Source organism: Nymphaea colorata, chromosome 4 (genome assembly GCF_008831285.2).
Source record: "Nymphaea colorata isolate Beijing-Zhang1983 chromosome 4, ASM883128v2, whole genome shotgun sequence".
NCBI lineage: Eukaryota > Viridiplantae > Streptophyta > Magnoliopsida > Nymphaeales > Nymphaeaceae > Nymphaea > Nymphaea colorata.
This window is the reverse complement of record NC_045141.1, coordinates 17,884,723-17,955,895: the sequence shown is the minus strand read 5'-3', so window position 1 is coordinate 17,955,895 and position 71,173 is coordinate 17,884,723. Positions and strand designations below refer to the sequence as shown.

Below are 71,173 nucleotides of genomic sequence, written 5' to 3'. Positions count from 1 at the left end.
TATTAAGGCAAATATTTATGAAATCACTTCATGAAAGTGGGTAAGATGTCACCTATTCACATAAATGAATGAAAAAAGAACGACTTAGAAGGATGAGACATTTGTTCATGGTGGATAAGTTCCCGATTCCTATATTCCCCACCTTCCTGTGAGAGTGGCAGCATAAGGATTCCCACTTGATAACTAAGATGAGGTCGCCGCCGCCGACCGCGGCGTTGAATTTTTCACGGCAAAGTTAAACGTTTGAAAAGGGGTTGTTTGGCAACAAAAAACATATTATTCCTGTCTCAAATCTGTCTAAACACACCAATAAAAAGCCTTTCCCAGTATTTAACTCTCGTCTGCTTCGGTTGATCAGCACAGACTGAAAATATAAAGTGTGAAAGGATCCATGTCCTTCACGCGGAATGATGCTAGCTCGAGCTGGCCCTCAGCTCTTTGCAGGATCGGTCCCACCAAAACATGGGGTGCATGGAGGGTGGTACGTGTCAGATCAGATCCACGGATTTGAAATCTCAAGTAATCAAACGCCCCTTTTGAGTGGGAGGCTAACGAAGGGGTACTGGCATGTACATGACAGACTAAATATTTAAAGATATTAATACGTACACGACAGACTAAATATTTAAAGATATTAATTGAAACCGTGTGGATAACTACCCACAAGATGTAGTTCCACCTCTGCCTTGAGTGTGTTCCAGAGATTCAAGGTTGATTTGAAGTCCACACTGTGTTTGACCCACCGTTTTTAAATAAAAACAGTGCTATTATGTTATGGGGTCAACTGCAGATCCCATGAGTGGCCGGATGAGATCCACTGTCAAGGACCAAAAGCCCCCTTCGAGCCAGGCTGATATATATATATATATATATATATATATATATATATATATATATATATATATATATATATATATATATATATATATATATATATATATATATATATATATATATATATATAGAGAGAGAGAGAGAGAGAGAGAGAGAGAAAGAGAGAGAGAGAGAGATATATATATATATATATATATATATATATATATATATATAAAGAGAGAGAGAAAGAGAGAGAGGAGAGAAAATAACATTAACATAAGTTCAACTGAACTTGAAAAAGAGATTACATCTTTTTTATAAAGGTACCACCTTTTCCTGATAGGTTCCCTCCGTTCTAGACTGACAAAATGAAGAAATTCATGTGGCACGCAACAGAGAAAAAATGTGAAATTGTCAAAGGAGAAACCTTAACAAAGAAATCAAGAGCAAATAACATGGAAAATTGAAACTGAGTAGGAACAAAAGCAAGAAAAGACGGAGGAGAAGACGAAAGGGAGAACTACTTAAAGGCAAAAGTCATCCTGCGGCTAATGTAAAAATCAAGGTAGGCATCTGCCTACACAATGCATCCAATTGAGATAGAAAAAGAAAGAAAGTAGATTGTGCTTACAATCTAGATCGATCGCAGCAGCATATATAGGAGAATGTACAAAAGATTACAAAAAAAAAGGGAAAATCATGCTATGGTGTTGAGGTCATGCTTTTACGAGACAAAAACCAAAAAAGTTATTAGACCGAAAACCTTTTCTAAATCTAATTGGTACATCAGATTTTGATTCATAAGTTTAGTCTCATATTGAATATTATGAGAGATCTTCAAGAGATTATAAAGGAGGTCATTAATGAAATGATTGTCTTGATTCCTAGTTTTTTGAGGTTGGAGCCGAAACAGTTAGGGAGCGGGTTGGGATTCATTCGAACCAGGGGCTCGAGTTCGAGAGTGGGTTGTGTTGTTATAATGGTATCAGAGCAGTTTCAATACTCGGATCTGGGGTCCCACATGCACGAACCTGTGTGCCTTAAAAGGAGTGGATTGTAACACCCCATAAGTTTAGTTCCGTATTAAAGATTGCGAGGGATCTTTAAAAGCTGATAAATGAGGTCATTAATGAGATGATTGTCTTGGTTTTTATGTTTTTTGAGGTTGGAGCCGAAACTGTTAGGAAGCGGGTTGAGATCCGTCAAAAGAGAGACTCGAAAAGTAGGCCTGAAACATTGACCTCAAAATAAAAAAAGCCGGCCAAAAAGCAAAATTTGGACGGCCAAATCTAGGGATGATGTGTGTTGCTTGTTGCATCAAAGTGCGGAAGCGGTGGCCTTCACGAGTGTTGCATCTGTAGTAAGCCTCGCTTCGTCACATGACTTTGCAAGCTTTGATAAGACGTATACCAAAATGTGCCGAATTCAGGGTGTAGCCCAAGTAGCAACGCTAGCTCGTCCTTCCAACCTCGCTTTTGCTGATTCTCGATCTGCACATGCTCCAATGTTTCAAGCCTAAAACTCTAATTTTATTTTGCACGTCAAATTAACTAAGGTGGCTTCCTATCGGCTCGAACTCATAAGAATTGACTAAATCGAGTCTAGCCTATTTGATACGCAGTCGTAAAGGCACTCTAGGTTGGTGTGGGCAAAATTGCTTACACAAGTTTGAGTGGCCACTAGGGGCCAAGTTTTTCCTATGATTTTGGTTTTAATCGTCAAAATTTTGAATAATATAGCTTGACCCCAAAGGAAAGCTTCGACCTTCAAACCACTTTCATTACTTATTTATATGGTAATATTTTATACCCATTTACTCATATTTTCTGCTTCTTAAAGGAGTGTTTGGATGGTATCTTTGTTTAACTTAGTTTTCTGAAAACTTGGTTTTATACAACCAAATTTTAAATGGCTTAAGGGTTTTTATTTGGGCATCGCATCCAAAGAATAGGAGGGGTTAGTTTTTTCATTTCCTTTCACAAACCAGGTTTCTCTTAATATAGTTTTGATGGCGCCCAGACAATTAGTCGGAAAACCTAGTTTTCGAATTGTCATCCAAACACCCATTAAAAGATCATAAAATTATGAAGTATTAGCATCCCTTCTGTCTTTTTCAATCCTGATTCAAATTAGAGTCGCAAGCAACTCAATTTTGAGACAGCTAAATACACGAGACGAGATGTGCCCAATATCTTGATTCAATATAATGAAATATCAAAGTCCTCGATCCGGATCAAAGAAAGCTACCTTTCGCTAGCTCGGTCAAAGGAGAACCTTCCCGCAACCTTCCCATCACTGACTGCACATTGACCATCGGTTAGCTCGAGAAAGGAGTGATAAGTATGCTTAGTGAGGAGCCTCACTTGGAAACGACGCCGAAATGTACTGAGCTTTCAATTTTCTCCTCGCTTTTTAAAAGGTTGCTGAAATTTGGGATTTGCTCTGACTAAATCGCCTCCTTCGTGGTGGCTTGGAATATTTTTCCATGCCTCGGCCCACCGAGATCCCCACATCATCGATCCGATCTCAGTCTTCTTTCTTTGTTCTTATTATATTAAGGTCAAGCCATACAAATAAGTTTCGATAAGATGATTTTCTAAATAATCATCACAAACAGAACTTGTTGGGAACACGAGAAACTGGAGTTGGCTCACTGAGCTCGGCTATAGCTTCGATCGCGGGCTCAACCATGCACGTGGAGCGCTGGTTTTCTTGCCGGCCGGCCGCCGGCGGCCGGTGCCGGTCGTCATGCTTGGATACTCAGTCAGTCAAGACATGTGGCGGCCGCTCTCGACGGGACAGTGGTGGAGTGGCGTCGACGGGCGCACGCCAGCGACGACCGCCTCCTCCGATCGTCCACCCACCGCCACCGCACCGAGGCGAGCGGACGGCGAGGGTAGTTTGGTCATTCTCTACGCGCCAAAAGTTCATTACCTTTCACTTAACTCGGCCTCGAACCGAGGGTATTTACGTACTTTTACTTCTCCTTTGGAAACGGATAAATCCATCAATTCTTTCCTTTTAATTGAATAATAAATGAACAACGTTGGATTTGGGAGTTGAAACGAAAGGAAAAAAAGAATTTGGGAAAAAATGAAAAAGAAATAATATTGTTAACCTGAGAAAAAAAAGGGTTGTAAGAAAGATGATGGGGAGGGAGCAAGGAGGCTCCACCAGTCACCAGCCACCACCACCATTAAAAACTCACGCACAGGAAGGAAGCATCATGCACGATGATCGTCTCCTCGATCACCTCCTTTCCGTGTCTTTATTTATTTATATTTCTTATTAAAAAATTTTGGGTTTTGGTATCTGTCTACTGATTTCTTCTTCCACCTCCCAAAAAACCACTCTGGTTTCCACTCGCTCTAGAAAAGCAGCTTCACGGGGTCCTCGAGAAAGCTCAGACTGACAGCGCTTTCCATTCCCCAACACCAACCCTAAAACTGTTCCCGTTTCTGCGTTTTGGCCGACGGTCTTCGGCGAGATGTCCTTCAGAAGCATGGTCAGGGATGGGCTGGGGAGCCTGTCGCGGCGGAGCTTCGAGGCGAAGGGGGTGGTGCAGCCGTCGAGGTCGTCGGTGGCGGCGAGGGAGGAGGAAGAGGCGGAGCGGCAGCAGCAGGGGTGCTGGGCGGGGCTACCGCCGGAGCTGCTCAGGGACGTGATAAAGCGGCTGGAGGCCAGCGAGAGCAGCTGGCCTGCCCGCAAGCACGTCGTCGCCTGCGCCGCCGTCTGCCGCTCCTGGCGTCAGATGTGCAAGGAGGTCGTGTCTGCGCCAGAGTTTTGCGCCAAGCTCACCTTTCCCGTCTCCCTCAAACAGGTTCTCTTCTCCCCTTTTCATTTTCTTTAAAATCTGTCTCATCTTTTCTGTTAATATCTCCTGGTTTGGGCGTAAGCACGAGATGAAGGTGGAAACTTTTTAGTTTCTTGTTTATTTTTTGTTTTTCTTGCTTTCGATTTGCTCAAAAGTTTTAAATCTCATTTTTGTTTTGGGGATATGGCAGCCTGGGCCGAGGAGCGGGCCTATTCAGTGTTACATAAAGAGGAATAAAGCGGCGTCCACTTACCACCTCTTTTTGGGTCTTACTCCTGGTGAGCCTTCTTCTATTACCTCTTATTTTTAATATCTCCTTCAATTTTTTAGTGACTTTTGTTTAGTTTGGATTTTGGGTGTTAATTTCTTCCTTTTATTTGCGATACAGTTGTAGAAATTCTAGATCTTTGTAATTTGTTTGGTTGCGGTTTTGATAGGTGGTTAGTTGTAGGTGTTTTTGTTGGTTAGTAATGAGTTCTTTCGGGAGTAATATACCCGTTGTTCGTGGAGTTCTATCCTTCGTCAAGAGATTGAGTTTGGATCAGATGATTCCTTTTTTCCATTCTATCTGGCAGTTGAAAGGATCTTGCTTCGGAATCTAGAAATGTCAGGCTGACATATAGTAAACTGCAGATCCACATTGAGAAATCTTACCATGAATCATGATCGCACGACCTGACGATATTGGTGAGTCCAGCTCGTTCAGGGTATAGGAATGCTGCTTCACTTATGATGAAGATGAATTTGGTGGTGTTCCTTAGTCATGCCTATAGAAGAGCATGAACTTCTCGGCAGGTCTCAGTTCTCAATTTTGATCTTTAATTCTTGTTTTTCTATTCTAAATTAATAATAAAATTTTTTGTGACTGATGATACTGAATATTAATTGTTTAGTTAGCAAAAAGTGCTAGGCCCCTAAAAGGCTTAGTGGCAAACGCCTGGACAACTACTAAATTTAGGATACTTTAAGAAGGATAAGGTCTACTAGGCAGTCCGTCAATACTGGAGCTGTATCTAGGCGCCTTGACAGCTAACGTTGCACTGATATGTGATCTCCTGTTAGAATTTTTTGGAATTTATGTGAAAGTTGCATACGATATGTGCCAGGACTAGTAAATTTTATTGATTTCTGACATTACAAATCCTTGATATTAGTTTGATTGTCTTTCCTGATGTATCGGTCAGTGGTTTTCCACCGTACATGGGAAATCTAGGTGGTCATATGGCATTTGAGCAGGTGTCATAAGACAAGAATATTTGCTCTTTTGCATGCCATCAAAAGTTGAATTTTCAAGGTAGGAATCGATATAGCCATTATTATGTGGCAAAGGAGGAGGCACTTTCAGAGTGATACATCAAAAAACTGCTGGGCTTGGTAGTCAGGTCCTTTTTAGATTTTTGGCATTCCTCACTTCTTAGTTCTTTCTGAAGGTTGTCTCTGTTGTGTCTTACAGAAGCTGCGGACAAATTATTTCCACAAATGTTCAGAAAATTTTTTACAATTGCAGTGTCTCTCAAGTTGAATGATGCGTTGAATTATATAGAAATCAAATGGGCTGCTTGCCCTGTTCGGTGTTGAATATGGTGATCGGTGTTGAATATGTTGAATGGTCTTGAGCTGGCTGTGTTGGCTCATGTCTTATGTATTTGGAAATTGGAAATTAGTGTTTATACTTCACTTCCAGCATAGAAATGCCTGTCCTCAAAAGTGAAGCAAATGAAACTATCCTTCAAGAGATCCATTCGAGAAAGTGTTCCTATTCTCTTGAAATCTTGACTATGATAGTTTCTAAATCAACTGACAAATTCAGGAGGTTACTCTCGACTGAGATTCATTAACAGTTCATGCAAGAGAATTCAGATGTTTGTCATGGTGAATGTTGCAAGCCATTTGATCGTCATAGCTTTAAATGCAATATAGTTTGAAATAAATACATTGGGCGCTTGACTGTGAAGGTAATCAAGGACAGGTTATCTTGTCGGATTTAATGGTCTTACTTTTGAACTATAGTTCGCGGTTATGGAAAACGATGAACAAATTGAGCAGGTTGCTTTTATCATCAGGTGTGTGCCTGCTTGGTGCAACCCAAATTCAAGATTGCACGAAATCCTATGTCTAATCTGTTCAAGACTTCAAGTAGGAAAGAGTTTAGGGAAAAGTAGGTAAAGAGAGGAAAAGATTGAGTTAGGAAAAGGAATAAACAAGTCCAAAAGAAGTCATTTAGGCATTACCCTTATTGATAAGGACATAGTTAATTCCTGTTTAGTAACAGACCTAATAACTGGATTTGGTATCCAATTATAAATTATATGCCATAATGATACCTGAAAAGAACATTCCTGGATCCAAATTGAATTTGTGGGATTCGGATGTTATTGGTGCATGTTCTGCATGGCTTCTTGTACAAGAAAGACGATTGATCATGCCTGTCAGGACTTTTTTCAGCAGTGGCAGGGATATAATAAATGGAAGCTTGGACCCTAGATGAGATTTACTTTGGGTTCAGTTCTTAATCTATTCTGGAAATTGCCTGCTGAAAGAAAGATCAACCCAATTGCACAATTGGGCTGCTTATTATAGCAATGCGTCAGTTGTGCAAACATTTACTATTGTGTGTGTGGATCTATTCAATAGTTTACTGCTGCCTGCCTAGTTAAAATGCTTCTTTTGTTTACATGATAATGTTTTACTTGTCTCAAGTTGGTTATTGTGTGGCTTTGCGTTGCTGCCAAGGAGATGAAAATTATGTTCTTAGTGACTAAAAAAAGTTGTGCACTTTGGCTTGTGGTGAACTGTTTGTACGTTATTGAAAGAAGCTGAGATTGAGTACCGGCCTTCTCTATTACACCAATGAGCTTCTTGTTATTACTTCTTGAGTTTCTTATTCAGATATCATATCCCACTCTAAGACTTGAAAGATGTATGCTTTAAATGCATGGTGCATGTAATCAATTAACTTGATCGGTTTTGTTAGTATCCTTTTTAGTGGGATCTCGATTTACTTAGTCTAATAGTGTTGGCTGATTGCAGAAAATGGGAAATTTCTACTTGCTGCCAAAAAAATCAGGCGTCCAACTCATGCCGAGTACATTATATCAATGGATGCAGAGGACATATCCCGCAACAGTAGCAGTTATATAGGAAAACTAAGGTTTCTACCAAAATTCTCTGTTCTTAAATAACCAGCTGTTTGGTAGCTGCGGCTCTTGTTTGCTGCTACTATTATTGCTTAATCACGGTTAAGCGGCAACATTTGGTGCTTTCTCTACCTTATCTCTCATAGTCAACTTACGATGCATTTCAGGTCAAACTTTTTAGGCACCAAATTTGCCGTCTACGACAGCCAACCTTCATATAGTGGGGCTGTGATGTCCAGTAGCAGATCAAGTCGGAGATTTTACTCAAAGAAGGTCTCCCCGAAGGTGCCTGTTGGTAGCTATGGTATTGCGCATATAGCTTATGAGCTTAACATGCTTGGCACACGAGGTCCAAGGCGCATGCGCTGTACCATGCACTCCATTCCAGTTTCTTCCCTCGAGGAAGGAGGCTGCGTACCCTACTACATGGAGCTTCCTGGATCCGTAGAGGAATCCTTCGCCAGTATGTCCTTGTCTCAGTCCCTAGAGCACGTGGGTGGAAGAGAACTGGGTCCAACAGATTCATTTGCTGGCAGTTCTCGCTTTTCAGAACTCTCAGCCAGTATGTTTGGGAAGGAAGCTCCCTTGGTCCTCAAGAACAAGGCACCCAGGTGGCACGAGCAGCTACAATGCTGGTGCTTGAATTTCCGTGGCCGTGTCACCGTGGCTTCAGTAAAGAATTTTCAGCTGATTGCTGCTATAGAATCACCGGAGCAGGCTGCTGCTGGCCCTTCTCAGGCTGCTGCTGGCCCTTCTCAGGCTGTTGGAGGGAGCGAGCCCGACAAGATTCTGCTACAGTTTGGTAAGATCGGGAAGGATATTTTTACCATGGATTACCGCTACCCGCTCTCTGCATTTCAGGCATTTGGGATTTGTCTAAGCAGCTTTGACACCAAGTTGGCTTGTGAATGAAAACCCTATGCAATCAAGATTTCTGTAGTGTCATAGACTGCTGATGTTAGCAAGCAGATTACTGTTGTAGTCGAGCTTCACCGGCAATTGCTCGGAAAAGCTTGTAAATTGCGATAATGTAGGAATTTTTACCGAGCAAATGTATGTGGTTTGGATTTCCCATATGTGAAACCATATTCAACCGGTGTTATTCTTATTTGAAATGCATGGGGTCTCTTTCTTGTGATTTTTCTTCTAGCTTTTATTCGCTTGTGGTTGTGCTAAATTGACCGGGCGGTGGATAATAAAATGGACTCATTATGGGGGCGGGTGGGTGGTGGCGCCCTCATCGACTTGGACTAGTAGCAACCTCCGCACCTTTTGGCTGCAGATGCGGATCGTTCACGGATTTTGCACCTTCATTTTGTCAAAAAACTTTGCTACAGTCTTCCAGACAAAGGAATGAGGTCCATCAAGAATTAGTGCAGCATTGTAGTCCGAAGGAGATCACCCTTCCAGAAATACCCTAAATCTCGTGTTGGGCCGCCCATCAAGAAAAAATCAGGCCCATAGAACAAGGGAAGAATCTGATGTAGGCCAAACCTCTCATCTATTGTCCGCGGCTATTACGATTTATCATCAACAAGGCCCAGTTGTTTTTTCAGCAAGAGCAACCAACAACCAACTTTGGTCCAATTTTTCACCCTGGCAACTACCCTTCCCTCTCTTTGTCTCTCCAATGGTTCCGTAAATAGAGAAACCGCCGCCTCTGCAATTCCGTCTGTTCCACAGGCCCCTGCTACTTTTGCTCTAAGTATCTACTCACCGCTGATTGGCCCCGTTCTCTTCTTCCCGCCATCTCCATGACCACAGTTATTATTATACCGTGTCCACCAACTTCCCTCTTGGTGCTTGCCCATGAAGACTATATATGTCATTCAGATTTCTCTTGGTGCCTTTTCGTTTCTGTAGATATGGTGGTCTGTCATGTCAACACAAACATGACCACTTAACTTTTCATTTCAGGGCAATGATTCTTTGTGCATATGTTGATCTTTCCTCTGAAGATCCAAAAGTTTTCAAGATCTCATATTTGACGGTCAGCTAGCAAACCCCCATGAACCATCTTGGTAGATTGGCAGGTCGCTGCACTTTAGCAGCCTTTTAAATCTAACGAATTGAATATCTTTGTACAGTGCATAGCACATCCATTTAAACGTTGGTGCCCACTCACTGCAATGATGCGGACGCTCTCTCTCTGTGGAGCAGCAAGTGGCCGGCGCATCTGCCGCAGTTACCGCCGTCCTTCCCAAATCGTTTGTTGGTGGTGTTTTTCCTTCGAAAAGGACACCTCTCTCGAGGTCCTTTGACAGATTCTCCACTTTACAGAAATCACAAGTTCTAGAAGCACATAGGTCCTATGCCCACATAGAATGTAGTTAAAATAAGATGTGCTTTAAAAGCATATTGAGGTGGTCGCTTAAACAAGAATAGGAAAAAAAAAGAAGGATTGGGCCTCAGGTGCCGTCTAAAATGCAGTAATGCACCCATCCTCTTAACACACAGTAATTTCTAAATTGCTTCTTCCTCAGTCTTCATTTGCTTTCTACAGTTTTCCACTGGCCTCTCTCGGGTCTTTGCTCTTCTTTTCATTTCTCACTTGGCTACAACCGTTTCTCTTCCACTTTTTGGCCCTTAAGTTTCTCTTGTTTTCTTTACTTTGGTCACCTCCCCCCTACACTACGGTCTACAAATTTTTCTTTACCTTGGTCACCTCCCCCCTACACTACGGTCTACAAATTCTTTTTGAATATCAACAGCAGCACAAAATTTTAAGAGGACTCGTGGACAAGTATACACCATATCAGTTCTTTGGGATAATAAATAAAAGAAAACGTTGAACCTCAGCTTGATTGAATTGAGCACACCCAAAAGGTCAAAACCCCAAAATTATGTTCTCAGGTTTTACATCTCTAAGTTCATACTGTTGCATGGTGCTAGGTGCAGATAACATATACCCAAAATCAGAACTCTTCTCAGGTTCAAAGCTTATACCTCTTTAAGCGCAGCGGAGGAAAAAGAAGATGGTGTACACGGCTGTCGATGGGGATGAGCTTCGCACACAGGCGGAGAGAAGTCTCGACACCACAAGCGAAATTGAAGCGGAAGCAACACACAACCTTTTTCCATTCTTCTTGTTTCATTAAGAAAACTGTTTCATATATATATATATATATATATTATCAATTTTCTCCTGCTCCTTTCGTCCTTGTTTTCTCTCTGCTCTCTAGTTTTCATCTTCACTGTGTATGAGAACAGAAGCCCTGCATTTGCATAAGGTAGTGTTTGGCAGCACCAAGATAAAAATCCTGAGATGAAAATCCGAGGATTTGAATCCTGGAATCAATAGAATGGGGATTTGCATCCTCATTCCAAAAATGTAGGCATGTTTGTTGAACTTGGATTATAATCTACTGGATTTCCATCCAGTGTTTGCCTGCAGCATGGAAAAAAATTTGGAACACTGGTATTATGCAACCTTCTCAAATTTTTGATCTCCTTTGTAACAATGTACGACAACGTTGGAAAGTCGACAATATCACAAAGCACACATTACAGAGAGATATATTCCTTTTTCAAACAGTATAATAGTGATTCAAATCTTAAAATTCAAGCAATTTGGTGTTGCAGCAATATACAACAAGCAAGATGATACTTCATGATCTCTAGTCCATCTGATAAAGATAAGGGAATTAAAAAAGAGGAACTTGTTAATGAACAATCTGATAAAGTACTGTGTAAGGAAACTCCAAGGTGTCTACAATCAAAGATGCATCTTCTTGTTAGCCGAGCAACTCACTTTACTTAAAAGAAGAAATCTGCTTAACAGAGGCACAAACGAAGGGACAAACAGAAAATTCATAACTTTATCGAATTTTGTCCATGTTTTTTACGCTCTCGTGATGTTTAGTCTAAAGGCCGTATCTTCCTCGCCAAAACGGTGCCTTTCATGACAAACCTCCCAAATTTCAGACTCTGGGATTGTCTTTAAATTCCCAGGAAACACCAGCCGGTTCACTGGACTCGCCAACTGGTTTGCTAGACTCGACTGTTGGTTTGCGGGACTCGCCGGCTGGTTTTTTGGCCGAAACATTGAAACAACAGCCGGTTTTCTGAAGTCACAGGCTCGTTTGCAGGACTCGCCAACACGTATAAAAAACAAAGCTTTGACAACAAATCATGCGATAAACGCAATGTAAGGATTGGTTTTAAAATAGATACAAATAAAACTGTGTTTATAAGAACGCAGTAAGGCATTGACAAAAATTAATGCCACAATAACATAATAATATGAACTGGTTTTACGGTACATTAACATAAAAACGTGTTTACAAGAAGTCAAGACATGACACAACAAATTGCCATAATAAACAAAAAATTAACTTCTTATGGATCATTCTTCGACACAGAATATTGTCTATAGTATTTTAAAAAATAAGACCCATTTAACGACGGAAACAGCTGAAAAATACTGCTTAAGAACAGAAGGGGTGACGATTTTGGTGCCTTCATTTGACCATTTACAAGGACACCGACAGCACGTACGTTTGATCGCCTGACCGGCGTTCATTTTTCACAAGCCATTAAAGCCATTACGAATGGCGGTCGTCTTCAACCGGCTGAGCGAATGTGGCTGCGACGAGAAAGGAGGGTCTTCAACGGGCAGTGCAGTACATGGCGACGAGCGAGGAGGGTCTTCAACGGGCTGTGCAGAAAATGGAGACGAGCGAAGAGGAGTAATCAGCCAGTGGTGGACTGAGGCAGCGGCAGAAGAAGATGAAACGAGGAAGAAGTGGAAGCCCTAACGGGCAGAATTTTTTTTCGGTCGCATCCCTCTATGGATCATAATCACTGTCAAACAAAAGATGCCGTCGTAGTGCAAATGTCGATGGTAGCCATGTCCATCACAGTACTTAATGAATGAGTCAATTGCCCAAATGTTAGAAATTGCATTAAGAAAAGCTCCTATGACAGTGAACATGTTTTTGTGGTTTGTTTTGGCTGGTCAGTCGCATCTAGATTCTAAATGGTGTGGCCTCTTCCTATGGCCTTCACCCTTACACAGTTTTGCAATATCAATTTTCCTGTTCATGGGTTCGATGGTTAGGCACTGTATCAAGTTTTCAGTTTTCTTTTGCTTGAGTTTTGACAGTATAAGTTTTGCTAGAGTTTTGATCATTGTTTCACAATCTTTCCTGCAGCAAAATCACATTCTCTAGGGAAAGCCAATTGCGTAGTACAGGAAAGAAAAGAATTTGTTGAAAATCATAGGAAAAAAAGCAGAATCATGCTCGAAAGCAGAGAAAGATGATAGTCATATTCCCTGTTATCAATTGCTACTCTTGCAAACATGCTACAAGGAAAACTGCAACCTAGCAATGAACATGAAATTACATGAGAACCATCATCTAACCAACTTTTCTGCTGTACCCACCTTCTAAAAGCATTACTGTTTTTTCATATGCAAAAATTATGAGATGGTGGTAGTTTATATATATGGTCACAAAAAGAATAACATACGCCCCGAGTAACAAACTGGTGTTGAATGGACCAGCATCATATACTTAGTTTGGGATATTATTTCAGAGTACAAGTTGAAACTAGCTGTAGGTTGGAAATTGGGGATTTACTCCTTTCCTTTCTCATATGATTTACCAACTCAAGGGAAATGGTCAGTCCAAAACATTGTGCCAAATAATGTTCTTGAAAGTGGGAGGCAATTATAACCATTTTAATGAATTACAATCTTACGATTATGGGAGTACGTAGCGGCGCTTCTGCTAGGAGTTCCCACATTTCTACGAGTTTTGCTTGAAGCATCATCTGCATTTATGGGATTAATTCTTTATTAATGTTGCACTTCTAGAAGTTCCGATTAAAACGTCATTTCATTTTCCTCTGCCTTCAGATGCTTGAGCACCTTTTCCGTGTTTGGCAAAACAGATTACTCTCCACGATCATCCATGCCATCTAACTAATATCTGGGGAAAACAGTCACAGTTCATGTGATCCGCAGCAGTTCCTGCTGTTTGATGTAAGACATTGCAACAATTTCAATATGGTCATCTGAGATTTCGATTGATAATTGCATTGTTTCAATTGGCGAAATCAATAAATTCTTTCACTCCGCACAGATTTCCTGTGCTTGTCAAGTTTGAAAAAACTGAAATCGGATGAATCTTATTCTACTCACCCTGGAGTGGAAATTAGTTAACTTGTTAGCATGATCACTTTTTATTGTCGATCCTACTCTCGCCTCCATGACTAAGAAGACCTTGGCTCTCTCGCTAGCATGAGCACATTAGGGTGCAATTATCAAATAATTGCATATCTCATCATGTTTTAAACGAAGCATTAACCGATGTTTTCCATGCTTTCAAATATCCCGATTCAATATTTTAGTAACACCAAAAATATATATCTGACATTTCAAAAATATTGCAATGTATACACATTCCAATTATAATATGCATTTTATGTGCATAGTTTTTTTTTTACAATATTAAGAGACATTTCTAATATATAAATGAATTTTTACAAGGACATAATGTTAAAACATATTATCTCAAAGATCTTCCATTATTTTTTATGACTTACTGAACTTTTGATGCTGTTGATATGTTCCGAAGAGAAGAATACGTTTTGTAAGGAGAAACCCCAGAAAAAGATTCGAGTTCGGGAACAAGATCACGAATTTAGCAATTTCCGCGTGAAAAGGTTCATTTTCACTTTCATGAGAAGGCAACACATTGCACGAGAAAATCTAGTTAAAGCCAGATATCAGAGTCATCAAGCTGCAGATCTAAGGGACGTCAGTCATCTATGATCAACAAAGTTAGTACAGTCTAGACAAATATCAAACAAAAAGAGAAAGCTAGTGACTGCGAAATATGTGTTTGACTAGAACAGGCATATGATGCAAGAAAACTACCATGTTAATGACAGCCCTGTGGAGTGACATCAAAAGAAATCGGCCTGAAACGGACACTTCACCGAGCAATGCGCAATTTTCCTTTCAGAGTCATGCGACTGTTGTTCTACCTTTCATGAGAATTAACCATTTTCTGACATCAAATATCATTTAGAAATCTTGCCATTTCAGAAGAATTAACCATTTTCTGGCATCAAATATCATTTAGAAATGATACCATTTCAGATAAACCTGGAAAGCGGATTTTGTGGCCTATACGTCACATAGCATAGCTACTCTCTGGGCCAATAGGAGAGACGCTCAACCCCTCTTTCTTTTAGAATATATGACCTACTTTCAGTGCTTTAGGTGCTGATCCTAATGAGCTTTAGCTTGCATGTCGATGGTCTCTTTTTTACAACATATAAAGTTGATGCTTTGGGGATTTGAAATGAATACGAGCTGCTGATCAACCACCAACCCATCAGTTGCGCCAATCCCTCAAGGACATCCAACATAGCACTTTCATTATCTGCAAATTAATGGACAATAACATTTTTGCTAAGATGTACGCTCGCTAGACTAAAATTGGGCATCTTCCTGCAGTAATGGCACTGCATTAATCCAAGAGGAACACGTACACCGTCTGATAGCTTGAATCTACCACTCAAAGGAAGTCACTTTGAGCAGGTGGATCAAGATCTTTTGGATTAGGCAGTTTTGGACTTGATGGTGGTCTCATCTATTTCAAACCTCATGCTACTACCATTGGCTACTTAAAGTTAAAATAGCAAAGACATACATGCACGTCAGACAAATACAAGCGCACATATGCACTACAAGGAACATATATATGAAGGTTTAGTGCTTTAGGACTTGAATAACATATAAATACAATATACAGACAATAAGTATATGAAAAAGGCCGGTCATCGGCATATATGAGCTTCCTTTTCATTATCAAGGAACCATGTGGGGGAGGGTGGGGAAAGAACAACAAAATATCCAAGGCACAAATCATGAACAAGGGAAACAGTGCAGGCTAAATCTTGTTAATAGTAAGGACCTAGGAAAAGGCAGATCCGCCCATTTCTTTGTTAATCTATCTGTCTCAAGGAAAACAAATACAGGATAAAAGTTTTGTCAGACTACTTATATCAAATGGGAATGACCAAAGGATAAATTGAGCACCAACAGGAAAGGATACGGGGCCTGAGAAGGCCAGTAGCTCGAGCTCTCATCAATGCCCAAAACGCGATTTCCACAAAGACTTCAGCAAAGGCGCGTTTCTATACTACTGGCCAACTATATACTCGCATTACGAGTTTATCGATCAGGATGCAGCGAACCCATGCTGCCACCACCAGACAAGCTGCTTCTGCTTTCCACAGTTCATCAACTTAAATTCTGAACAACCAAGTTCATATTGTGAAAATATAAAAGTTAGAAGTTCTATGATCAACTAAGAGGAGCAGAAGAAAACTGAGACTAGCTTGAAAAGCGAGCCAAAATATCTGAAGTCTGCCCTTTGCGTGCTGAAACTGCAATAAACAAGGCTGCAGCCTGAGCAAGTGCTGCTGCCAAGCTCAACGAGTGGGGATTTCCATCTCTGGAGTTATTCGGTCCTGGTTTGACGATTAGGAACGCAGACAAGCAAGTCATAATGATTTTCCTTTCGTTTTTGTCTTTCCAACATTGGATGTTATCTCTTTAAAAACGAAGCCTTTGAACAGCAGGAAGTATGTGTGCACCACAAACATGATTCAAACATGAAATAATTTATCAACAGATGTGAATTACAATTATCTTTCTGAACTAAACTTGACTAATTTAAAAAAGACAACTGGGTCTAAAAGGTAAATGGGCTAGAACACCAAAAATGAGGAAGAAACCAAGCACAGGAAAAGCACGAGAAAAAGGAGGACCTCTTTGCACATTCCTACTCAAATACCAAGGTAACTAAACCAGGACAGGATCACAAGTAGAGGCCAAACAAGAGTCACATGCAACCACCGCAGTCTACAGAGGCTTGTATGCAAACACCAACACAACAATATCCTGTCCTGTTGTGTCTGCACACCTAGTTGTTCTTTTCCTGGAAAGACGAAAAACTAAGGTTGCGCAACATATTTAATTCATGTATGTACACTTCATACGAAGTCGGGAAAAGAATTCATCTTAGCTAACAATTTTACTCTTGATCCCTTAAAAAATTAACGCGACCAGTTAATATGCTTCCCTGGTACTGTCAAAATAACCGAAAGCTAAGGTTTTGTCTCGTATATATTTGCTTATTTGCTTAAAGAAAGGAGTAGAGCATTACTATCATTTCACTCGAGTAACTAAGATTTGTATACTGAGTGGAATTAGATAACTAACTAGGAACATTTAGGCAAAAAAGGGCAGAAATATGCAACTTCATTTCCTCCTGTTCTATAAATTGAATGCAAAAAACTCTTTTCATCATGTACATCAATGGATCGCTGGTCCTTTTTTGTGAAACACCGACAAATTTACTCCCATTCATTAGTGTAGGCAAAAGATACCTAGAAATTGAGAATTGAGAATCTCAGAAGTGTGGATTTAAATTCATGGTACATGTTAAAAACCATGAATTTAATGTCAGATAGGAGAAGGTCTAAATCCATTGATCTCAAATCACCAGAGATCTGAAATCCACAATAAAAGAAACACAAACCTTAGATTTAATACTTCCCCATGTTACTATTTTTTAATGTGGGGAGATCTTTTCTAAGATCAGGGAGGAGCATCGAATCTAACTTTAGACCACAGATCCTAAAATTTGAGCATTTTGAGATCAGATCCGACCTGAAATAGTCCGACACTTGTTGGCCGGAGACTGCTACCTCGTCTGCCCAGCACGCCTAAAATTAATTAGCTCTAATGATGAGATCTCAATTCATTACACTCCAATTTCCAAGACTCACGATTTCCTTACACAAAGAGACTAAGGATCAGGTGGCAAACAAATTAAGATTAACTCATCTTTAGGAGTTTGCGACGAACATTTTTGACGGCAGCGTGCAAGAAATCTTCACATTGTTCAATGCTTTCCCTCTGTCTTTATATATATATATATGTATATATAATATGCATATGGTAAAAGAAGATAGGTAGGTGAAATAAATAGGGTTTAAGAAAAGTGAATGTTTGTATGCTTTTGCATAAAATATAATATAGTATAGTGTGGTTGCATGTGCACGCGTGAGGGGTTCGAGTCGCACGAAGACAAAAGAGGAAGGGATTAGAGAAACAATGGGCGTCGAGCAGTGTCCAGACATTCAGATCTCCCTGTAAACCTTCCCCAGCCACACAACCAGAGGGCAGAGACAGAGAGAGAGAGCTCAACATTCTTGAGAAAGCTTTTCCTAATCACACGCCAAACAGCGTGGTGAAAGAGGAAAATTTTGGATACTTACAGCCGGCAGAGACTCGTTAAGTAGGAACAGTTTTCCAAACAAAAACATGCATCTCGAAGTTGGAGAGAGCCACTCCAAGACGAAGGGCTTTTCGGTCAATTTACAAACTCGGGGAACCCAGAATCACAGAGCCGATGGAAACAGGGAAAACCAGATCCGTACCCTCAGATTTTGCAGGCCACGGTGTGCTCCGCAATTTACCGCTGTGCCACTCTCATCATTTTCGAAAGCGACAAGAGCCGTTGTTCCTGTATTTTATTCTTATTTCCATTATTTTATACTCTTATTAAATTTTTTTTTTAAATTTTTTTTGGTCTGCAATTAGTCGTTCCTCTGATTCCGTTTCTGTACCGTTTACTTGAAGGGAAGGCAAAACGGTTTTTTTGAACGATATTTTGTCCCTTTACGGCGTAGAAAACAAGGAGAGGGGGCTTCCTACGACTCTCCTGCACTGCCGCAGTGGCAAGGTGGTAATTTTTTGGGAGAAGGAGGCTTGAAATGAATACCCGCGTTTGGCAACTTGCATCCATTTTCCCACAATCAGCCGCAACAGGAGGAAAGATTCGCAGTTTTAAATGGTGGGGTGAGGAACCTGCTTCCTTAATTTAGGGCAAGTTTCAGAGGAAGATGTAAATTGCCTGTGGAACGGAATCCGTGAAAATTTGAGCTGTTCAGAGAGCTTTGCTTTTATTCAGATCAATGTTTTTGGGTTTCTTAGAGAAAACAATCCATTTCTTTTCTTGTTTGATTACTCCAAAACAGATATCCGGAAGTTTTGCTTTATTGTTTGATCTTGAGGACGGACTTTCTTCACCGGAGATTTTCCTTCTTTTCATGGCTCACTTGGACAACACCTTGGTCAATTTTATTCATGCTATCAAACACGGACTTACATTATGTTTGGATGATGCTAAAGGATGGAAGAGAAACAAGAGAAAAAATGGTGTGGAAAGAAAATGAAATGAAAGGAAAAGAAGAGGGAGACAAGAATGAAGGAGAAATTGTCACACAATCTTCTTCTCCCAATCTTCCCATTTTAGGAGTGATTGGAGATAACCAATCTTTTTCCTTTCATTTCTCTTGCTTGCTTTCCTTCATTTTCCATACAAGCATTAGAAAAAAATGTAATCATGTTTTCAACTTTTAGTTCGACATTCAAACATGATTTTGCTTATTCTTTCTTTTCGTTTTCCTTGCTTTTATCAGCCTTTTTTTTTTAATCCTGCTGCTTTATTATTTTTAGAGAAATAACGCCACAAATGCGATTTATGAATTGAAAAGCCACAAAAAGACCAAAAATTCACAACTTTTCTATGTTGTGTTTAAAGTTTTAAAATAAATGTGTCCAATATATATATATAGCTGTCGGATGCCAAAATTCTTTGCTAAAACAACTGTAAACCATCACCACACCAACCCCAGTGACTATTTAGTGAGAAAATTTTAAATTTTGACCATTGACAACATCTACCATGATTGAATGGTACTATATATATATATATATATATATATACATGTGTGTGTGGCATGCACGAACACATGCACATGAATGGTACTACTTACCTTCACCCGCATTAAGAGAAGACATGGGCCCCTCCCAAGAAAGACCATTTACTCAATGGACCCTTGACAGACGTACAATATGTAATATATATATATATATATATATATATATATCTATAAATAAGTGGGAGAGGCTGAAGTTTATATATAAAAAGATAAAATATAGGCACAAGAGTTAGAATAATCAGACTGCCGATCTTACAATGTAGTTTCTCATGAGAGAGATTAGAAATAACGCCATGTCTGAGAGGAAACTGTCACAATGCCATCATCAGAAGGCAGAAGGCTGTACGCTATCATAGGAGAAGAGCTCGATCGGGGGCGGGCTCCGTTCCCGGCTTGTCCTGTTTGGCATTACGTGCAAGGCCAAGGGGCGTCGACAACGGCATAGAACCGCCATGCCTGACTGCAGCACAGAGTCAAGTTGCAGGAAAACCTCTTTAAGTTCCTCGCCTCGCTTGATGAGCTTCTTGTTCGAATCTACATCGATAGGCAACCATCATAGATAGATAGAATCTAAGGTCGAGGGCTAGCCCCATCTTGGGCAGTGAGAATACTGATGGCCTTAATGATTCTGATTCTCAAAATTTAATACCTCGAGTTGCTCATCACAGCGAGTTACCAAATTAATATTTATGGTGAAATGAATGAATAACATGTTTATTCATTTCATTTTTCCTTCCCCAGCGACCAAGATGGTCACACTTATAATTGGATCGAATTGGTATCAAGATTCTCAAATTTCAATGTCTGGATTTGCTCAGCAGATGCTACTGCCACAAAAGCGATGGATACAAAAAAAAAAAAGTAAATTCCGTGCAATGTGTATTTTTTTAATCGAAGGAAAGAAACTAATCGAGAAGCCGATTAGCTGATTGTACCTTTATCGGAGTGAAAGAAACGAAATTTTTATATGCAACGAAAGGGTCCTGACAGAAGGCGATATCAGCAAGGAAAAAGGCGAAAACCACCAGAATATATTTTAATTACACTTCCATCCCCTCCCTCCAATTGTTTTTCCCCTGTAACAGAGCAAGGAGGTCTTTTGGAACTGTACAACAAAATTATCACATTAACATTCCTACATCAATTGGTTTAGATAATTAGTGAAGAAAAGGAAGACGGGTAGGCTCTTAATGCCTGAAGCTGTACAGTAAAAATTCCTACCATTAATTAGTTCAGATAATCAGGGAAGAAGAAGAAGAAGAAGAAGAAGACTGGTGGGGTCTTACTCCTCCGGCGTCGTCAAGGATGTTTATGATGAGATCGATGAAAGCGCAGACGATGATCCGGTGCGTCTTCTTGTCATTGAGCTTGAGGTAGCACTGCAGCAGCGCCTGGAGACACGGCCAATCCCTCAGCCCATGAGCTTCCACCATCTCCTCCATGGACGCCCTGAAATCCCAATATGGGTCGTCCGAATTCATGGACATCGTAATGCTGTCGTTGCAGAACGCCAACTCTTCTTCTCCGTTGTTAGGTTCCAGAACCCCACCAACACCACCACCATCGCCGCCGCAGCCATCGTTGTGGACCTTCTTAGCTTCTTCAAGGATGGACTTTGTGGTGCAGGGGGAGAAGAAGAAGCGCTTGGAGCTCAGGCCGCTGAGCAGGAGGTCGAGGACGGAGTCGGAGGAAGAATCGGCGGAGGAGGAACATGGGTTGGCGGAGGAGTCGAAGGAGGAGGAGTCTCTAGCTCGGAGAGGGAGAAGGAGGAGGCTTTCCCGCTCTTCTTCCCCGTTTCCCGCACCCGCTTCTTCTTTTTCTTTGGCGGCACTGCGGGGGTCGAGGTAGATGGAGTTGAAGCTCTTGTAGATGTCGTCGGCGGCGAAGCGGAAGGAGTGGGTCTGCGACTGCTGGACGCAGAGGCAGGAGGAGGAGCGGGAAGAGGTGGGCTTGAAGTTGCAGAGCGTCTGCTGGAGGGCTCTAATGGAGGCCATCAGCTTGGGCTTGCCCATTGGTTCCTCTGTCAAGAAAAGCTGTGGAATTTGATGCCTAAAACTTTCTCACTGCCCTCCTAATAAATATGGAGAGAGAGAGAGAGAGAGAGAGAGAAAGAAAGAAATGAAAATAAACTAGTGGGCAGCCTAAGGCTGTGGGTGAAGAGAACAATGCCTCACATCCCTTTCTCTCTCTCTCTCTCTCTCTCACCAAGGAGATCAGATTTTTGCAACTTGAAAGAACTAAAAAGAATGAAGACATATATGTGGCTTTCATTTCTTTTTCTCTTTTATTTAAGGTGCATTTGTTTCACTATGAACATGACGTCTCATCGATCTTAAATCCATGGTTTTTAACATGTAATGTGAATCTTAAATCGATGATCTTGAATAACAAATCTTTTAATACAAATCCGAGACCATCAAATGCAACCTAAAGGTAAACTACCATTGAAATACAAATTTTATTATCAGGACTTAGTTCAAGTCTGGGCAGGAACGAATTTGGTTTGTTTGAACTTGGCAAATCTTGACTTGGTCATGCCAACTCGGTCAGGGGCCCAACAGATTTGGCCAACCGAAACCATTGAACCAAACCCTAGATGAGCCATTCGAACCAACCAACCCTTGACCCTAATAATTAGGGTGATCCCACATTAGTTCGAACTACCAAGAAACATTAGTGTTGGAATAATCAGAAATTCGATTGAATCCATCAAATTACAAACGCATTAAATCGGTCAAGTCAGTGATTCAATTGAGTGGTTATTAATCATCATCAAATATTGCCATATCTATACAAATATATTCGTTTATAAACAAATAGTTACATATAAATTAACTAAAAGTAAAAGATTTAAGCTTAGTTTAAAAAATATTAAAAGATAAAGTGTATGAGACATGGGACCCTTGTATGGACCAATAAATAAAATTTATTTTCCACTAATACAAATCCTGTATATAACCTTATTTACCTCTCGTTAAAGCTTAAGTGGAGAGTCATGCGGGCCCTCCTTCAACGTGTTTAGAGGAAACAAACTTGCAGGTCGAAAGTGGATATTGATTTGGGATGTCAACATTTTGGATATATACGGACAAAATCCAAATCTAACTAGTTATTACTTTAACCTGAAAACCCTTTTCCCGGATGCCACCAAAAGAAGCGTGTAAGTCCTCATCCCTTTCCTCCTACTCTTTGGTTCTAGGGTTGCTTTAGAATCTGGGTAGACTATAGTACACTCTTGAGCTTAAGTCTCATCCTTTTATTCCGAAAAACTAACCATAGATTATATGGTTCGTATGAAACAGTAGTACACCTTATATACCTAAAATGGAGGTCTAGCCATTTGCAAACTATGAGTGATTAGCCTTTGTCCGGGTTACATGACTATGTTTGTTTGAGTGTCAATGGAATGCCATGTGCGCAAACAGCTAAATGTCGGCAATCCCATGACTCGGATCGTTAGATGACCGGGTTACTGGATCAGCGAGTTGACTCATCGATTGGGGTGAGTCAAGATGAGTCATGGTTGAGTCAATGGCGAGTTCGTGTTCCGTTGTTCACCATGCCTTAGGCTTAGGCCTAGTTCTTTTCAATCTTTTAAAGGTTCATTATAAAACTCCAAATGAAAGACATTTGACGTGCATCCATATATGTATATATATATATATATAGCATTTGGCATCAGAAGCTCAACAAGGAATCACTTTCTTATTAGCCCCACCTTAGCTAACTAAAAAAAAAATTACATTATAAAATTTGAAAAACTTTAGTTGGCTCGTGTATTCTGATTTAGTTTAACCTTACCCGAATAAATTCATTGGACAGTTTAACTCGATCGAACGACCGTTTGGCCTGACCTGAACAAAATCCCAACCCCACCCTACCCGAAGCATGAAAGGAACCTATGATCAGCCACTTCTAAAGCAAGGTACGTAGAACAGATCATGTAGCTGGTTTGAACTCACTTGAATTACCAACTGCAAGTCTCCAACGTATGTTCATGAGAGAAGGGAGGAAACCCCAAGCAAGTATAGGGTTGGACATACTGTCGACCCTCGAAAGAAACCTTCTTTAGATTTTCTTTTAATTTTTATGGGGAGCGGGCACGTGCCTGCTGTGGCCTGTATGTGGCTCTGCCTTTCGATGTGATCCAGAAGAGGATGGGGAGGAAGCAGAAGCTCAATTATGGAGAAGGAATAGTAGCAGTCGTGGGGGCCATTGCAATCATGCACTGCTCCTTCTACACTTTTTACTGTTCTGGTTCGTGGCTTCACATAATGTTACTCATCCTTCTCTCTTTATTCAAATTCCCAGTTCAATTGCTAATTTTTGGTCCAATCAGCGTTACAAGAAACAAGATTCATCAAGTTTTATATCATATAGTCTAGACATAAAGAGTTCGTGGATGCGAAATGTTGTTAGATGGTTAAAAAATAAAAGGCTTTTTACTAAGAAATAGTTAATATAAGAGTATCAACAAGAGTTTTATTGTACCACAATGATTTATAGTGATGGTTTATGATAGTTTCAGTAATAAATTTTTAACTATATGATAACATCCGACATCTAGCAGTTTTGAATCATATAAATCCTCTGCTTAGAAAGCACCATAAACCATCACTAAAACATCATAAGCTGTGGCTATACATAAATCATGGCTAATGCTGCTGTAACATGGTATATATATGTAGTGTGTGTGTGTGTATAAAGCTTATTAAAATCACGATAAACTGTGGTTGTATAAACGGTTGCAGATATAAACATTTTTTACATTATTTTGGACATTTTAAACCGTCTGACAATATCTGTCATCTGGGCAGATTTTTATTGCGCTACATGTATCAGACACATATAGATTGGTTTGGGAAATGTTGTCCTGCATGAAAGGTTTCCATGCAGGTTTTTGATGGCAATATTATTCCTGCGTTCTCTCACGTTCGATGCCTCTCAAGAATAATTTTCTAAACAAACTGCTGCGCACATAGAGACGTCTGGGGAATTGCGTCGTAAGCCGAGAGAAATCCCGGGGCCCAAGTCCAGGAAAGCTGTAAAATGTCGCTGTCTGTATCAGCGTCAAGTGGAGGAGTTGCAGGAATTCACCATCACCGTTTCCGTATCCATTCCTTGGCAAACGGGACCAGTTTCATGGCCGAATAATGGTTTTGGCGTCCCACAGCTTGTTTCTGCCTCCATTTTTGTGGACCCCCTCGTCTCACAGCTTCTAATTAACTGTCCTAATTATTAACCTTCTTGAGCTTATCAAATTTGACAGAACTTTCAAGTTTTCATGATTTATTTGGTTTGTTTATGTAGATTTTTAACATTCGAAATCCGGTTGACTCATTAAAATTATTCAAAAGAACTGCATGAAAAAAAAAAAAATCTGAACGGCTGGACGGACTGCTTCTTTTCCATATATGAGCATATCGTGGTGGTACCGAGACTCAAAGCCATGGCTCCTTACTTTTAAGATTTAGGGTTGTTTTGGGACCTGGGTGGAAGTGTCACTCATTATCACTGTTACTTGACTGTCACGCAATGACACCTTTTACAGTTCAAAAGATAACACTCACGAAAAATCAAAATCAAACTATGGATGTAACACCTTAAAAATTTATTCTCATATTGAAGATTGTGGGAGATTCAATAGCTTGTAAAGGGGGTTAAGTTGTCTTTGTTCCTAACTTTTTTGGAGTTGGAGCTGAAATTGTTAAGAAGCGGGATGAGATTCGTCAAACCAGAGGCTCGAGCCTAAGAGTGGGTCTGTTTGTTACAGTGGTATCAGAACTACTTCAACACTCGGATCTGGGGTCCCATTCATACTAACACACGTGTACTTTAAACCAACATGCATGTGGACCGAATGTATGAGTTGGTTGTTAATATTAAGGCGTATTGGCTCGTAATGGCAGACGGCAGACGCGTCGCGGACCCATGTGCAAACAGAGTAGAGATTTGAACTGGTTTGAATTTCAGGCCAGATCCATTTTTTACTCAACTCAATTTGTCCAATTTTTTGATGAATGCAATTTCATCTGACCCTTTGCAAGTAGGCTTTTGTTTGGACTTGGATTCTGTTCCTATACAGCCAAATTTTGAATCGGAGTAAGTTTGGACATTTATACGTAATGGGTGGCAACTTTAACAGATTACTGTCGAATGCAGGATTTCATTCAGGTTCAATTTTGAATCGAATAGAAAATGCACACGGAACCTCGATTCCAAATGGAATCGGTATTACGTGCATCTTCCAAAACAAGAGTAAGAATGTGAAGCTGTTAACGGGTTTTCTTTCCAGGCATGCTCAGTAATAAAGCCAACTCCTGTCATACTCAATCATATTTGTCTTAATTATCTCTCTGCATCCTTCCAAAAATCATGGTTGCTTGTGAACCTGTTTTCCTGCCATATTTTCCCAATAAAAGTTACATGTTTTTATTCTTTGGAAAACGACATTAATCTGTTTATGTGTTGCCTTTGATAGAAAAACCACGCATTCTGCGGAACTGGAATTGCAGCAATTCCATTTGAACGCAATCTTCCAAGAATAATGGAACCTGTGGAGTCCACTCATACGCTCCATTTTGGCTAAAACTGCCTGCAATCATGATATCTGAGAAGGGGAATGAAGACAGGACAGGTGATGGGGATGATTAAATCTGGTTTCCCCAGTAAATGGCACAGTTTTGGTACCAGATGGGGCTCACCAATCTTTGGTCTGATGAGCTAGTTGATGCCGTGCACATAAAAAATGACAAAGATTTGATGTCTTAAGCGCTCTATTTAGGCTTCAAATGAGATGGAAGAGTCGTGGAGTGCACAAAAATCTATTCATTTTGTCCTACGACCGGCACAACAAGCCATCCAATGTCCTACTATAGTTTAAATTTTCAAATATTTTTCGTTGGTCCCTTCGTTCTTGGTTCTTACGGTGGCAGGAAGTGCAAGTTTGGCCTAATGCTTCGTGCAAGGTGATGCCGGGAAACGCAGAGCTCAAGGCTCTGAATATGACAGGCAGAAATTTTGGATTTTAAGAAGAAACCAAGAGTTCCCAGATGTTCCGGAAATGGCAGCACCGAACATATACCCGCCTTTGGAAATAGAGCAATTGCTAGGCTCTCTCTCCTGTAATTTCTTTTTCCTGTTACTGTTTTACCCGCCGAACAATGTCATGGTTGTTGCTTCAAGCCATGGAAAACCGGGGAGTCTTTTTACTGATTTCCCGAACCAATTGTTCCCCTGTTGGTTACCTACCGGCTACTGCAGCGGCCGGACGCAGTCAGTGCAAAGAATCGGGCAATAATTTTCACATTGGCGTTCACCACCAACTTTATTTAATTCACAAATTGAAGTACCACGCTCAAATGCAGAGAATCTGCCTCATTTTCTGTTACATTCAACTTCATGTTTCATCTCGATCTTAGTAATACCCGTTAGAGGACTGAAGTTATTATCTGCTTTTATCCACAAGACAACCTTTTTACCCTGTTCTGTAATATTTGATTGTCTTCAAACCGTTCAAAAATGTAACAGCAGTTAAAATGGGTTCTACATGGAGAAAAAAAAATGATACCAAGTGACAACCAAGGCAGTTAGATGTACCGAATGAGTGGCTTTCTATAATTTTATGAAAGATAAAAGACGAGACCATTGAAAGGACGATCTTGATTCACCTTTGTGTTTCTTTAGTCATGTCATCACAAGAAAAGGGCGCTCTGCCATGATTCTCCTTACACAGGAGTTCTGGTTTGTTCCAGATGCTGTCACTCTTTCTTTTTATGGCAGGACTGGTCCTTGAGACAGGAATCACACCCTTAGCGCCTCGTCCCTAAATGCAAGATACCCATATCCTTTTGACATTAACTGCTCACAAAATGGAGACAAGATAGAAGCCAGAAGCCTTAGGTCACTTCTCTGCTGATATTTATTGGACTATAAAGGATTGGACAAGGTCTTTTGGTCGGTAACAGTTATGGTTAGTGCAGATCAAAGAGCAGGTTAATGTGATATAGTTATTAGCAAAGAAAGAGCAGTTGGGGGATCTATTGGATTGAAGCATGTAGGAACATGATGTTGGTAGTTCCCCCAATCTAAGGGTTGATGGAGAAAGGTAAGAAGGACCACTTTACTCAACTGCATGCACAGGGCCATTTAGATGAGATGGAAAGCACTGAAGCAAGTTGACATGCACCATTTTACCACTCAGGATGGAGTTGTGTGCTGTCCTTCCCTTGTCATTTGCCTTCAAACAACTGCCACAAGCTTCCCTCCAAGCAGTGCAGGCCACCAGAAATCAGCTTTAGGATAAGCAGGCTCCAGCCCTGTCCAAGTCGGCCTCGGACTAGATTCATTAATGCGAACTGGGTTCGTCTGCTTCGGCAAAAGTCGTCTAGCTGGGTAACAAACTCTAATAACTGTAACAGGGACATGAAAACTAAGCCACATGGTGACTCAAATGAATGAGATAGTGAGTGGACCAGCAAATTCAAGAGGTTTTGTCTGGGCTGAGCAAGTGGGCTCAGGAAATGGACTTGGGTCAGAGTATAAACAGCTCTTGGTCCATCAGTTGCTGTCACACCCTGTCTCTTGGTCCTCACAGAAATAAATATCAGAGATGTCCACAAAGTTGCAATGAAACCATGGGATGACGTTCCCTGTTTTTTTCTTTCTGGGACAAGTTTGAGATTTCCTCGGTTGTTAATTGGGCGGTATGCATCGAAAGTAACCTACAGGCAACCAGTTCTGAACTTCAATGGTTAGTTCCAAAAGGTTGGCCAACATAAGGGTGTGTTTGAATAGCAGAGAGGTTGCCAAACAGTTCAACAGTTGTATACAAGCGTATGATAATTCTGTAAACCATCTTGACCATCAGTTTCACTGGGATATGTTATCTCGTTTAAATTGGACACCTTGAGATGAAACCTACATTATTTGGGACCAAGGAACTCCCTGTTTCACGCTTATGGCAACATGGACCATACAGTTGATCTTGTTCTTTTCTGCGTGCATTGATGATGGGAGACCAGCGAATAAATTGATGGACTTCTTGTCGCTCCTTAAACATAAGCACAAGGTGACTTGATCTTCAGTGATCATACATCGTCTATTTTGTGAAGATCAGTGCTTCGAATCACCAATCAACAATCCACTTTTTATGTGAAGTGCAAAGACATCAAGGACACCGAATCCATATGATGGGTCCATTGTTTCTTGGATCCTTATTTTGTTTTCAGTTATTATGCAAGATGGATTTGGGCAGAATCTCAGCAGTTTATGTCAATAGAGGGCACTTCGGGTACTGAATTACTGACGTTCTACAAGTTTGTGAATATGTAAGGGAAGCATTCGGAGGAAGAACAGATAGAGAAGTAGTGCACACAAAGCAGTAAATCCATCATAAGCATCGATATGACTTTTCTTTAGATATAATTTCATTTTGCTTGGTGTGACGTGTGAAACAAGGAGCAAGAAGTACTTGGCCTGGTGAGAAGAGAAGAAGGGGTCACTTGAATGTGGGAAGGAAAGCCTCTAAATTTTTCCCTGGCAAGGTTGGCTGATTGATTATTCAGTGAAATTCTGCCCACTTCAGCTTTTCCATCCATTTCTGATTTCCCCATTTGAATACGATTGCAGTGTTATCTGTATTGTATGATAAGACTCGATATGAGCTCGATGATACACGATATGCCCATGTGTCATGCCTGCATCAGGTGTATTGTACGATACAGAGAGGTGTATCGTACAATACACCTAAGATACAGGGTTAAAATTTGAAAAAAAAAGGCCCCAAGGCCCCTTTTTGCATCATTCTTTTAAACAGGACCCTCTCTTTCTCTAAGCTTCTTTAAAGGCTGTGAGACAGTAAGAGAGAGAGAGAGATTTTGCTGGTTTCTCCAAAAAATTGCTGATTTGAGGAAGAAACCATCGATTTGATGAACTTGTGATGTAGTTTACTAATACTCTATAACACTCAAAAGTCTAAAGTCTAAACTCATATATGATATATGGTCTCTAAACTTGTGATGGGTCATGGATGTTTCAATATGTTATTTTGAATCTCTTAATCTTACTTTTCATTTTTGATGTTTTTGCTAATATATATGCCTATGGTTTATGAATGAGGAAGGACGAATGATGAAGAATTAATGTTCTTTATGTGTGATGATTTTTTTTTTTACACGAAATACATTGCTCTTGATTTTTCAGCTATTTTCCTATTTTCCCTACCTTTTCAGTGTTTTTTAATTTAAAAAATCAATTTTACAATACATTACGATATATTTACAATACGTTGTGATATAGTGGTCAGTCCAACAGTTGCGGTATAGTGTATAGGTCAGTCCGACAGATACGCGATACAATACCCCGTGACAAAACATTGCTAATTTGTTTCCCCAAAATGGTAACGTGAAGGAAATTAGATTTCCTTCTAATCAATTGTGAGAACTTCATTTCGCATTTTGACATGGCGATACAAGCACGGTTATGCGACTATTAATGTCTATTAATATGCTGGCATGATTATTATAGAGTCTTTACTGAACTTGCAGAGAAATGCTTGTCTTACTCTACTACACGTCAATCGTTCAGGTATATATGAGGGAGGAAGTTAGTGACAGGAGGAGCTCACCACATCGCTGAAATGTCGAACGCAGTTTGCACACACGAAGCTGGAATTCAGATTGAAGTTGGCTTTCGTAAGAAGATGCCAAAATTCACCACATCGCTGAACTGCGGAACGCAGTTTGTACACACGAAGCTGGAATTCAGATTGAAGTTGGCTTTAGTAAGAAGATGACAAAATTCATTGGGGAGGGCTCCCGACGATGCAGAATCTACTGCAACTACTGGTCACAGTTGTCGCTTGGGGGAAGATTGCCACTCCCCTACAGTGTATTAGATAGTAGAGAGTCAGAATGAAAAAGAATCAACCAACCAGTTTGCTGTTCAAGAGATCGATCAACTACCTTCCAACAAATCCAGATCCTGCGTGTGTCTTCAAGATGGCTTCTGCTGCAGAAAAAGTAGGATTCGGCTGAGAGAGACCGCGATTTCCTTGACTGAAAGATCATCAATTATGTTCTTCCATACAAAGATGAATACAAAGCCAAACACTTCTCTCTCTAACTATAGATTAATAAATGTGGGGCTTTTACGTCTATGGTTTGGAATCTCGAATTTGACAACAAATGGCTCCTTCAAATTTAAGACTGAGTTAATCAAACGCCCGTTACTGATGGGGGACAGAAAAAGTCCCCTATTCATAAAATACTGCTACAGATATATGAACGAATAATATCATAAGCTGGAATGACTTCTGCACGTTTGACAACATGGGAATGTCTGAAAGAAAAAACTACCATCCAAGCACATGCATTAGAAAAAAATAATAAAGCAGTCATAAAGCTATTCTAGAATTCATGTTGGGAGGTTCTTCATGTCGGGAAGTTCGTGACCAGGCTACTGACAGTAATGATAAAAAACCACAGATTACATATTCAAACAATTGCATTAAAGTAAAAGCTTTCCAACATGGCTAAATACTCTTTCATATCTCAAAATTTCGGCCAAATGAAGTTATAAAAATGTAATCTGTATGGCAGGATGACCCACCAATCTCTCTCTCTCTCTCTCTCTCTCTCTATATATATATATATATATATATATATATATAAGAGGAAGAGAGAGAGCTTATATTTACCCATCTGATATACAGCCGTCTGATGGGTTATGGTTGAACCACTCAAACCTATGTTATACTAGAAAAACTAGAAAAATGACGAAAGCGCAATTTTATAAATTGAATTATACATGGGTCGATCCTGAAGACGTATTAAAGATAGTTTTATTGTGGCATACAAAAACGTATAAATTAAGCAAACTTGTGAACCCTTACAGTAAGGTGAGGCTTCGTAAGATTGATAATGAAGTGTACGTATCAAAGCAATGAAAGTTGATTAAGATTGGCTTTGTCATTGTCAGCATTTACAAAAGGCAGTCCATTTTTAATATATTAACAGAACACAAGTTCACATTTATTAATGTGTAAATAGCTGGCTGAATTCACAAAATAATTCACGAACACACATTTTATTAATGAAAACATTAAATTATATTTAAAAGGACTATTTTATCTCGAACAAAAAGGAATACGTTTAAACAAACAGTTTCCCACAGTTCATTTTTCTACTCCCGTCTCACCCTGCACGATGTCACGTCACTTTTATGTCATTGTAGAGATTATATATTCGCGGCGAGAGACAGAGAGGTGGTTTGTGAATTCTTTTAATTTCTTTTTATTAAGGTTATAATAATGTTCTTTCGCATACCTTGACTATTTAAGTTCATGAAATATACATATGCTGGTAAATTATTTTACAAGCTCAAAACTGTTATTCCTAATTTCTCAAAAAACAAGCAGTTACAAGCACGTAAAAAATGGTATTTGTAAATTTCTCTAATTAGTGCATAGGGGAAGCTTGACATTTCATTTTATTAAAATGTTATCTGTAAATTTCTCTAATTAAGCGAAGCGTGAGATTTCAAACCAAGGAACAAGTAATATAAGGGCTCATTTCCACCGTTAGTATTAGCAGTATAATAATGAGTAGGTTCCATCAAATGTGCTGTGGAGTTTATCAACTGTACAGTGCTTTCGTAAACAAAGGGGATTAGATTCTCTCTCATTAGTAAGGAACATGAAAGAATGCATGCAAAGAACTCAATAATTTTCTTTTACACTTTCCAAAGAAATGAAGGCCAAGGTCTTTATAAATAAGCCCAAAAAAATCTCCTACCCATAAGCTTTGCCTCTTCTGCTGTCTTTCATTTCCCCCTCGGTTTTTGCTGTAATGTATTGTTTAGATTCGTTTTCTCTCAGTAGAGGAAGTTTGGCCTCCTAAACGAATCACTGGTTATGGAAGTCGGCCTCACGATGCCATCGGTGGCTGATCGCACAAGATTGGCAAAAAAAGTTTTGATTATTCGGTGTAGTTTGTGAGACTGCAGAATGGTTGGAGTATTTGTTAAACTTGAAGATTATTAAGATCAAGTATCATCAACTATATCCCTCGAATGTGCCATTTATATGGAGTTTTTCTACTTACAAAACATGCATATGTTATCCAATTGCATGTTTCTTTGCCCCACTTCTTCAAGTAATTAACAGCCAAGGAAAGAGGCAATGAGACTATGAGGGGTTGGTTCAACGGGATCTCGCAGACGACTAGTCTTCACTTTGATTTTTCAAAGAGTCAACTCTTTGTGCTGCAAATGAAGGACTGCTGCATGGTGGAAGCAGCATCTCGGCACGGACACAGGCCCTTTACCTACCTTCGAGAATAAAGGGTTGGGAAGAAGCTTTTGGCCTTCTTCAAGTCTCGTTCAATCGAAAAAGAGACGATAAGACTAAGGCCTAAGTCCTTTCCATTTACTTTAAAACCTTGTATAATTGAGGCTCCCATATGCCCACTAAGAATCTATCTGATTTAATGATCCATGTACCTCCACTGAATTCAATGGTTGGGTGCTGAAATGACAAAAATGTCCCCTGTGATAAAATGACAACAGGACATGCTGCCAAGAAGCAGTATTACTTTAATCTGATCATGCATATTTAGAAAAGTGCTTCTCAAGCATGCAGATGTCATGTAGAGCCCGCTGCTCCTCCGATGGGAACTGATGATGCAAAAAATCCCAGAATCAGGGGTCTGTAAATAAGTAAACATTTGATTGAAGGAAATCTCTTCGTGAAATTATGATAAAGATGGTAGGATCTTATATGTTCCTTTTTCTTAGTTCTCTTTGGTTTTGGGAGAGGCAGATGTCAAGGGGAGTTGTTGAATATGAAACGCAATGTTGGCCAAAAGTGAAGACATTAATTAAGAAAAAAGAATCTTGTTGCTATAATACGCAATTGTTATCTTTGCACGAGCTAGGAAACCGTAAAGGTGAGCACGTTGCTGAATGCGATCTTAAAGGTTCAATGCTTAAAAGATAACAAAGGTTGGTTATGGTGTTGATAAAAAAAAAAATTTAAGCCGACGTTTGTTTCAACTTGAATCTGAGATCCGAGATGATTTAAGATGACTGAGGATCTCATATTCAAGGATTTGAAAGGTGCAATACTTAAAAGATAACAAGGTTGGTTATGGTGTTGATAAAAAAAAAAAATAAGCCGACGTTTGTTCAACTTGAATCTGAGATCCGAGATGATTTAAGAGGATCTCATATTCAAGGATTTGAAGTCGGACTTCCCTCCCATTCGACCCTGAATACTGACAATTTCAAATTCTCTTTTTTGTACAGGCGATAAATCCACTGTTTGTTTGTTTATTCTGTGAACCCCAAATAAAAGGGATTTTAGTTCAACATCGGATCTGAGATCCGAGGCTATCAAATACACTTGGGAACTTTTTTTTTTTTTTTGGGTTTGCCTTTTCCAATTATTTTCAAAAATGACAAACTGTCAAAGTGGTAAAAACGTGATAAATTAACTAGTCATTTAAAACTTAGAAAAACGCATTTTTTTGAAAAAAATGTTAAAAACAAAAAAAAAACACATTTTAACGTGGTTTTTTAAGTTTTTTCATTTTTTTTCAGTTTTTTAATGTCAACCAGGTTTTTTTATTTTTAATTTTTTATTTGTTGCAAATCTACTTATATTATTATCAGTTTCTCACTTATTTTATTTTTTCTCATTTTTAGTTTTTTAAATTTTTTAAGGTTAAAACAATAGGCACATAAAACACGTTTTCCTTTTTTTTGAAAAAAGTGTGATAAATTAACTAGCCATTTTAAACTAAAAAAACACATTTTTTTTGAAAAAAATGTTAAAAAAAACATGTTTTAACGCGTTTTTTAGGTTTTTTTCATTTTTTTCAGTTTTTTAATGTCAAACAGTTTTTTTTATTTTTTTAATTTGTTGCAAATCTACTTAATTTATTATTAGTTTCTCACTTATTTTATTCTTTTTTCATTTTTAGTTTTTAAAATTTTTTAAACATTTATCGTATTTTTTTATTTTCTCCTTTTTTTAGGTTCAACGTATTATACCTGAAAAAACCTCACCCTTTAAAACTTTGAGGGGTTATTTGTGACTATTGTTATCAAAACAATAAGGTGTGTTTGTTTAGCTAGTGGTATGAGACCATTATGATATTATCCGCATATTTAAGATCAAACCCTTTACGGCCAACCAATCCAACTTTAAATCCACAAGTTTTTGTATCCACAAGTTTTTGAGTGTAACTTGAATTTGAAATCGATGCTTTTGAGATCCTCAAAAGATCTTCCAAAACACACCCGTTAATGCAGCTTAGATCCAAAGTTATCATAACCCAACCTAAAAATATAGTTAATGATAGAAGGTAGCACTGAAAAAAATTGCAATTGATATTTTCTGATTCTCAAATAGAAAAAAGTTGAAAATAATGTTCTCCAGTACTCGAGCGAAGAGAAGCTCCTTTTAGACACTTATTGGGCAGCTTTCATGGAAAATTATTATGTTCTCTATTAAAAATACAGACGATAATCTTTTTATATTATGGACAAAAGTGAGGCCCACGAATAACATAGTTTCCTAAAAAATATAGGCTGATTAGGTCAAATATAAATATCGCCTACCAGTTGGTTATATTTAAAATGCAACTCGACATCCTAGCCAGGCTATGTGTAGGTTCTACCGGTTCCAGATGCAGAGTCCACTCCTCTAGGAGCCCGGCCGGCGACTAGAATCTTCTGCTACCGAACTTTTGGGTTTTGGAAAGTAAATCGAAGACCAGGAGATTGATTTCAAAAGTGGGATCTTATTCACGTTTTCTTTGTTTGAAAGGTCAACTTTGAAACGAAGAAGATCAGAAAAGCACTGCCTACGAGGAGCAAGCAAACCATGAAATAGATGAAAATGAAAATTAGGATCAGTCAAGAGAAGAAAGCCAATGAAGTGGGTCAGAACAATCCTACCAGCTATTGACAATATGGAATACGCCTAGTAGAAGTGGTTGTCATATATGGAAGCCAAGAGGACGAGCCGTCATGGAAGACTGCGATTAATTTCCTCCCGGAATCTTGGCCTGAGCAGGAATCCTTCTCCTTTTTTCTGCACCCGACACAGATACAGTAGCCATGACAGAGCTCACCCAACACACAGTACTTTGATTACCTTAGTTTTAACATTCATGAACTTGATGCAGTATTTAGCATAAGGTTCATGCTCAAGTTTTGTGGTTCACCAACTTAAGAGTTTGAGGTCAACCCAAAGATTCCCCCACTTTCAGATTTTATTTAGACAGAAGACATAAAAGATAAAGACTGAAAGGCCCGATCTTAGTTTTAGTTTTTCTTTTTCCGATCCTGTTTCCTCATCTAGGCCGATCCTGATGCAATCCCATAATAATTGATGCAGTTGTGCTTATGGTAAATGATTGGCTCCAAAATATTTGCTTGATCTGCTGTTGATTAAACTTGCCTTACGCCATATGCATGTAGAACCAGTAAAACACTATTTCCTTCCAATTTTCTATCTTGTACAGGGGTTGACCTCTTCCCCAGAAGGCCTTTCGTTTGTTTTCTCTATTGCAATTAACTACGGTGGGAACTGGGAAACCATTCGCCGGAACGGTAGGACTTGGAAGTCCATCGATTCCGGCGACCAAACAAAGAAAATGGGGTCCATTTCATCAACTTATCCAGTGAGAGAGCAAACTCTTACTATGCTACCCAATAACGAAGCCATTGACTCTGCTAACAAAGGAACCTTCTCCCTTGCGTGTCAAGAAAGTCTCCGAATTGCGACGCCTTTGGGACAAGGACGTGTATCTGCTGCAGTGCATTCTAGATGATCCGTGAACTATCGGAATGCTTCGTATCGTTACCTTTTCCGCGATTCTGATGTCTCGATCTGCTTTTAGCAGCCTTGTTCGTCTCTCTCTCTCTCGAATACGGTGCCATTCTAGGCAGATTGGGGAGGACGGCAAGAAAACTCAAATTCCCCACATATGGACATGAATTGCACCGACAAATGATCATTCATATGAAAAACGAATGTTTCTTCAGTCTTCACTGATTTACAGCCGGGAAACAAGGAGAAGGAAGTCCTTACTATTGATGGCATCCATCTAAACCATCAATCTCTCACAATTTCTAAATCCAGAGACACGCAGAAGAATCAATATCCAAAACTATATAGTATATACAGAATACAGGTTTGTTTCTTGAAAGATGGTTCTCGGAAGCCACCACCAAGTTTCTTCGCTTTTTCTCCTGGGATAAGAAGGGCAGGGGAGGAATACCAAACCAATGGAAGGTCCCGTTCTAGCAGATGACACAGCCGTTGGGGTTCTCCTCTGCGCTAGTAACATAGTAGTGGGTGGTGTAGCAGGGGTTGTAGTTCTTGTAAGCAGCCACCAACTCTGCCACTGGATCCTTCTTGGATTCATCCTTCTTGGGTTCATCCTTCTTGGGTTCCTCTTTCTTCTTTTCTGGCTCTTTGGCAGGCCCCACGGTCAATATCTCTGTGTGCCATTGCTTCCTCAATTTGCCGACCACGTCTACCGGATCAATGTCCCCAACCACAGTCAGCTTCTTCTCCTTCATGTCCATGGCTATCTGATCGATCCCTGTACCACCAAACAGAGCAGGGGAAGTTGGTAAGACAACAAATGAAAGGAAAACAGATACCAAAGCTGGATTATGGTGTGAGCATGTCCCCTAGACGAATTTCAGTACAAAAACTCCTTTCCGCCAATCTCAAACAAGGGGAAACTCTTGTGCTTCTATCACACACTAGGGTGAGAATTAAGAGAACAACTGAGAAATCGGAGATAGAAGTTCCACATGGACAGGGGATACGATGAATCCTGAAAGCCCATCTTCCGGCATAGGGAAGAGGGCTCTCGGTCGTCCTTTGCCCCTTTTGACGCTAGCACACATCACTCGGGTGACGTAAAAGTCGCAAAAAATAGTTCGTTTCTTTTGGTGGTCAGTCCCTTCGGAAAGGGGACTCGAAGCACATGACCTATGGGGAGAAAGGGAAATTTGGCTGTCTCGGGCTGCGGTTGAATGATTAGAATCCCCACCAAGCGCAGCTGTTCTGGTATTGGGTTGTTCTCCACTGGACTCCAGAGGAGAGAAAGAAAGAAAAAGGTGCAACAGAAGAAGAAGCAGACCTGAAAGAGTTGAGACAGCCCGCATCGCCTTCTGCTTCGCCTTGTCATCATGCAAATCCAATTTCACGACCACTTTCTGTACCAAACAAATACCAATTGAATCAGTTTGAACAGCCAACAAAAGAAATACAAAAACGCAAAAGCACTTGGATTTGAATGAATCTTCTTCAACACGCACCTTCATATTTAAATTTGACAAGCACCAAGCTCAAACAGAGTCAAGAAAAAAGGACTATAAATGATAAGGGAACTGTCACAAACGAAGTTGCGGGAGGGTAATAGATATGATTATGATGAGAAGAAGAGCAAGAAGAAGAGAGCTTGAGAAGACACGAAGCCTGCGGGTTCGAAGCAATACTTGGAGAATTTAAAGGAAAGAGAGGGAGAAATGGTCAAGGCAGTGGAGAATTGGAGGGTGGACGACTTCGAGGAAGGAAGACCGTGAGAGTGGGACCTTATAAGAGAAAAAGGAAAGGAAAAAGATTGCGAGGGAAGGGAAGGACGCGTCGCGTTCGTCACCCCTAGGACGGAACTTGGTGGTCACGCTTCTTCTCCTTGACTGCAGCGATACGGGTTTAGTCATTGTAGCATATTTTTTTATGCTACCGTTATTGGACTATTGTGTACCTGTCCCCCGATTGGCCTGTCCTCTTCTTCCACAAGCTTGCTGCCAAAGGGACGGCGGTACCAATGGATCTGTAGAACACGTTTCATAGAATTGGCGCAGACGGCAATGTGACAATTGAGATCGCTCGCCCTTTGCTTGATTTGACCACACATCTGATCTTGTTCTTAATAGTTCCAACTGTATTGATGAGATTACAGTAACACGATGAGATTCCATATAATGGGTGATTTGATTACGTTTTAAAATAAACGTTTGATATCAACTTCAGTAGTTTCTACAGGATTACCTATAATTATCTAGCTTGTTGATAAACAATTCCTCAATTCCTTTCTCTTTCTCTGTCTAAGGCAATCAAGTGACTTCATTAAAAGGGGAAACTGTTCTTTATTGAAAAGTTAACAAAAATGCTTACATACAAGATGGATTCAAGAGGCCAGTAGGTATAAATACAAACAAATGTGGCAATGGCCCATGAATTAGGTATGAGGACGGAAAAAACTTTCATTCTGCTCTTGGTTAAGGCAACGATCTACTGGTGGGTCTTGGTTGTGGGAACAAGTTGAACTTTTCTACGGCTGCAGAAAAATATGCATAACAAGAAGGCATTCAAAGGGCGCCATACAAATCCAGAAGGTGCCATTCAAATATTTTCACCGCGACTGAGTGAGAAAAACATGCGTTCTGCTTACCTATCAAAAAAGAATCATCTTTCTTGCCTCCTTGGGGAATCTGAAGCTGGGTTTTACCTTCTATTGTTCTTGTAAAGATTCAGAACAATGTTTTGTCTCTTGAAATTACCAAAAAAAAGAAAAGAACTGGTGTCATAGTTAATGACAATGACAATTATTTGAGTGTGAATGCAAAGTAGCCCAATACCCAAATTTTTAGTCATAAGTATAATTCTTTAAAGATTCTCTCGAGAAAACTGTGACTGAACTATGTACTTCACATCTTTATTACGGTTGGTTGTCAATTTTCTCTAATCAATGCTCTGAGTTGGCGCATCTAATTTGCTCATACATACCCTAACTTGCAGGAAGATTAAAACGGGCCCTCTCTATGAAATTCAACCAAATATCGGAGTTACACGAAACGTTTCGAAGTATGGAAGCACAATAAACAAACAAATAAAAAAAAATGCACAGAAAGATGCATCGTTAACTAATATATTTGTCATCTTTTCAATCGGCGAGGAGAGGTATGGCAGTTCCCTACCACCTTGTGCCGGGAGAGGCATTATTTTAAACTTCTGACCTCATTCAATTCCAGCCGCCTCCAAGTGGTCCTTCATGTCGCGTGGAAAGAGCTCTCATTGACTCGCATTATTGGCCTAACGTGAATTTAACTCACAAAACCACTGCTCATAGACTGAATCACAGAATTTACTGACGATTTGAGACAGAAAACGCAATTGACTACTAGGACACGAGACAAACAAAAAAGAAAAGTGTTAAAAGAAACATTACACTGATGGGGTCTTCACGAAAGCAGTGAGGCGGCGGAAGCAAATCAGAAGCAGCAGGCAGGAAAATTTTAAAAAAGAAACCGTGTTTCTTAGTGATTAAGAGCAAGAAGCACGAGCCTAGGAATGCCAGTGGATTTTATTTGAATTGGACCAGAGTGGAGCTAAGGTAGGGCTCGCATGGGCTTGGACCCCACCTATAAAAAAATAAAATTAAAAAAAAATTATGTAAATTAAAAAAATATCACTTGATTTATGTAAAAGTTTTAAAAAATGATATTTCAACCCTAGTCAAAATTTAAAAACTTTTAATTTGTTCTTTCTCATGAAAAATTTCTAACTTCACCTATAAACTGAGTGAGTGTACTTTTTATGACATTCTTAGGTAAGCCAAGGATTCAAAAATGGAGTTATAAATCTAGCAATACTTCTATTACTACAAATGCCCAATTTGAAAATTCTTATAAACACTAGGGGTGGAGCCAAGGTAGACTGTTTGCCAAAATACAAAGATACAGGTACTGTTGCTAGTCAAGATATGGTTAGATAACCTCAGCCACTTTCTTGTAGCAGCAACGCCGCCTCCACCTTCCACCGGAAAAGTTTGTGAGTCGCTTTCTAATGTTCCCCACGGACCCAGTGTTTACGTCCATATACGTTTGGGTAGCCATGTCAAGAATGAGGTAAGCTTAGAACGTTTTTTTTTTCTTTTCACAAATGAGATTCTTCTGGCATCATGATTTCTAATATTCTTGTCTTACGCATACCCGGAAATCTCTGATCCTTTAATTGGATAGGAATGATTTGCGAATGTCACCAAGTTGATGATAAGATGTTAGTTTATGATGGGCATCTTTTGTTTTTCTATATTATTTGTGTTTTAATAAGCAAGCGCCTGTGGTTAGTCAGACCATCGGCAATTTTAATGCCAGCAAAGACGCTCTCTATACAACAGACATTTTTGACTTTTCTCTAGAAGTTCTTAGATCTGACTCTTACCCAAGTGAGCTAATTAATATTTACAACAACAATTTTGCTAGCTAAACGCTTTATAACCAGTGATGAGAGCGACTGTTTCTTAGGTCGGCTAAGTCTTGATTGTCAAGCAGTCATACTTGATAGGTCCTTGTCCTTACAATTAGGTTAAGATTCCCTCTCTGATAAAAAAAGGAAAAAAGATACAATAAAAACCCAGTCCTGGTCCACCAAGCTGAATCCTTTGAGCTCAGAGTTCATATTTCTTTGAAGTTTTTACCTGGTTTAAGAAGTTCTATTAATCACAGGTTTTGATTTATTGACTTTTTTTTTTTAATGGAATCAGCTTTGATCGTAAACAACACGGTAGTTGGTAGCTGTGTCTGATGTTGTGACAGGTAATAGTTCTTAGGCTGGCTAGAGATATGTCTCAAATCGCATCACCAATTTCACCAGGTCCCACTCCTTTGTTCTAATGTGGCTTGGTTTATTGCCAAAAGAATAATACCCGGTTTTTTTTTTTCCTTTTCTTTCTTGCATGAGGAAACATGCACAGAGAAGTAAGAATGTCTCCTGTCAACAGCATGAAACTCCAAAGCTAGCACCTTCAGGCTCTTTATCTTAGGCAGGGAGCACTGGGCCCGTAGGTTTCGCGGAACACTAGTGATCCAACAGTTAGTCTCATGGTTGGACCAAACAATCCGTAAGTAGTCTAGTTTTCTGTGATATATGCATCCTTTTGTAGAATTCTTATGATGATCTTGTTCACAATTCGCTCAAAATCCAACCAGTGGCCTGGCAATTAAGTCCTTCCGTGGCCCTAATCTTGAAGCAAATAATAAGATTCTTCAATAAGTGGTTGGACGCAGAATCTGAAAAATCTAATAACCAGGAGGAAATGCACCTAAGAATTTGGAAAACATAGATTGAATGGACAATAAAAATGTGTTGAAACCTGAAACCAGCTTTGATCGTTTAAGACGAATTTAGTTGACAAATTACTCATCGGTTTATAGTCTCACTCTGAAGACAATAAAAATGTAATGAAACTTGAAACCAGCTTCATTCATTAAAGAAGAATTTGATTGACCAGTTACTCAATGGTTTGTAGTCTCATTCCGCAATATATAATTTTGCACAGGAGATGCGGTTCTCTCAAATGAAAAGAGCACTACAAATGTTTAAACTACTGTGTCATTTTTATATAAATCAGGAAGCATGTTTCTTGGAAATAAAAAGCTTTGCAAACTAAATTTCTCAGGATTTATTGGCAATACTATGGATGAATTGAAACGGGACCTGCTTCTCAAGAACCAACGAAAGGTAACTGACCAAATCTGTATCCATTCTCCTAGTAGCTCATTTACAAAAATTTAGAGTTAGCTAAACGAATTCATGTAGGACCCTATTTGAAACTTTACACAATGCAAACCTTGTAGCCACACAAGAAGTGCAAAACAGGATAAGCTGTTTTGATTAGTGAAAATGAGTTTTTCAAAGAATTCAGCCAAACTATCTTCGGGAATGAAGATAAAATGAGTTTGTATTATGTCTTAATGTACGAAGTGTAGACCTAATGGGGCAATGTTTCAAGTCCTGATTGAAATTTAACAAAATGAGGGAACATCAATGAGTAGATTCTAGGCTATCACCTACATAGGAAACAGTAAGAAGGCTTCCAACTAAAACTCACTTTAACCAATCTTGGTGGGGCCATTTTCTTTGACATTGTTTTCAAGTACTTTTGGTTGCATGATGTAGATAATCTTTTTTTTTTAAGTCTCCATGCAAAATTAGTAGTGTTAACATCTAACTGCTCGGTCCCGAGGTTAAGATTCGTAGCAATGACAAATTTGATCTGAACAGGTGACATCATTACAACTGGAAATAAAGTGTCATCAATATGAACACCATGTTCCGATCAAAATCCTTTACTAGAACTTTTGCTTTATTCTTTGGTTGCAAGTCATGATCTATTGTCTTCAACCTGATGACCCACTTATTCTTCTTTAGCAGATTCACCAAATCATATGTGGTTTTTCTGTGATTCAATGATTTTTTCCAACATTTTTTCAACCACTACTCCTCCTGTTCTTCACCTACATTTGTGATCAAGATATACTCATATTGAGAATATTGTGTGGATAGTCTCGAATCTATAGAAGATCTCAGTAATTGAGATCCAGCTGGTTGCAATGGTTCTTCTTCTAACCATTTAATTAGGCCAACATCTATTGGTCCATCTTCTAACCAAATTTAATGTCTTTGTACTTCTCCACTGAAATCTGGTACTGTTATAGGAGATATTAGGTCTAATTGAACAGATGTATACAGTGAGATAATATGTCACTACCCTGGCTATTTTCACACCAGACTCAGCCTATTGATCCAGTAGATTCTAACCTGCCTCCTAGTCGTTTTGTTTTCAAGTATAAAAAGGCTAGGAACTAGGATGCCTAATCACTTAATAACCCGCTTTACAAGCCCCTTAAGGTTCTTTACAATCTTAGATACAAAATTAAATTTTTTAATAGAGTATTACAATTCTCCTTAAGGCACACACATATACCTATATGAGGCCACAAGTCTGAGTGTTGAATTGGCTTTGATATAGAAATTAACACTCTTTTCTTGACATCTTCAATAGTCTTCTTTAGGCTTAATTTTTTTTTTTCACTTTCAAGATCTCATAATTATAGCGAAATGTGTCTTTGCCATACTATAAAAAATGAATTGTTCCATTTTCTCGTCAAGTTTATACTTCTCTGTCTCAATAACATGCACAAAACATGTTGCATTCAAATATTTTCAAGCTCTTGCAAGATGCCTCCTTCCCACATGATTCTTTGTCTACCAAAATACTTAACAAAGAATGAGCCAAGACCAAGTTGATCACATGAGGAGTTACTTGGGTAGTTTGGACTATGCCAACATGCACCCAATTCTCTAACTACATTATGTTATGGGTTACCGGGAATTGTAAATTGATGGCTATTCACCGGGTACTTTATAGTCCTGATGAAATAGTCCAACATATTTGCTGCCATTATCTGGCCGAAGACTTTTCAATTTCTTCCCTCTCTCCCTCTCTGTCATGATATGAAACTATTCTTGAAATATTAGGCACTTGAGGATTGCACTTTGGAGAGTATGTCCAAACTTTCATAGGCAAATCATCTACAAAAGTAATAAAATAAAGTGTACCTTCAAAAGTTTTCATCCTAGCAATGTCATAATTAATTTGTGCTTGTCCTCAAGCAACACATACATACATATAAACACGCTAGGAAACACACCACTTTCTTTAAGGCATTTCTCATGAAAGAAACTCTATATTGCATGCCATCTATCTAAATAATGAACACAGTATTCAAGGTGGGTTCCTATGTCTCAAGTTTGGTAGTGCATAATGAGAATCTACATACCTTTTTCACTCATGTGACGAAGAGGACTGAGGTTACCCTCCACCTGACGGAAGTCGAAACTCCCACACAACTTTTCATCTTCGTAAGATACAAAACTTGCTTTCCGTGTTTCGTACGTGCGGTATTTTAACTTACTTGTCAAAAACCCTTTATTTGCAGCACAGAAACAGGCCACCTATTAGTCCATACCACATCCATTACACCAACGCCTTAAAAATCATCACACTTGCCATTGAGTGGTTGCTGAGAAAAGAAAAGGGTGAACAAGGGCCTCGAGCCGTTTCTGCTTAAAGATGGAGAGAGATTTGTGAGCATGATTGTCGTCTTGGACGTCTACCTTTCCCTTGGTTGAGTTTCAGATCTTCTTACAGCATTTGATGAACCTCTGGCACCGGACGAGCCATCACCGAGTTTCCCTCATTGTACCATCTTCACCAGTAGCGAGAGACCCGGAGTCCCCTCCATGTGCAGAACAAAAAGGAGTCCTCTTCTTTTTGGATGTCCTTGCCTGCCCACGGAGCAAGATAATTGAACTTTCCACAATTTCTTGACCCTCACCCCACGTACACGGCGCATGTCACTTTCCGACGACTGATTCGTCGAGACCAAAATGTGGACTTTCCAACAACCGATCGGTTGGTTGAGACGAAAAGAAAAGGGGCAAAGAAATATTTAACAGACATCCATGAACTCTTGTTCAATTATTGTAGGCATCACCCATATACCTCTGAACTCTGTGGACAAAAAGGAAGGGAGAGTTGTGGCTTCTCACTCGAATGATGGTGCATCTACGCAGAAACAAATGGTGCAGGTGACTCCATTATTTCTCAGGACCATGCTTTGTCTGTTGCAGAGGCCGCCCAGCAGATGTGGACTGACGTGAGCCATTTGCCAATATCAGCCCACATAAATCCTCCTTAATTTTGATGTATTTATGTTTAAATATTTCTTAAGAATTTAAAATTTAAACTATTAATGCCTGATAATCTGGCTCTCCCTCTCTTCTACTGATCTTTTGCCTTCCTAGTTGCCGAGTTGACAAGTAAACGACCCTCTCGAGCACGTCTAGCAATCAATGGGTTTGCGTAATAAATACGTTGTCTGACTTTTATAAGTTGAGGACCAAAAGCACTAGGAAGATTTGGACTTGAAAACGTAAAACAGGGTCTCTGTGGTTCAAATTCAAGTTTCATTTTGTTATCTGAATTTGAGTTGAGACTACTCTGAAGCTCGAATTCCGCGTTTACATCGATGTAAATTTTACATTATGAACATTTTCCGGTAAAATAAAATCGAAAAGGAAGAGCAACCTTTTCTCATCAGCCTTTAAGTTTTATTTGTCAAAAGCTACTAGCTACAATTACAGAAGCAAGACTTCTGCCCCTGGTCTTTCATTACAGGCCAGAAAATCTTCTGCTAGTGCTAGAAAGTCCATTTTTGGGATTGCGGCCCCAAAGTGGGCCACTGAACTTAATTTCCTTTCTTCCTCCGCTGATATGGATCGTCACTCTCATTTTCAAACGAGAGTTTCTAACCGATATGTCCAGAACCAGCCACAGTTTCGTGTTCAACCCTGTCACCTGCGAAGTGTTGCCATACAAGACCAGCTATGTTGATCAACGAGTTACTTTCTTTTCTCCCTTGACACTGCCATTAAATGAAACGCAACCTACCTGGTGATTGCATACGAACAAAATTGAGATCAAATCCCTCCTTTTCTGATGCACCACACAAATGGTCCCAAAACCCTTGTCCGTTTGCTACCTACAGACAGATTAGCGGTTGTAATGGTGTTTGACCTCAAGGGGTGACTTGATCTGCACTGATCAATTAGAACTTACGTTGAACTTCATTATGGATCAAACTGTGAACCTGATTTCTTCCCATTACCTTGCCACCAAATAGCACGGTTGGATATAACTTCCAGTACTGAAAGCAAGTGGATCATGAAACATGAATTCCTGCTCCTTTTGAAGAGATTTCTTTCCTTTAAATCATGCCATTTTCCTTTGGAAACAGAGTTCGTTCTAATTCTCTTCGTTCTCAGATCACCTTATTTTTCAGTTTGCACACTTTGCTTTTCAAGGTAAACATGCATATGCTGATCTAAAGCAGCATCAGACCAATCTCCACTAACGTCGCAAAGAAGGATAGTTATGTCGTTTACTAAATGGGAAAGAAGATCAAGTGATCCAACTTGAATAAATCTGCAGCCTTGTACAGACAGCCGCCAACTATGACCACGATTTCCTGGCTCATTGGGGAAAGTGAACTAAGCAACTAATGATCAGAATTCTGACCGGCCATACTTTGCACCATCCCTTCCAGAAAACGTACCTTCGCTAGAGAACGTGAAAAGGAACGGGGAAGACTTTTCTCCGCCGAACAGCAGACCTGAAACTTTTTCAAATTGCGTTTTCAATTGTAGTATCTGTAAAATCTCAGTTAAGAAACCAAGTCCCGGAGGAAAAGGCTTTTTCTGCATAGAACTGTATCTTCTGGCAGAGTTTCTCTTCTTCTCTCAGCGGGCGGCAATCTCCTAAACAAACTGAGGGCCACTCTGCCCACTGCACACTAGAGATGAAAAACACCTCAATCTGTTTGCCATCTATCATCACTACCAAAGATGGTGAGCTCATACAAGCCATGAAAAAAATCAAATCAGTTTCAAGGATTAAAACTAAAAAACGGTAGGAGATTGTAAGATAATTCCACTAAATAGCCATATGCCTTAACAAGGTTTGGTTTTAAAGAGTAAAAGTTCTCTTTCATCCTGCTTGCCGAATTGCATGCTCCATAATCAAACTTTTGAATTGATTGTCCTATCAGAATGAGCATTGCTCATACTCAGATATAAATATGTGAAGAATTCACCACTTTATGCCATGCAAATGAGTTCACTAATGACATCACAAGGCTAATAGGTCTAAAACATTTCTATTTGGACGTGTTTTCCACTTTGGACATGAGAGAACCAATTGGTTTGGTTGACCCTCAACGCAAAAATAAAATTCTTTATCAGCAGTCCAAGAATTAGTCCCCTGATCAACAAATAGTTGATAGAGAACTGCATAGAATCTGTTAAGGCCTGCGGAATAGCTGGGATCTAATAGTCTAACCTAGAACAGTAACCTACTTGACCCCCCTCATCCCATAAAATCACTGTAAACTTAGTGGGTCCTATGGCATTTGATTTTAGATCTACCTGCACGACATTGTTGCTATTTGAGGGAAAGGTACAGGAGTATTTTCTTCCATTAGTGTACTGTACTACCTTCGCTTACATTATCTGCTCATGAACATTTATAGGACAATCCACATGTTCAGCATCTGAGTTGGAAAAGATGGCCGAGAAATATTATTCCTTAGCTGCATGGGCAAGTTCCGCGTGTCATTCAACCTTCCTGCCGTCTTTTACAGAAATCTTGTTAAACAGATTCTGCAAACGTTGCACTTGGAAGAGTGAACACCCTCATAATACAGTGATATATAAATAGACTGGTCCTTCAGTGAAGCTAGATGTTTGCTTTTCTATCTGCTAATCTGAAACTGCATTCTGGTGGCACTTTAAGTTAGTAAGGAACAAGCCAAATAAGGCACACAAGTTTATTGAAATGGTTTGTGTAGAATTAATATGCTCCGACAGATCAAGGATCCCTACATATAATTTCGCTGTTCTGAGAGCAGAGTGTCTTTCCCAGTGTTTCTCAGATTTAAATTATATGGGTACCTGCAATTCACCTTAAAAATTAAAACAGCAAACAGGGAACAATCACAGTCTTCACTTTTCTATATGTATAGGCACCTGCAATTCATCTTGGAGCATAGTGATGATTTGTTACAGGCAATCCATTTTATTCAATCTGTAACCAAAACAAATGTGCCCTTAGCTTCCTTACCACCTCTTGCAATTGTGATCTTAGGCTAAAGTATATTTGCTAGCTAAGGTGAAGGAGATAACTTGTTGGTAGCCCACATGATCAGCACTATCATGATATAGTTGGTATTTATCGATTTCTGGCTATTGCTTTCATTAACCGTATGTTCTCTAGAGACAAGGATGTGAACGGTTCAGGTAAGGATTAACGAAATTCACGGGTGATCAGATTGTCAGAACAAATAAAATAAGACCAAAACCAAATTTGAATAATTTACATGCTTAGAGAGGATTTGAAGTCACTCAAAACTCAGTCCCGACTCCCAACTCACCTTGCTTGATACTCATTCCCAGATCTTGAACTTGTAATTGCACTTACACAAATTAGACATGTACCAGCCACCCACTGAGCAAAAATACGAAGATCTCAGGCTCAGGGGCCTGTCTTTACTCGATCCATCTGATCCCCTTGACATTGATGCTTGCAACTGTCTATTCACTCACATGCACCGCTGTTTCAAAATGAAGACAGCAGTGGAATAATCAGAGCGTCGTACGCCATGGCCAATAAAACCATGCACTAAGGAACAGCAGTTCATTTTGAGGACCCTCATCGACCTCCAACTCCCAAGTCCCACCTCTGCACCACGAAAGTTCCTTGGTGTTTGTACCATTTAACTTTTAGAGCGTCGCCTCAGAAAACTCGATCGATCTGTGGGGCTTGATCAGGGTCAAAAGGTGGTTGGTCCATGGGAGGTTCACGTGTTCATGTGGCTCACCATGTACGGGTTCAGCAGGAGGTACAGGTCAGAACTTAGCAGCTTAGATTAGATTCTTAGCATGTGAATTTTGGATGAAAGTGGCCTCCTTTCTCTCCTGTCTTTGGGGATGATCGGAAGCAAATCACGAAGTTGGCCCATTTAGGCCATTTTGAACAGAATCGTTTTTCTAAGCATTTCTGAGCATACCCAAATCGGATCATTTTGAACTTGAACCATCCTACGTTTGATTGCCTCAAAATTTGAATCCGTACAGACAAGTTTTAATAAAACCGACCATGCAGGAAAGCTAGCTAATCAAGAAAAGAATCGTGCAAAGGTTCAATTAATTAATGATATCAAGATGCTAAATGGTTGCAAATGAATGAATAGTAATCTCGTCAGTCGATGCACCTGCTATTTCATTCTTCCTTTAACGACAATGCTGTTGCTTAGTCGGTTTACTTCAACCAAGGTGTGCCGTATTCTTTTTTCGGCTGCTAGTTTTATTCCAGCAAGCCTGCTGATTGATCTCGTGAGCTTCTACAGTAAATCTGTCGGTGAAGAATGAAGGCACAATGTTTAACGAACCTCGCCAGCAACATTCGAAGGTGATAGAAACTCCTCTTTTTGAAGAAAGAAAGCATATATAATGTAAGAAAAAGGCAAGTGTTGAATGGTCCAGATTCGCGCTCACAGATCGCCTTAAATCAAAATCTTATGATGAATTCAGTCCCTTGTTTTCTTTTTCCTGTCCTTTTCTTTTGTAGTTTATATGCAGCCATGTCCTGAGACTTACGCGCGTCCATGAGTTAAACATACACACAGAGACAGCAGTAGTCGCCCGACGTTGTGGCCGGAAGAGCAAAGCTGTTGGTTATGCTCATGTTGATTTAACTTCAGCGAGGAAAAGATGGTGGCCTTTTGGTTACGGAAGTCATAGGATTCTTGACCTGCAAATTCGTTGAATCTATACCTTTCTAATCACACCAAATACAGTGTGCATCTCTCTCGAGTCAAGGTACAAGACTCTTCCCCCTTCTCTCTCTCTCTCTCTCTCTCTCTCTCTTCTCTCTCGTGGTACCTATAAACATATCCCTTACCCTTCATGGTTCTGCCATACTAAAATAAGGGGTTGATAAATGTTTTGTCCAACCCACCTATATGGTTTTCCTTTTCAACGCTTATATTCTACGAAGTGAAGTAGTATGGGCTTTTTACCTATCAATTTATGTGCAATTTAGCTTATTGATCATGTTCGTGTTCTGCTGCATAAAACATAATGAACACGTCTACCAATTTAGATAGAACAAAAAGACAGCCGCCGCAGGGCAATAAAAAAACTAGTGCAATTTAACTTACTTGAGCTTGCATAAGCTCGGCTACAACCCATTATACGATGTTGACTCATTTAACGAAGCGAATTTGAAAAGTTGAGCTGGAGCTACGGCATCAGCCTGGATTCATATGTGGAAGTAATTGGAGTTTATGCCACAGAACGTTAATGAAGATTCTTTCTGCCCATAAGAACGGCGAGGGACTTAGGGGAAACAAGAAATTCCCAAGAGCGGCTTCCTCATTTAACATTTCTACCGGTTGCAGGCGCCACTGTTGCCGGTAGGTTGCATTACGCAACGCGATTTCTGTCTTCATAACTATCTACGTTTCAGTACAACTCGATTAGCCTCCGTCTTCCTGTTTTGCGCCACTTCCCCAACAGCATCGACTAATTTCGAACTTAATTTGAAAACTATATTTCGACTCGGACAAGTTTCGGAATGCCTCTAATAACTAACGAATGGCAAATGCTTTGCCTTATGAAGATTCTATTTCAATGGGAACTTGATGAATGGATCTGCCTACATTTCTTACTTTTACTGCTATATTGAAAGTTATTCCAAGTATTGCTTGAACTAAAACAGATAGTAGATTTGTTTCTATTGAATCTTTTTCTCAATGCACATCAGTTAGCATATTGATCCTGCCCATTAGTACAAGGGTGATTGATGCCCATATCACGCAAATGATTGACTAACTGCAAAACTACTAGCCAAAACCGGTGTGCCAAGTCTCCTCGGCGCCCATTAGCGACATTGATTTGAGCTAATTTTCACTTGTTTTCAACGAGAGAGAGAGATCGAGAGATCATCATGCCCATTAGCGCCTCTACGTTCCGATTACTGACTCAAAATTGAATCTGGTAACTCAAAAAATATTCCAATTATAATTGAAATCGGATTAGTTATACAGATTAGGTATCTGCATTCCTTGTGAATCCAAAATCCGACGTTTTCAGCCTATAATACATTCAAAAAATAAATAAATAAATAAAGCAGATCTTTCCGCTCTTGGATCTAGTCTCTGCTCAAAAGTTTAAAGTTCAAATCTGAATCCGAATTTGTACTAAAGATCTGATTAAATCGGATATGGTAAATCAAGAAACCGAGATAATGGCAGCCAAAACTGGATTATCGACCACCAAATTAGAGGGCCGGGGCCATTTGAAAATGTTAGTTGGTACAACCCACTGGCCAAGTGAAGGAATAACTGCACCTGTATGGTTAACATCCGTGTCTATATATATATATATATATATATATATATATATATATATGGTGGCTCATATTTATAAGTGTATAGTTATTGCCTTTGTATACATGGTGGGCCATATTGGTCCTCTCATGACCAAGGTGGTATCTTATTTAACAAAAGTAAGTTTATGTTTAAAATTAGGTGCCAATCTGAAGCTATAAATGTTTTCTGCAAACGTGATCAAATCATAATGTACAGTGCAAAATCATGCAAGCAGTATATATGTTACAACAAGCACTTAATGCGTCGACTATTTTTTAAAGGACCAGTTCATGTAGATTGATTGTGGAACGCGTTAAGCCATTATGTCTTCCGATTACGTCCTCACCAACCTTTATTGAAAAGCAATTTCCGAAGCATCAATACCTTATCTGAAATCGACACAATAGCTTGATTGTTAATCTGGAGGTTTTTTTAATATATAGTTAGCATTGTTTAATCTCAAATCAGTTTTCTACAAGAATGCATACTCTAGACCGTGGGATGCTTAGCATAAAAGGCCATTCTAGTACACTTGATGGGTTGTCTTGGAGCTATTTCAAATTGAAGGATATGCTTTTTGTTGCTTGGAGAGGCATAGCGTAGTTGGTCGAGCCGGCGAAAACTTGATCATCAATTCGATTCCTGTGGGTGACATTGCTTAAGAGTTCTACACGAAGGTCTGAAAAGTGCACTTTGTATGGGCAGATCCGGCGTCCATCTTTAAAAGACTCAGCAATTTTCCTCCCTATCTACTTACAAAGAAAAACAAGACGGACATAGCACTTGTAGGTGATGAGCCGACGATACAAAGGAGAATTGAATATTGCCAACTAGAAGACTCCTACTCCATCGATCTACTGCCTATTCTCTAATTTCTTTAGCCTTGTAAGGCTTGAAAGTTGGAGCTTACTCTCCATTAAAGAAGGAGAAGAAAAAGACAGTGCTCCCATCTTTGTAATGAGAACATTGCATGGGCATGAGTAAATGCACGTAGAAAAGTGTGCCCACACACCATGGCCTCCCCATCCCTAATCACAGACCTCAGCCTTGGGAAATGCGGAAGCAAACCTCTCTGATGAGAAGATTTTGTTGAACTGCGTTTCGCAAACTCTAAACAGATCTCAACACTTGAAAGTTGTGCTTTTCATTTAATCTGACCAATGTGTTCATGATTTTTTTTTTTTTAATTGGCCTTACAACAAAAAAATGGGCACTTAAGTTTTTCCAGAGTTCTATCAGCATCTGCTTTTTTTGTTGCTCAAATTGCCTAGTTTATGGGAAAAAGAAAATGCCGCTTTCTAAAATCAATTAGGTGATAATGTTACCAAGTTATACTAAGTAAACATGCATGTAAAAACATATATTTGAATCTATCTTGCTTTGCCTGGAATACCTCTCTTTCTCTCTCTTTTCAAGAACAAGCCAAATTATTAAATATTGAGAGAGCCAAACTTGTCGTGACGTGCCCCTCTCAGATGGTGCGTGTCTTCCCTATCTAATGCAATCCAACAAGCAAATCTATTGTAAGACAAGCAAGAAAAATACAGATCAGATGCGGCCATCCTAATAATGGTAGCAGCCAAATTATATGATCACCACCAACTCCTTGATTTGAATGAATTGCGATATGGAAATTCTCCATTAGTATGGTCAACCGTGAAGCGACCACCAAATTAACAAGCAGGCGACTGTTGCAGAGATCGAGTAGCTAAATCTTTTCTCAAGTTGCAGAAAGCTAGAGTTTTACTGCTATCTAATTCTTTTCTTTCTCGATGTTCAAAGCCCTTTGCTGGCGCTGTTCGCCTGTTCCTGCTGTCCCGCATCGATAAAACTACGAGATTTTTTTAAAAACAAAAACAAAAAAAAAAACATTTTGGTGTTCGAGGAACATCACCTGCGTCAGGTTACTGACTCTGAGGGAGCAAAAGAATAAAATAACCAGGAGTTTTTGAACAAAAAATTGCAGGGCTCGTGGCTTGTCCTCTTATGGAGGGTCTGCAATGAAAACGTCCCCTTTTTTAATGTTGTCCTGATGAGCGAATTGCACCTAAAGATGCCAATTTGGAGATCACGACAGGATTTATTAATGTTTGAAAAAAATGTATGCATGAATTTGTACATACGGTCCCAATTGTTATTTGTTTTCACTGATGCGCCCTCACGTTACTAAAAAGTTTTCTAGAAAAGGGAATCTGCAAATTCAGATTGGCCAATTCAAGATGATGCACAAGAAGTTTAAAACATTCATTTTGTACATATCAAACTTAAGGAGATGTCAGCAGAAAATTAAATCTAACTGCACCAGAATATTTTCTTTTTCTCACCAACAAAGGAGGTTGGTCTCAACACCCACAATTCAAAATACCTTTTCCTAGGAAAACTACTCCTGATCATGACTTAACGGTGGTTGAAGTGAATCATTTCCTGTGGGACCATTAATCTCAAAGTGCAATGGAATGGGCACTCGGGCTTTTCCTATACTGCTATTTTTCCATACTTCTATCACTTATATGCTGTATGTATGTATATATAAACGTATGTGTAACAATGAACAAGCCTTGGATGCCAGAGTTAGTTCAAAAGACAGTAGGCATGGTTTGAGTAGACATTATTCACACACACACACACATTAAGTTACATATTAAAAAGAGGTTCTGCTATCCAATTCTCAGCAAATAACATGCCATTCAACTTTTGAATGGCTTCAGGTTGAAGGTTTGAAGATAACTTTTTTATTGAGTGCACAGAGTCCTTTTGGCTTGCATTATAGGCTTTGGACATATGCACCCAAATGAAAACAATGGCTGCCGGATTTCTCTTTATTGATGTTCGGTTTCTTCTGCTTGGAGCAAACGCAGAGACCAATCATGAGTCCAACTTGCCCCACACTCGAACAAATTAAATCGACGACCCTTCGGGAAATGGGCTTATGGAACAGCCAGAGCAGCCTCGGTTCTTGCACCAAAGCTATGACCCTTCTTCATCTAACTTCGAAATTTCAAATCTCAGCATTCGATCGTATATATCCGAAGGGAAATGCCACTATAATGCATGGCGGTGGAAACGAGAAGAAACAAAAAGTGAAATATATTTAAATTGAAGGCATTATTCATGCAAATAAGTGCTGCCACTTTCGGTTTTCATACAATTTTTTTTGGTTTGCCGGCCAATTTGTCAGATCCGCCAACGTCCATTGGACTGTCTCGATCCCTTGAGGGGCAGAGGCGCTTGTTCTTGTTCCGATCAATGGTTGGTAGGCAGTAAGAATTTGATTTATGAGACTATAAATGCAATTAAGTTTTCCGGATCTGGCCTGTTGACAACCTTATATCCGTAATAGCTCCAGTCAAATTCTAATTTAATGCAGTTGAAAGTGACAAAACTTTTGCCAAATACGACCCCTTTGCAGCCCTCTGTTAGTTACCGTTGTCACAATAGACTTGAAAGGTTGAGCGGCCATTTATTTATTTTCTATGAGACTTTTGACACCAACCCCATTTATTCGGAGATGCTAGTGTACCAAAGTTGGTGTGCCCTTTTAAAAGGGTTGAGAAGCAACCACTCTTTGCTCCTAAGAAAAAAAATATCATACAAAATTCGTCTGATATGGTAAAAGAACTGTGATCCGAATATGAATTCCCCAGTATCCAAATCGAATCCACATAATTTGTATCCCATGCCCAGATTCGAGAATAGGCACTTGTTCGAAAGAAGGAGGAAATTATCCAGAAATATTTGCATATAAATGTATTTATTAATATATGTAATCCCGAAAAGGATGAAGTTGGTAATTATATATAACGCAGGAGGCGCTTCACGCAAAGAGGATGATAAGGAGCTTAGTCCCGCGGCGCTATTGCCTTGGAAGGCGGCAACTCACCCGCTCCGCTACAACTGCCGGGACCAAACCACCGTCGCCGACGGACCACCACCACCACCAATGTCGTCGACGTTGAAGAAGTACAGGAGTCCTGTTGTGGTGTCGCTTGGCTGCGGGTGCCGCGGCTCTAGAAGCATCCTGTCGGGGAAGCAGAGGCCCACCTCCCTCAGGGAGTACCTCTCCGGCTCCCGCCGTTCCTTCGCGACGAAGGAGTCGACGTACGACGACCTCGGCCCTTCCATTTCCTCCAGCGAGACCTTCGCCCTCGCCAAGAGCTTCTCCGACGAGTGCTCCGTGACCACCGACGCCGACGACGACAACGACAACGGTGAGCAGAACGTCCCCGGGGGAAGCTTCTCGGACCTCCTCCGCCAACTGGGCGAGCTCGAGCAGAGTCTTCATTCCTGGCCTGTCAAGAAGAAGAACGCCCCTTCTCCCCCCGAGACGATCCCTTCTTCCTCCCCTCCGCCCCCTAATCGTCTGCCTTCGAAGCCGCAGCCGGGGGAGGTGAAGGGCCGGCCCGGCGGACACCGGCAGACGAAGAGCGCGAGGAGGGTAGGGGAGAGCGTGGCGGTGGTCAAGGCATCCGAGGACCCTCTCTCCGATTTTCGGTGGTCGATGATCCAGATGATCGTGGAGAAGGAGATAGTGGCCGTCGACGACCTCCGAGACCTCCTCCACTGCTTCCTCTCCCTCAACTCTCCCCACCACCACGACGTCATCCTCCGCGCCTTCCTAGACGTCTGGGACGACCTCTTCTCTTCGCCGGATCACCACCGCCACCACCAGCAGGAGGGAGGCGCCACCATCGGCTCCTCCAATTGCCCCTTTGCCCATCACTGCCTGTGAAAAGGACGCCAGCGTCGTGGGACAACAAGGACGACCAGGTTTGCTTCGCATAGAAGCGTTTTCGTCATTTTGGAGATTGATCGCTTGCTCTCTCGCTGCTTCTACTCTGTATACAATCACTCTGATGACTGATCTAATTTTGCCTTTTCCCTTTCTCCTACTCTGAAAGTAGTCTTCTTTCTTCCATACTTCTGTTGGTTTGACTCTGCTTCGCGCTAATTTTGATGCTAAAATCATGTTCTTTTTGTAAACTAGTCTTGGTACTACCATCCGAACAAGTCACTGGAGATGCAAATGATCAGTGCCCGTAACCAGCTCTTACGTTCTCTCCTCAATAGTGCCTTAACTGTGACGGCAAAATAATCTGCCGGTTCATTCGAGTTATCTGGCCGACGGGAGATGAGAGGCTACGTACAATGAGAGGGGATCAATTCCCTCTCCTGAAAATTCACTTTCTCCTACCATTTCATGTAAATCAGACTGCCCACCAATAGGTTTTGCTCTCTGATCAATCTGGTCTAAGCTTTCCTGCTTTCCTTCTAATCTCGAATCAAAGTATGGAATGCATACTTCAATACACTTCAAAGACTGATTCAATTCTTGAGGGCTTGATGAGAAACCAAAAATCAATGCACCACCACTATAATTATATATTCAATTTCAAAACGTTGGAGGTCCAATTATTAATGCTCTCTTGATTATCACCATTTTTCTGTCGTTAACCTTTGATGATCTTAATTACTGATCATCATAAGTTTTTCTCAAAGAAAGGTTAGTAGATCTGATATTACGCGCATCCCTCATGAGGAAGAGTTCCTGAATCCGACACCCTTTTGATTGCGAGAGGATGCTAAGCTGGTCTACGTACGTAAGGGTATTGCCAATTACACAGAACGAATTTGGACTGTGACTGCCCATCATACAGAGGAGACTTGCTCCACTGTCTCACCAGTTCGGTCCCAATTACGTAGAAATTAATCTTTTGACAATAACATTTGATAAAAAAAATAACCTTTTTCTTAAATTACTGCTACCCATTTCCTAAATTCACGAAAAACAACGCATGCATGTGAGTAGGGTTTCACTGAAATTCATTAGTAAAGCCAAGATAAATTCAATCAAGTAGTATATTCCTCGTAAATTCTGCTTAGACTGAAGAATCAATGTTCGAGCATGAGTTTTGAAATGAGTGTGAGAACTCGAGATTTGAGAGTAAACGAATGAGGGATGTCTACCTCTTCGGCATTCGCGCAACTTCTTTCAACTTTTGAACGTGAGAAAGGAACAGTGAGTTCGAGTTCCTTTTCACGGGCGATCTACGATCTCTGCCTTTTGCGTCTTCGAGGGGAACCTTTTGCCTTGCAGCAGACGAAAAAGGACGCTTTTGTTACTTTCTGTCGTCCGTGCTCTTCGGCCCTTCAAAGCGACTAACTTTCTCTCTCTCTCTTTTTTATCTATTTTAATATATATACATATATTATTTGTATTTATATATCAAAATTGTATATATCTGTATTCAAATTATTTTGCCAAATAGTTTTAGGAGAAGTTTGATGAGAGGAATGAGCAGGTGTTCTTGCAAGAACATCATAAACTAAGAACATGGTGTGACTAGATCCAACATTTGATTGTTAGATTTATTAAGTGTTACCTTAACACATGCCAGTGTACCTTTTATCAAAAAGTACCTTCTTAGAGTGTTTGATAAGTGTGTTAGACTTAATAAGAGGGTGCGTCCTTTCCCTCCTCCTCTGTAACCTTGTTGTGGAGGTATTCTTCGCGCTTTGTTTGATTGGTCGCATCCTCCGGACTTGTCTTGCGCAGTCTTTTGGCATTCTCTGTCCTGCAATACCCTAATAAATTTTCCTTGTTTTTGGAGTTGATTTGCTTCAGCAGATTGCACGGGTTTGGCTACTACTCTCAACCTTTAAACTTTCCTCCGCCCTCTCCATTATTGTTGAGAGAGTCAGCTTCATTATTGTTGAGAAGGCTGACTCTGGTTGCTTGTTGTTTTCCTCCGCCTCTTCATCTCCCCCACCAGAACCAGTGGCGGAGCTACATTGTAGCTAGGGTGGGCAATTGTCCACACCAACTCACAACAATTACTTTATTTACGTATACAAATTCATTCATTTTTAGTTTTTTCATATACGAGTGCTCTTTAAACTTACACTACCCCTTAGCGAGAAACTTCTGGTTTTACCACTGTCCCGGACCTCCTAATTCTATAGCCATCTCTTAGCTCCTTTATCGCTTGGAATTATTGTCCTCTACTCATGTGTCAGTGTCTTTTTCGTGGCTTCTTCTTGATTGCTGGCCACATCAATACACTTAACCATGTCCAACACATGGGATTCACTTTGTCAACTGCAACCCTATCTATTCATTTGCTGTTGAAACTCGCCAATACTTCTTTATCACTTGCCATTTCTTTTGCAACCTTTTTGCCACCACTTAGCCTGTCTTTACCTTAGTCCTTTTTTGTCTCTCTACCAAGGGTGGAACCAAGATTTTTTTCAGGGGCGGGCCAAACTAAATCTGGGTACGGCCAAACTAAATCAAAATATAAAAAATACGTTACCCAACCAAAAATTTTGAATTTTTGTAACGTAATTTGTTTTTTTCAATTAGTTGGGTTGGGGCCACGGCCTAGGCATGCCCCTCCACCCCTCCTCCCTACATTACACCAGATACTCTTTCTCTTAGGGATTGTTTGGTATGAGTAACATATTATTAATATCTTATGAATCTACCTAAAAAAATGAGGCAGATTCATGCAACACTTCTTAAAGTATTTAATGAATTTAACTAATTTTTGACTTAGATGCATGAGACAATAACACAATGTCACTGTTCTCAAACAGTATATCATATCTGAATTTTCATGTGGGCATTCTTGGCATGTATGTTGCTGGTGGCCGATCTAAAAGGAGCACACTCCTTCTATACTGTGGCTGCTGTTTACCTTGCTTTCCGCATGTCAGTCCCTCCTTAATTCATCTAGTATTGTTGATTAGCCCCTATCCTACCCTTCTCCTCCCTCTCTTCAAAGTTCAAACAATGAGTGTTTAAGCAACAATTGCGTGTTCTACCATACCAATTAGAACAGATTCAATGTTACAGGCTGATACAAGATGTAAGAAGTGGACAAAAAGATGTGAAGCTTGTATTCTACATCCACCTCATTCTCCCATCATCTGATCTTCAGCGTTAATCTCACGAAGTTGTTGGGTACCAGCATCTGAACTACTGACGGGTGAGGAGTTCTTCAATAATCATCCTGAGACTGGCTGATCCTTAACGAGGCATGAAAAAAAAAAAGATCATGTGCAACCAAATTTGTGTTTTTCTGGGCATAGGATCAAAATCTTCAACGATAACAATCTTAAGGTGATCCTCACTATGGATAATTAAGAACAAAAGATCACGGGGATTTCAATCAGTTTTGAATTTTATGCTTTAGAAACCAAGATCTTAGGTTTCTCCCACAAACGAAAAAGAAATTGTCCTGTAATAGTTCGTTTGTATGCAAGTAAATTTTATGAGGATGAAAAATTCAATAATCTAAAACTTGAACAATTAATACCTCATTTTCGGAAATCATAATTATTTCCGAAAGATAATCGCGCAAGGTTTGCATTAATGTTACCATGCTGCTGGTTCATTCTTTTATCAAGATGCAATATGCGATGCATACTTAAGCTTTTCTTTCTCTTGTATCATGGGAATAATACGCTTATTCCTTTGCTACTTAAGGTCCATCCATCTTGTTAGAGTGTAATTAGACTTACAGGCTTTGAAGTCGAAGAAGGAAAAAAGTTCAATAATGGGCGCTTCTTTCTTGATACAAGCTTGCAGTTGAATGATAGGTTAAGCCACATCCCAATGATAGGTTAAACTGATTCGAGGCAAATTTGGCATTTCATAAACTATGTATACAGCTTATTGGGGCCAATAACAGTTAAGGGTGGGCGTCGGGCCGGCCCGGCCCGGCCCATTTAGTTCACTGGCCCGATGGGCCGGATCGGTACGGCCGGAAGGGCCGGGCTGGCCCGGCCCAGCCCAATGCCCACCCTTAATAAGGGTATGATAGATGAGTACCAAAATAACAACAAAGCTACAATAATCGACCATGAACTGTGCTTTAAATTATCAGCTTTGTCTGTGGAAATAGCTCCAATTGTGGCCTTGTTTTTTCCTATATACAGATTTATATAATAATAAAATTTAAATACTAAAAACATGAGGCAAGATAGGTGGGATAGTGTTGTCGATGGCCGTACCACTAGCATCCGCGCAAGGAGATAATTTTTGGGGGCGTCGCCGTGCGGGTGAAAACGAGACGAACGATAGAGTGCGAGGAAATAAATGTGTACCATTTTGTTGCCGCAGCCTTCAGCTCCACCCGGCGTGGATATCCGGCCGGCTTCCCTTGGCCCTGTTCCATAATGAGTGGGTTTCGACTGGTATGTCACCCAAAACTTGAGTTTCAGTTCGATCTAGTTAAAATTAAAACATATATATTTTTAATATAAAATTACATATAAAGATAATTAATAGTACTAGAATATTATAATTATATATAAAAATCAATAAAAATATAATATTAAAAAAATCTTATTAGGCTAACTGGGTTTAGTCGGGCCCACCTTACCCAACCCAATAACTTATTGGGTAGTTCGGTTCCTTTTTCTCGGGCCCAAGTCAAGCCGAGTAAAGTACTCATCAGGTCGAGTACCAGATCCGATGCCCAGGCTTACCGGTGCCTGTCATGTGATTTGGGATCCGCTTCATTTCTATCATATTGGACTAGGTACTCGACTGTATTGGCCAGACTGCACTAACCCAAGTGAGGTATTATGTGTTTGATTTTACTTTATATATATATATATAAAAAAAACTGACACTACCTGGTGGTTCACTTAGAAGTTTATGATTAGAACCAAATGAGATAACTAAATGGACACTGGGCAGAAATTGGGTTGTTGGCAAGGACTTGGAGACCATCTAAACCCAATTTTATCAAGCGTTGAAACGATCCAACCCAACTCAATGCCCAACCTTAGTCAGATTGATCCGACCACGCCGGACCAAATGGACTCGGCATCGTCCAGATCATGGCTCAAAGAATGCGCGGTCCTACATACACATGACGGCGCGTCCAGTACACTAGCTGTGAGAGTGGCCGCTGGGTCTTCAGGTCCAGACATCCACGCTGACTTATTCAAAGATTCACTGAGCTCATCTCAGTGTGGCTGCCTTTTCTTAATTAAACCGCTGCATCGTGTATCGGTAAATACGCAAAAAATATATATAGAATGTACAAAATATGCATATGCAGTATTAATTGCAGTATTAGTTGCTGTCTTTCAACTACAGCATTTTAATTGCACCCATGTTTGGTAACTTTTTTCTTTTTTTTTCCCTTTCTCTAATCTTAGTGAATCGTGAAAGCATCACCCAACGAACAAGAAAGAGCAGAATAATCTGTGGAAGCCAAAATTCTTCAGCTCCAGAATAAAATTCATAATTTGATTTGTCGACCCTATGTTAGGAGCAAGGCCCTCTTTCTCTTTCTCATGATATCAGGATAAGATGAAGAAGAATAGAAACACACAAGGTTTTTAAATTGGTTCAGAAACCCAATTTCTCCGACGTCCAAGGATTTTCACCAACTCAGAATCAAGAATACGACATTGGGATTAGGGAAGCATATTAAGAAGGAACTGGACTCCACACTCTAACATCCTAACCCACTGGAGTATGCTCTCTACCATAAGTTTTTCCTAGAAAATCAAGAAGAAATTAAGCCTTTTATTGGGGCAACTTTAGTTTTTTATATGAAGTTGGCATCCAATAAAAGAGAAATTTGATAATAACTATTGTGCAATATACTGATTCTGAATCAGAGTCTGTATCAAATGTCATTTCTGAGTCTAAAAATGTTATTATTTTTTTAATATCTATTCCTTTTGAAGTGGTTCAATCTGATATTCATTTCGAATTTGATTTCCGGATTCAAGTTGTTAGTCCATACAATCAGGTAGCAACCAAATTTTACTTTGTAAGGGATGTTGAAGCCCACCCTTGACCTTTCCAACATGTCACCAGCTCCACGAGGTACGCTGCTCTCCTTGAAGCACATCAAGTTGAAGACTTTACATCAAGTTTTAACTCTATTGTGTTGTGCTTAGACTTTGCATCAAGTTTAACTCTATTGGTCTACTTATGGTGGGTAAAGGGGTGGATGCCAAACGACAACTCAAAAGAAGAGTGATAGAGAGAGGGAGCTGACCCTGTTTAAAACGATTTAAAGTTCAAAATCTTCTCGGTGATTTCAAGATCGTGCCCTGATCTCAAGGCATTGAGACCAAGCTGATTGTCTTTTTCCTACTGCATGCCAACAAAAATTTTTCACAGTTTTTTCAATGATCACAGAGCCCCAGATCACAAATTGATGAACAACTCCAAAATTATCTGAATAAACCAATGTGGTAGGGGAGGAGGAATTTATGTATACTGCAAACAAAACCGGGCTTAATTGTCTTATCGTGCGTCCATTTGTTGAGGAATTCAACGAGTTAATAAATAGGCACAGAAACTTTCTTCCTTATATTCGTCCACATGGATGAGAGGGAGAAAGACCGAGTCTGTGACACAGGACGGCATTGCATGAAAAGCGCCAAACAGGATCAGTTTACTTAGCAGCAGAGAGGACAGATCTGAACTAATACAGCAAAAGAAAAAAGAAAAGGTAAACTGAGTTCCCCGTCCCCACTCTACCAATTTGCACTCCCGAACAATAGCATGAAGCACAGCTACAACCTTGTCATCTCTTACAAAGCCTTCGACCAACTTCTCTTTTTCTTCCTTCCTTTTCTGAAGCAACGAGTTGGCGCTTTATTGATTCTACTGCAATCTGTTTCCTCCTGAGAAAATATGCCAATCGTCTGTCATGAAAATCTTACCGGACCCCCCTTCTGTCTTTTTAAGCGTCTCCAGCGAAAAGGACGAAGAACAAGTGGAAGCAACCACCACTGCTCATCGTCATGGGCTAATTATAAATGAATACCTCATGATATTCCCCTTTGCTTTTGTATTGGTAAAGTTTTTTCTTGATCTCTTTCATGACTCTAGAGATTAATGCATACCCATCTTTCCACCATATCTCTGCCTTTTAGAGTTTTCTATTCGTGACCTCTTTTAAGTGGGGGAGTTTAATGGCAGAGAGATTTTTTCACGGTTTTCTTTTATTTTCCTGTATAAAATAGATGAAATTTTTTAGAAAGTGCCTTTTCTTAGCGCCGATTTTTTTCTTCCCATTCTTTTGTGTTTACAACATGCATAAAAAAATCTAACCTGTTTGGTTCCTGGATATACGAGCGAATGAAATGAAATTTCACCACTATATAAGTAAAGGCTCAAATCTTATTCAAGGTTTATCAAAACTCACCTTAAGCAAATGCATTTGCAAATTTTTTCAGAGGCAACACACATTTTGCAAGAAAAACAAATGCAGCAGATGCGGACTCTGGTAGCTGCGGTAGCTTGAACGATTAACGTCCTCTGTCCCACCCAAATCAAGAAGTTTCTTGTAGGATGATTCACACGATATGCATGGCCCCAGATATGAAAACATTAATTGGTGGTCCGATTATTGTGTCGGCTCAATGCAATTATTATTAGGGTTTAATTTCTCTGCCTTCATTCTCAACTTATAGGCTATGTCACACGGATACGGGTACGGGTATCCTATGGATACGGGGACACGGCATTTTCAAAATTTTAGGATACGCGGATACGGTGAATATTATATTCAAAAAAATTAAAAATGATAATAAAGAAAGTCTCAATATAATGAAAAAATGGAAAAAACGTATAATGAACATAAAATTTATGAAATAAAACAATACAACAAACTGACAAAGTATAAACATGCACTGCAGTCACAAAACTTCAGAGATTCAGAAGCAGAACGAAGGCTAAATAGTGAACAGGAACATTCAAGAATGGTAAATGATAGTACTGCCAGCCTGAATAGTGAATAGGAACAGAAGCAGTTCGTTAAAGCCTAAAACTAAAAGAAACATGAACAATAGCGAAGGCTGAAGTGAATAGTGAACAGTGAACAGGAACATTCAAGAATGGTAAATTATATGTTAATGCCATCTAGATATCATGTATTCATCATTGTCTAACATCATGAACAACAGCGAAGGCAAAATCCCCAAATCGGTTATACACCCAAAACGGCAAAATCCCCAAATCCCAAAATCAAACAAAAAAAAAGAAAACATCGCACATAGCATTGAAGAATAGGATTCTAAACTGTCCAATCTTCAAACCAAAACATCCTTAAATCAGATTTTAATATCCAATCTAAAAAATCCCCAAATAAAAGTTGAAACCCTAACTTCTATTATAAAAAATAATAGACAAAACACTTACCTGTCTGTCGCTGGCTGCCGCCGGACGCCACCGGAAGTCGCCGTCGATCGCCGTCACCCGCCATTGCCTTACTGTGCTGCCAGCCTGCTGCGGAAGCCGTCGAGGGTAAACGAAGGTCGAGCGTCGAGGGTAAATGTCAGTGCGTAAAACAAAACGCGGGTTAAAAAATTGGTTATACAAGTGGTTTGGATCGGGTCTGACCTAGACCCGATCCAAAACGTATCCAGCCGTATCGCCGTGTCGGGATCCCCGTGTCCGCGTGTCGACACCGGTACTCGACCCAGTCTGCCGTATCCGTGTGACATAGCTTATAGGCAATCGACAGATTCATTGTTAAGGTACTTGTTTGTTTAACAAAAGATCAATACTCTCTGTTCACTCTCTCTCCATCTCTTTTATTATGTTTTTTTGTGCTACTAACTTGTATATTCTCTTCTTATATTTTGTTTTTGCGATTTGTTTTTGTATTTAGGAGATTTCTTGTTCCTAAATTTTGTTAGATATATATATATATATATATATAATACAAACAAGACAATTACATAATGATGTGGAGAAAGGCACTTGCATCCCCCTTACACAAAGACTTGTGAATGATCCTCCACTTGCATAAAATGATAATTCACCAAAGCCTGATGGAGGTTATGGCCCATTCGCCACAAAGGACAAAGGCTCGTTAACCCAATGTTTTTCTCTTTTGTACGACGGTAAACATCTCCTACTGCACACTACTCTCCCATGGAGAGGTGTTTTCTTTTTTCCTCTTCTTGGTTTTATGTAATTTGAAGATGTTTGAGTTTTCTTGAAATAAACGCTTCCTTACCTTGTACAAAATCAAGCCAAGCAAGTTAATAAATTATTTAAAAATATTACATGATAACTCTTGAGCTAAGGGTGATCAATTTGTTGCTAGAATTTAAACTTTCCATTGTAGAAATTTGTCTTTCTTCATTAGCTCGGCTTGCTGGAAGAACTGCTTTACAGGATGAGAGAAATGATGCTATTTTCATGTTGATTCAATTAACCACCAACATGGAGAGAAAAAGAATCTGGTTTAGGCAAAGTGAGTGCCGAAGTTTTTGAGGATGGGTGCTCGTCCCTGAGAAAAGTACACTAATTAATCTAACAGCCACAAACTGATTGGCTTTGTTATTTAACAAAATGCCTAAAGTAAATGCCACAATTTACACCAATTCGATACAACTGACACTAACAAAGCGGAGCATGCTCCTAATAAGGGACATGAGAACCAAACAGTTTACTGTTCTATAAATCTGCCTCAATCTTTAGGATAGGTTCACGAGAGACTCACAAAATATCCTTACTGCAAGATGACTCTTGTATGTCACAGGCAGCGGCTTGGGCAAAGAAATTCTCTGCGTCCACTATGTAAGCTGGGACTGTGTTAGATACCTAAACAATACCAGATCTGCAATGATATCGATTTATACTTGAATTTATTTCAGAGAAACATGCTATGGTAGCTAATTTTTGCACTATTGAGATGGCAAAAGAGATCTTAATAGGACAAGTTCCTTGCTCAAGGTTCAAACAAACATCATATGCCATCATGCTGCAATGTTGAGCCACTAAGAAGGCGTGTATGCCTCGACCGAACCAAAACCGGGCACATTTTTTTTGTTCTTGTCAGGCAATTGACGTGAAAGAGAATGATATGAGGGTTTGGATGTCCATAACCTTATTGTGGTAACCAACTGCACGCATATATTATGGTAACCAAACCACTGATCATGTGCAACATGTTGTGAGAGAGTCACCCATTTTGGTGCTACGTCAATTTTCGTGGACGATAAAGGCTACCATGTTTAAGATCTGATCTTTTAGATTTAGCAATTATTTTATGTAACTTTTTCTAGTTAAATGTGAACGAAGATTCTGACTTTTTTCTTTCCCATGGCCAGGAACGTTCGATGATCAAACCACCCAAGCCCCTACTCTTTGTCATATATATAATAAATAATATTTGTCAAAAGGTAGCAGCTGTCAAAAGATAGCAGTTCTAATTGGTGAGTTTGAGAAAACATTCAAACATTAAGTTTGACTAATATGTTCCGGGTATGCAGGAAGTTAACAACCCAAAAAAGTGGGTAGCATGGTTAAGCTAGATTCAAATTAGTTAGGTTTCTAGCAAGATAAGAAAAGAAAAATTTTGGTAAGGCTTTGATAATGAGAAAGTTGTTTCCAAAATTTATTCTGGTCTGGGGCCAACGAAACAAGTAGCACCCAAACAATATCCATTTGCTAACCCAAATGTACGAGATACTACTTTTTCTTTCATTAACCCATTCTAAATTAAAGACCAACAGAATCGTTTCCTGCTATAGAAGTCTACCGAAACCCACATGTTAGATCACCAACCTAGCAGCCACATCAACAGCCACTCAATAATTGAAAACGCCAGTTACAGATGTCTTTATAAACCTCGCCCTGCACAAGTGCAATCAATCAAAGCAGCATCGACCACAGAGCATCCATCACCTTCACAAGCAAAGATGGAGAAGTTCTGCATGTTACTAATGGTTGTTGTCATTACAGCATCCGTCAGTAATGCCCAAGATACATCCTGTCTGAACCAGCTCGCCTCATGTCTCCAGTTCCTCAATTCTACAGGCACCCCTTCCAGCAGCTGCTGTGACCCGCTGAAAACAGTTATCAAATCTAACCCAGTATGCCTCTGCAATCTTCTGAATAGCCCAACAGCTAGTCAGGCCGGCATTAGCCTAACACAGGCAGAACAGTTACCACAGAGGTGCGGGGAGAACGTCAATGCCTCTGCCTGTGCTGCCAGTAAGTTACTGCCATCCATTTGTCGCTGCTGTTTGAGCAGCAAAACTGCAGAGCCTTGAGGCGTTTTAGTTTATGTATTTCAAGTCATCGTTAGCGTGTGCAGATTAAGGATCAACCAAATTCATGGTTGACGATTGAAATCCAGGAGATCAGAAAATCAATAGCTTCAGAAGAAAGATAGCACGTTGAAATCCATTAAGAAAGTGGAACTCTTGATTAAGAACTATTTAAACAGCTGGGATTTGAAAATTTTATTTAGTATGATTACAAGAAAATTAAATGCGATATCACTAATCCCTCCATCTGCTTTTTAATGGTGCAGTTTCCAAGACATCAACAAACCAATCAAGTTCTGCACATACGACCTGCACAAACAAGTTGATGATCATTTTTGCTTTTTCAGCAGCAATTATTCATGTCTTAGGTCCAGTATGAGGCGACGCTCCCAGCAAGATCAGGTGGATTGGACCAGACTGCAGCAGCTATTCTTACTATTTACTCTACCATTTGCATTAAAGATTGGTTTTCAACTGAGGTGTTTCCGTTGTTTGCAATGTCATTCTGTAAAATAAAGTTTTGCTTATTATTTTTTGTTGAAGACCTTGGTTCTAAGCAACCAATAGACTACAATGGTTCTCTGCAACCAATTAATGTTGAATGCTCAACAATCTCGGAACTCAAATTCACATTTTGTTCATTCACCACGCGGAAAACAAAACTCAAACCAGAGGTCCAGAGCTTTTGATATTACAATAAAATTCAATAGCTCACTGCAGATCAGACTAACAACTACATTGCACAGCTGGAAAGCAAAAAGAGATCTTGCTGAAACTGCAAAAAATAAAATCCTGCAACCTCAGCCTTGGAGGACACTAACCAGTTTACTAGTTAATACCAACAAGAAGCAGGTAAATCACATGATTAGAGGATCGTTGATTATGTATTTATCATGCATATACGATGAAAAGAAGATGGCCAGTGCACAAACAGAGAGGCCCAAAAGAAGCCCTGAAGGAATCAATTTACGTGTTGCTGCCAATCTAATCCCTGAGAGAAAGAAAAAGAGAGATCTTCTGTCAATTTATTTCTGGAACATGCATCTGATGGAAGGTTCAACGGAGAAGTGAACCTGAGGTTTCTTACCAAATACGGCAGAAAATAGAAGGGCAGATCCAAATGCAAATGCATCACCAATATCTCTTGTTCCAGGAGCTTGCATTAGAAAGTAGGCCTGCCAGAAGATTAATAGAATATGTGAGGTAAACAACCGTGTACCAAAAAAAAAAAGGTTTCCTGTTTCCATAGGTTAACATTCATTTAACAAATAATGGCTGACAACAAACACATTACTTCATTTGAAATTCTAAACCTACATTTCTGTGGTCCATAGCTCTTAGTAACAGTAGCTACACTGGTGATAAAATATAAAACTTCAGGTGTTCCACATACTCATGATTTATTATTCATTTGCACATGAAACTTAAAGCAAGTTCTAGGGAGTCAGAACATGGTTACATCCAAAAATGCACTAAAAAACACTTTAAACTGGCTCATAGTCAGATCATGGCTACATATTAGAGTGAACTTGTTCTAGAATCTGATAACAATTTTCTAATACCGTACTCTATGGTCCACCCAAGTGGCTAACTGGGTTGGTTCTTTACTGTAGAACTGCATCCCACCAGCAGGTCCAGCACCCAATCTGCTGTATCTCAATGGCCATATACCAAGCATTTAAGGTGAAAGGTCAAGATTTCAGGAAGCGGCACAAGTTTTCGATGTAAGGCACAAATAAGCATACAAGCCTGATTTTGCTGTCAATGGAACTACAGTTCTCTAGATAGGACAGTTGCCGAAAGGATATACAAGTATGTGTCTGCTGGTACCAGTACATTGACTCTAGAAGTTCTGTACATGTAGCCTCAAGTATAAAGGTATGACAAACATATTTTACAGTTCAAATAACCACTGTCATGATTTTAGAAAAAGGGCCTACAGACAAGATATACTTTCATAAAAATGGAAAATAAAATGTAGTAGTTAATCATGCCTATATGATCATTCGTGTTTGTATTATAACTTTCCTGCCAATGTCATCACAAGCATGTACATCGATTTGGTTCATATGTATACATGAGTTCAGAAATGAATTTGCTACTCATTCACCATGTGGAAGAAGTTCCAACCCCCAAATAAGTTTGCCTAGTCCATCTTTAGTTCAGCCCTATTCTTATCGCTTACCACTCAGCAAAAAGTCTCCAACAATAACATCTACATTCCAATAAACATTTAACCATGCTTTCTTCCAAGTCCCAACCAGATTAAACAATTATGTGATACTGCCAGAGAGTAATTTTCCTTCCACATGTCTGTCTCAGTTTAATCTGGTTGTGGGTTTTGGTAACCAATAATTGGTCACTCAGGCACTCATTGTACGTCTGTAAAATCTCAACCTAGGCTCCACAAGGACAAAAGCTTATGTTGTCAACCAATACTCACTACTCCCCTCCTCCCTCCCCCCCCCCACCCCCCATCTTATTATACATCTTTATTGTAAATGTGAGCTCGTCTGATTTTACAAAGCTAATAAATACCTTCAATGGTGATAAGAAATGATGGAAGAGTTCAAGCTCTTCAATAAATATGGCCATAGGCTGTTGTTACTTTCATTACTAGACTAGAAAGCCATTGCCTACAAACACTGAAGGCAGCTCTTCCCTATTACTTAGAAAAAGTGAGCCACGGTATCATGCTTCAAAAGCATGAACTAGATTAGCAAGAGGCAGTAGATCATTCTGAACTCTCTTCAACATGGTGAAACCTATGTCTCACGAGTGCAGATATGGCTGCGGACAGGGGTGCAAAGTAATTTTAAAAGGTTTACATGTCGGAATATATATGTATACAATTTTGAGCACAAATAGATAATATGCTCATAATTACCAAATTTCTTAATTCTCTTCTAGTAATCATTCATCAATTGAAATAGCACAAGTAGTGCATTAAAATGAATAAAAAACCCTCAATATTCATATTCCAACACCACAAACACTTTTATACACAACAACGTGAAACAACTACCACAACAAAGTATTTACACTACTAATGCTTCTTAATAACAAAATTATATGTAAAAAGGACTAAAACTAGCAAGGAATACCCAAATGGCTAAATGTCACAAAAAAGTACAAAGATTTTCACTTTGTAGACATTATCACTTGCTCAAACTTGATAGAATCCCAAACTATGTCACACTAGTGTGGGATGCAGGCATTAGTATGTGAGCAAGTGAGGGTGCCGTGAGAATATATATATATGTGTGTGTGTGTGTGTGTGTGTCCAGAACCAATAAAGCCAGTATTAACAATTAACAAGGTAAGATTTTATTAGTGATTCAATGAGAAAAAAGCAATTTGTTTGTTGCAGCACCCACACCCAAGTCGTGTTGACTCAGGTGCTGCAACCTTTTGAAATGAGTCTATGTTACTTACATCCAAATTGAATCAAAATTGGCATGAGTTCATTTCTTCGACCATGTCCACAGATGCACTCACGTCTGCACCTGTGTTCAGCTGTGCTGACATGGGGTGCAGCACCCAAACAGAAGAGCCCATGTGACAACTCAGGGTGAAATCTAGACCATTGCCAGAAATTCCTAGTTGGCCTTTTGTCAACTAAATGTCCAAAGCATATTCTCTACCCTATGCAGTTAAAAGCACTAGTTGGGCTTAGGTGGCAATCCCCATA

General features: G+C 39.7%; 6 protein-coding genes across 8 annotated transcripts in view; 3 read left to right on the top strand and 3 right to left on the bottom strand.

Annotated features, from left to right (window-relative positions):
- Window positions 1-3,955: 3,955 nt before the first annotated feature.
- On the top strand, window positions 3,956-8,905 carry LOC116252733 (tubby-like F-box protein 8). Its single transcript, XM_031627210.2, has 4 exons — window positions 3,956-4,636; window positions 4,821-4,908; window positions 7,661-7,781; window positions 7,935-8,905. The coding sequence occupies exons 1-4, from the start codon at window positions 4,304-4,306 to the stop codon at window positions 8,677-8,679; spliced, it is 1,287 nt and encodes a 428-aa protein (XP_031483070.1). The 5' UTR covers window positions 3,956-4,303; the 3' UTR covers window positions 8,680-8,905.
- Window positions 8,906-19,745: 10,840 nt separating this feature from the next.
- Window positions 19,746-21,763, bottom strand: LOC116252321 (transcription repressor OFP13-like). Of its 3 annotated transcripts, none has more exons than XM_031626493.2 (2): window positions 20,865-21,763; window positions 19,746-20,112 (listed from the first exon to the last, which is right to left on the bottom strand). In XM_031626493.2, the coding sequence occupies exons 1-2, from the start codon at window positions 21,588-21,590 to the stop codon at window positions 19,987-19,989; spliced, it is 852 nt and encodes a 283-aa protein (XP_031482353.1). In that variant the 5' UTR covers window positions 21,591-21,763; the 3' UTR covers window positions 19,746-19,986. The 3 variants fall into 3 exon arrangements, with proteins under 3 accessions (XP_031482353.1, XP_031482354.1, XP_031482356.1); XM_031626494.2 differs by lacking the exon at window positions 19,746-20,112 and adding an exon at window positions 20,578-20,683 and having other exon boundaries at window positions 20,865-21,762; XM_031626496.2 differs by lacking the exon at window positions 19,746-20,112 and adding an exon at window positions 20,578-20,654 and having other exon boundaries at window positions 20,865-21,761.
- Window positions 21,764-36,608: 14,845 nt separating this feature from the next.
- On the bottom strand, window positions 36,609-38,173 carry LOC116253384 (heavy metal-associated isoprenylated plant protein 39-like). The gene is made up of 3 exons (XM_031628179.2): window positions 37,921-38,173; window positions 37,743-37,818; window positions 36,609-37,193 (listed from the first exon to the last, which is right to left on the bottom strand). Exons 1-3 carry the CDS (start codon window positions 37,924-37,926, stop codon window positions 36,889-36,891), a joined length of 387 nt encoding a protein of 128 aa, XP_031484039.1. The 5' UTR covers window positions 37,927-38,173; the 3' UTR covers window positions 36,609-36,888.
- Window positions 38,174-55,270: 17,097 nt separating this feature from the next.
- Window positions 55,271-56,325, top strand: LOC116253074 (transcription repressor OFP8-like). The gene has a single exon (XM_031627809.2). It carries the CDS (start codon window positions 55,382-55,384, stop codon window positions 56,168-56,170), a length of 789 nt encoding a protein of 262 aa, XP_031483669.1. The 5' UTR covers window positions 55,271-55,381; the 3' UTR covers window positions 56,171-56,325.
- A 10,452-nt stretch (window positions 56,326-66,777) lies between these two features.
- LOC116252991 (non-specific lipid transfer protein GPI-anchored 30) lies at window positions 66,778-68,007 on the top strand. Its single transcript, XM_031627672.2, has 2 exons — window positions 66,778-67,426; window positions 67,749-68,007. Exons 1-2 carry the CDS (start codon window positions 66,982-66,984, stop codon window positions 67,859-67,861), a joined length of 558 nt encoding a protein of 185 aa, XP_031483532.1. The 5' UTR covers window positions 66,778-66,981; the 3' UTR covers window positions 67,862-68,007.
- A 92-nt stretch (window positions 68,008-68,099) lies between these two features.
- LOC116252990 (protein FATTY ACID EXPORT 4, chloroplastic) overlaps window positions 68,100-71,173 on the bottom strand; it is a 5,256-nt gene continuing 2,182 nt past the window's right edge. The window contains exons 3-4 of the mRNA XM_031627671.2: window positions 68,570-68,657; window positions 68,100-68,473 (exon numbers count right to left, since the gene is read on the bottom strand). Coding sequence (XP_031483531.1) covers window positions 68,340-68,473; window positions 68,570-68,657 — 222 coding nt within the window. The 3' untranslated portion in view covers window positions 68,100-68,339. The remainder of the gene's footprint in view (window positions 68,474-68,569; window positions 68,658-71,173) is intronic.

What these genes read in the sequence shown, in the direction of transcription:
- LOC116252991 (XM_031627672.2), top strand. Translation starts at nt 66,982, where the DNA reads ATGTTAGATCACCAACCTAGCAGCCACATCAACAGCCACTCAATAATT. An exon ending in TGCCTCTGCCTGTGCTGCCA is followed by an intron (nt 67,427 to 67,748) that starts GTAAGTTACTGC and finishes TTAATGGTGCAG; the next exon opens with TTTCCAAGACATCAACAAAC.
- LOC116253074 (XM_031627809.2), top strand. Translation starts at nt 55,382, where the DNA reads ATGTCGTCGACGTTGAAGAAGTACAGGAGTCCTGTTGTGGTGTCGCTT.
- LOC116253384 (XM_031628179.2), bottom strand. An exon ending in GGCTGTCTCAACTCTTTCAG is followed by an intron (nt 37,194 to 37,742) that starts GTCTGCTTCTTC and finishes TTGGTGGTACAG; the next exon opens with GGATCGATCAGATAGCCATG.
- LOC116252321 (XM_031626493.2), bottom strand. Translation starts at nt 21,590, where the DNA reads ATGGGCAAGCCCAAGCTGATGGCCTCCATTAGAGCCCTCCAGCAGACG. An exon ending in TCCTTGACGACGCCGGAGGA is followed by an intron (nt 20,113 to 20,864) that starts GTAAGACCCCAC and finishes CTATCGATGTAG; the next exon opens with ATTCGAACAAGAAGCTCATC.
- LOC116252733 (XM_031627210.2), top strand. Translation starts at nt 4,304, where the DNA reads ATGTCCTTCAGAAGCATGGTCAGGGATGGGCTGGGGAGCCTGTCGCGG. An exon ending in TTCCCGTCTCCCTCAAACAG is followed by an intron (nt 4,637 to 4,820) that starts GTTCTCTTCTCC and finishes GGGATATGGCAG; the next exon opens with CCTGGGCCGAGGAGCGGGCC. An exon ending in AGTTATATAGGAAAACTAAG is followed by an intron (nt 7,782 to 7,934) that starts GTTTCTACCAAA and finishes GATGCATTTCAG; the next exon opens with GTCAAACTTTTTAGGCACCA.